Raw genomic sequence first — 60,948 nt, forward strand, 5'->3', positions numbered from 1 at the left:
AACCGCGAACAGATTCTCGGCTCATTCCATGCAGCTAGCGGCTCAGGAGAAGAAACAAAAAAAAAGAAAGAAAGAGCTGAAAAGAAAAGAAAATGAACTTGTCAGACAAAGCAGACAGAAGGCGCGTGGGAGATGAAAGGATGAGAAGAGAAAGATAAAACAGACGAGCGAAGGCGAAAGCAGCAGCCGGGCAAACGTTGCCTCCTCACGCTTTCCTGACAGCCTCGCACATAATTAGGTTATCCGCACACGCTCCGCTAGGTCGGCGCAATTCCTGCCCGGAACGCCCAGAGGGCAGCAGCAGCCAGGGGCCCCTCCCTCCCTCGCCCAACCGCCTGCCTTGCTCCGTGCGGGAAACAAGAAGAGAGGCGACGAAAAGGAATAGGCACAAGAATAGGGACACGAGGCTTATAACCAGGAGCGCCTGGCGCGTACAAAACACGCGTATACATCGGACAGCCTCGGAGAGAACTAGGCCTTCCTGTGGCCTCCGCTCGACCAGGCACGAGGAACGGTGCAGGAGGCGGCGAGAAATCCTCGCGAAAAGCGCGAAATCTGTGCAAGGCGCTCTCGGGGCGCTCCTACGGCGGGGCAGTCAGGAGAAGGAATTCTGGCGTTCTGATAGAGCGGCCGGCGTGTCGTTGCCGTCTACTTAGTCTTCTCACATCAGCAGTGGATGGAAGGAGAAGGCGCTCGAGGATGCCACACTTGCGCGACACACGCGTGACGCGGACAAACAACGTCGTTTGCGGCGCCAGTTAGGAATCGATTGCGGAATTCGGCCGCGGCGGGACAGGGGAGGAGGTGCGAATGCGCGAACGCATCTCCTCCGTGTGTACTTGGTTTTCGTTTTTTTATTTTCTTTCGTTTTGCTTTTCCATCGCGATGCTTTAGCCTTGCCAAGCCCTTTGTCACCACCATGTACCTTCCGTGAGTGTTTTTCATTCCAGCACCACTCAGGGCACCGCCACCTTTTCATTCCAGTCCTCCCCGCCCACCCATCACACATTGTAACCCGACAGAGAGACCCGGACAACCTGGAAGCAGAGCCTTCCCGGATGCTTTTATTGCCGTGTCGAGCATGAGGTGCATTCAACCCCAACAATAGATTTAGAGAGTCAAAATAACCAAGGGACTTCAACATTTGTTTTGTTTTCTTTTTCCTCTCTCGCTGTGCCCTCTCGATGGCATTGATCGATGGATTGAGCATACGCGTTAAGGACACTTCAGCCTGTGTTTAAAATGCCATGAAAGGGCATAGTAATGAAACCTGGCATCTCCAACTTTATCTGCCGACATTGTAGCAGATGCTCACTTCACTGCGCATATATTTGTACCTTTAAATATACTGCGCTTCCTATGACGACCTCTTTTCTAAGCAAGAGTTGCATACCTTTCTAACAACCTTTTGAGGGCTGAAAGGCAATATGGTTCTTGTCCTTAAGAAAAAAAGTTTTGCCCCTGCAGCATGGAAAAAATGTTCCAGTTATAGCAGTTCACTGCTCTTTCAACACAACAGAAAGCGTAAAAAAAAGTGAAAATTCACAATAAAAATAAAAATAAATGTATTCCTTATAAATTTTTACTTCTGAATTTTAATGATTCTTTAAAATTTTCGTCACAATATGTTTCTTTTATATTTAGAGGCAAAAAAATTCTGGATAATACACAGCTTACCGAGCTTCAAACTAAATATGGACTTTGTTTTCAGGGCATTTAATTTCGTTCTTCTTGCATTCATATTTATCAAGATTTTTGTATTCATTTCTTTACATTCATTTAATGATTACGCAACACATTGCTCTCATTTTTCTGTATGTAGAAAACAATTGTTTTTATGCATAAAATCGAACTAATGTTCAACAACCTTGGAAGCTAACAGCAGTTTAGAGTTGGAAGCGAGGTGCTGGAAGGGGAAAGGCAATATGTCAACTGTGGGCAGTAACATTTCTGCGCCAGCGAACATTCGCTCTAATTCCTCCGTGTTCGCCCCCTCTCCCCCGTAGTCTTACTCGGCAGGAGGAGGTATCCGTGCGCCGGATTCGGGCAGGGGCGGCTCTGACACCATCTGTCCGTCATCGGTGGCGTGCCAAAGTTCTGCCACTACCTGACAGGTGCCCTCACTGTAGCGCTGCACCGGACATATGTGATGTGCGGCACTTGTTGTGGACGTGCCCAGCGACGGCTGCTATCAGAAAACGGCTCCTCAGGGAGGTGGGCCTGCGGTGGAACCGCGAAAGTGACTTCGTGAAGTGGACAATGGACAACCGCTTCATTAACAACCTCTGCGACTACCTCAGCGCAACGGTTTCAATCCCGTGCATTCCTTCCCCCCTTTCCTTTTTTCAACTTATGCCTCATGGGACACTTCTCGAATAAAAAAAAACTGAGCGCAGATCTACGTAGATCACGACAGTGAAATAACTAGAACAATAAGAATGGGATGGAGCGCATTTGACAGCTTCTGTCGGATCATGAATGGAAGTTTACCACCAAGGGGGATAGTATATATATATATATATATATATATATATATATATATATATATATAACCGCTGTATCTGACCGGTACTCACGTATGGGTTAGAAACATGGAGGCTAAAAAAAGTAGCTGCCGCGGTGGCTCAGTGGCTATGGCGCTTGGCTGCTGACCCGAAAGACGCGGGTTCGATCCGTTCTGCGGCGGTAGAATTTCGATGGAAACGAAATGGTAGATACTCGTGTACTGTGCGATGTCAGTGCACTTTAAAGAACCCAAGATGGTCGAAATTTCCGGAGCCCTCCACTACGGCGTCCCTTATAGCCTGAGTCGCTTTGGGACGTTAAACTCCATAAAAAAACCAAATCAAACGAAAAGGGTTCAGCTTAAGTAAAGGACAACAGAGGGAGCTGTGCAAATGAAAATGAGAGGTGTAACGTTTAGATGCAGAGTATAGATGCAGAGAGAGGACGGATTGGGTCAGGGAACAAACGCGGGTTAATGACATCCTAGTCGAAATCAAGAAAAAATAGGCTCGGGCAGTGAATGTAATGGGGAGGCAACATAAGCGATGGTCATTAGGTATACCGAACTGTACTGCAAGAGAGGGGATGCGTAGCAGAGGGCGGCAGAAAGTTAGGTGGGCGGATGAGATTAGGAAGCTTGCAGGCATAGGGTGGCCGCAACTGGCACAAGACAAGGTTAATTGGAGAGATATGAGAGAGGCGTTTGCCCTGTAATGGGTGTAGTCAGACTGATGACGATGATGATGAATGGTAAACATCTTTTTGACTAATCTATCACAGCTACAGGGCTGTCTGACGTCATGAGAATCAAATTGAAAAGTCAACGAGCGACATTAATTACATGTAGAACGAACCGTGATGCTCTAGTAGTTCCCAAGGAGACGCCGCTCTATCTTGCAAGAAGCAAGTGGAAGTAGTTTAGAACGATAAGGACATGAGCTGCGAGCGTAACGTTGTGACGTGAGGTGTCGTAATATTTTGAAAGTGTAATTGTTACACATTTATTGCATGCTACCCATATTGAAATTCATCGCTGAAGCAAAGGTAGGGCGGTTAACACCGTGAAGCTCTGCATACGTGACACCGGGAGCAGTCAGCTGACTGGAGTGACTACTGCGGGAGGGGATGGCTCGCCCGAGGATGCGCTCAGCCCCTAGAACAATTTCAAACCGAAAAACCACTGGCAAACGCCAACAATGATGAAGAAACGCGGTCCGTTACGACCCTCAAGACAGTGCTCCTCGGTAACTGCCTCTCGGCACTAATACATTCTGAGGAAGTTCATGCCGACAAGCACAGACGCAATGATTACAAACTTTTAACGAATAGGGCTTTCGTGGCTTACGGTGCAGCTATATTTACACCTTTGGTTTTTTTTTACGAACTTATATTTTTTGTAGCGAGAGCTGTACCGTGCTACCAGTCGAGCATTTCGCGGTGCATGGGAGAGGAAAGTTGTGCGCTTGTGCTGTTACCATGGAAACCGGAGAGGAGCAAGGCGCGGCGAGCGCTTCGCCGTCGCCGCGGCCGCGCGCCCGCTCCACCCTCGGAGCCGAGCGTGACGTCACTCTGATGAGCAGTACCTGCGCATGGTACGCATGCGCCGGTACCATGGTAACCAGAGAGACCTGCCTCTCCGCACGCCGCTCTATGACCCGAACTGCGCTTCGCATGCGCAGCATTGCGTATAAAAGGCGGAGATGTAGTGGGCGTCTGTATCACAGCGTTTGACATGCATGCAGAGGAGAGTCCAGCTGCTGCTAAACGGCGGTATAGACAAGTGATTAACTCTTCCGATCCTGAGGTTTTGTCGCGTGACAGTTGGCTTGAACCAATTAAGAACGCTGGAGTCTGTGTGTACGTGAAGCAAGGTATCACCGCCGTTAGACACCTCCCTTCGATCGCGGTGAATAATGGTGAAGCCTGCTGAGTTCGGCCTCTGGAGAGCGGCATTATCATCCAAGGAGTCTACGTGGCACCGGGAACATCTGTCAAGCGGACAATTGATGTAGTTCCCACGTGTATACCAGCCTACGGCACGGTTTCACAGATTTGTGTGACTTTGGGTCATTTCAACAGGAAACAGGGCTCTCTTAGTGTATGAAAGAAAAGTTTGACTTTAATTTAGCTTCGGATCCTCACGTCCAGACTACGCAATGGGGGACTACTATAGACCTTGTATACCAAAGAGAGTCTACCAAATCGAAATACTGTACAGACAAAATTGAGACCACTCCATGCTACTTCACAGATCATCAGGCAGTTTTCGTGTTTGTCAAGCAAAATGAACAAAAGATGTGTATATGCAATGTCTCTCATTGCTTAACATACGACCACAACATGCTCAGCCGAAGAAACGTACCTCTCGCTACGTATATCCTGGCATAGCCGGGCTAATCCACTGCCAATTTTGAACTTGTGCAGAATTTCTCTTTGATGGATAAACCCATTTTGGCTTCATTAAAGTACTTGCTCATATAGAAGCAATAATGAAATTGTATTCGTCAGAAAAAATTGCTTTCCGAAATCTTTGAGAAAATTGCATAATGAGGTTTTTTTGCGTCTGTATTGGTGCGCAGTGTTTCATCTTGAACACAAAGCGTGTTCTCGAGCTACAAAGGCGTGATACCTGCTTCAGCACAGCGCATGTGCAGACAACCGAGCAGTTCTAGCTGCGTTTCTGTTTGAGAAATACATGTGTGGCACACTCCTATTTCCTAGGTCCGTGAATACGCTACGCTTCATACGGCCCAAATATCCGATAGACAATTGCCCTATCACAATTAGCGCCTTCTCAGCGTTCTCCATCAGCATCTTATAGAAAGCTGTTCCGTGCGCGGAAAAGGCTGGGCAACAATGCTGACTCATTTCGTCGAAAGGGCCCAGACTTAGCACTTTCCCAGTGATTTCGAATCTTGATCTGCTGATTGTTTACTTCGTACAGTACGGAAATTGTAGAAGCTTTATACTAGGGGCATCACGTCATCCTGCGCTGTTTACTTGGCAGTGTGCTGGGGTGGTTTGATTGCTCTTTTAGCCAAGCTTGCAAGCCTGGTAAGTTCGGTTGTATCACGAGGGTAGTTGTTATGAAACCTATGCAGGTGCTCTCGTGACGGCGTCCATGCTGCACAAAACTGGGAATCGTGCTAAGCACACTACTTATCTTCGTGTGCGTTGGCGCGTTACAGGTGAGCGTGCACTGCTATGAGTGCCCTCACGCGGCCTGGGACGAACAGCGTAGCCATTTACTAGTGCACCCTGGCGCTCCTTTTATACGTGCACTCCCTTACCTCAGATGACAAAGCCCCTAAAATGGCCGGCCATCGTGTTCGGCAAATCCGCAACCGTGCCGTAGGAGTAGCTGTGAAGGGCACCATTTGTCGCTGTGAGAGAGGGGTTTGTCCTGCAGTGGGCGCAGTCGGGCTGATGATGATTATGAGAGTGATGATGATGGATGTGTGGTATTAAATTATATTAGACCGTTATGGCTCTCAGTAGCCGTGACCATGAACACGGTGCAGGTGTGCTGCCCTGCCCTAATGAGCGCGTTTGATGAATGTCAGAGGAACAACTACTTGCCGGAGCTTCCGGCCTTTCGGCAAAGCTGAACCGGCAAGCTGAAGGCCAATACCCTCTCTTGTGTCTACATAGAGGCTTATATGGAAAGGCAGCGAACAATCACCGAAACCAAGCAGCATAGATGAATGTTCCCCTTTTTAAAAGAATTTTTGGTCTCCGTGAAAGGAATAATGTGAGCGTAATTATTTTATCGCTGGAAGATATCTCATCAGTGTGACGATTCCCCAAAGCAGCGGATGCGACGTCCACGGCGAGTGCCTTCTCAGCGGCACCCAGCTGCGTAAGGAAGAAGCGGGAAAGGGGAAAAACTATTAACGCTGCCACCGCTTTTCAAGGAGAGGAGCCAGCCTGTCTTCCACTAGGAACGTGAGCTGTCGGTTTACGGGGTGCCTGTTCTAGCGAACTGCTCAGGGCACGTCGGAGAGCCGTTTTGGCGTTAGTCTCAATACCATGCAATATCAGAACAATTAGAAAGCTGAAGAAAACAAATAGCGCCGGACGTGAAACTTGGAGGTCGTGGGTTCGGGTCTTAGAGGTGCCGTGGGGTTGTTTTTCTTCTGCTTTCGAATCAAATTATCTTTCAGCGACAAAATGACTACGTTAATATAATATATATTCCATTTATTTCCATCAAAGATGGGGGAGGCGAGGCAAAAAGCTGCGATAGCAGCTTGACAAGTCCTCGTCCCCTACAAAGCAGCAGCAGTACACGCCGACAACCCGACATATCTTTCATCGAAGAAAAACATAATAATACATAATAAAGTACAGAATGCACTACTCGTACATGAAAAACATAATAATACATAATAAAGTATGGGATGTACTGCTCGTACAAAAAGTGAATACAAGTTTCTAAGTGGGAGGAAGATTAGATACTAATATCTAAGAAAATTTTAATGGTAAAAATGAGCGCACAAATGTAATACAGCAACATAAAGGCGACATTGTTTGATAGTTCATAACAAAGAAAGCATTCACAAATGTATGCATTCATGACAACTGAATTAGGCAAAGCTTAAGTATAAGTAAAAAATATATAGGACACACAAAGGTAACATTACAGGAATAAATATTTCAGTTCATGTGGCTTAAGATCAAGAATATGAATGTTATCCTTTAGGTATGTGTTTAGTATATTAGGAATTCGATATTTTAGTGTCTGAAATCCATAATTAGTCCGGAAGGAATGCACTTTCCAAAACTCGAGATTGCGTGTGGGGTAGCGTGATGGACCTTTTATGGCTAATTCGGCAAACCTTATTAAACTATTGCATTTAGCTTTCTTTTCCCTGATAAGCCCAAGGCACAGGTGATAATTGTGCATGTTTTCAAAACGTATTATGCCAAGGTTTTGCATTACAGAGTATATATCACAATCGTATAGAGAGCGTGTAATAATTCTAAGAACCCTTCGCTGTAATATACTCAACTTGTTTATGTTAGTTAGGGTAGTAGTACCCCAGACCAGACTACAATATTGTAAATGAGAGACAAGGCCACAAATGCAAAAAAATTACGAACTTGACCAATATGTTGCTTGGTTTCGGTGACTTTTGGCTTCCTTTGTATATGTGTTATAACGAGCACCTCATTCCCCTTCCCTTGTCTGCTCAATCTCTCAGAAAATTGTCGCATAAAAAGGGCATGTGTTGCATATCCCCCATGGCTTCGTTTCATAAATACAATCCGAATCATTTTTTCTAATTGAAGAAATTTACATTCCTCGAATTCGTGGAATGAAAACTTTTGACATGCGCTTTTGTTGATTCATATAACTTGGGATAAACAGGTCTCCGTCAAAACTTGGAATTCTCTGCGCGAAAAACACAAGGATACGAAGAATCGCATAAAAGCACTTAAATCTGTGAAGAGTAAGGATAATTCTGCAATGGCATCTTCTTTAGTCGCTGATTAAAATATGGCTTGAATTTTACTTTATTTTTATTTTTAAAATATTACTGGCCTCTTAACAGAACAGCTACAGAGCTTTTGTAAGATGTACCGATACGCTTTCGGAAGTTGCACGCGGGCAATGACCACCAAATTGCTGTCGTATCGCAGGTATAAACAATAAAAAGAAATAAAGAAGGCACACGCAGATTCTGTGCAGGTCTGTGCTCTCGTCTTGTAATTTCAACCAGAGATGAAAAAGGCGTTGTTTTTGACCACATTCACAAGAGGATTCTTGTTCCGGCCTCTCTGCTGTCTTTACATTATTGAAGCAAAACGACCAAAACATTTTGTATTCATTCAATTATACATAAAACCTTCCAGTGCCCAGAAAGGCCATTGACTAAAGGGAGAGGGAGGGATCAAAAATACCATTACGAAGGAAATAACCACTAAAAAAAATTTCGAAATGCAAGCCAAACAGAAAAAACGAAACTTTCGATCTTTATCTTTTTTTTGTTCATTTAGCTTAAGAGCTTAAGTTCGTCTACGGAGAAAAGAATTTGCCGCTTTTGTTTAAGCTCGTTCGCCCATTGCTGCACTGTTTCCCTCAAGCCCCCATGATTTCAGAAACGGGTCGGCTTGTACAGCTGCCGTTACGGTAGCTTCTCGTGGTCCGAGAGTTACCAAGGCTTTCCCACCCACCAGGTGTGCACCGCGCTCTAATTTTGAGCCGTGGCTGAGAAAACTAAGAAAACATGCATGACAAATTTGCGAAAACATCCATCTTTTGCCTTGCGTACAAAATAGAAACGCGCGACATAGTTTTCTGTGTCATTAAGGGCTGCTGTGACAAATATTACAGGCGTCCCCGGTGATTGCCTTCGTTACAGGAAAGTCTCACCCCTGACTGCTTATTAAAAGAGCCCGTTCTCATACTGACAACTGGGCTGACAAGAGAAAAACCTTCGCTACAGAGGACACTCATAAGATACCTTTTTTTGTTTTTGTGTCCTCCTTCCTGTCTCACAAAGGCATGACGTCGTTTCCCGCCTCGTCAGACAAGGCATTTGGAATCCTCTGTATATTTCTGTTATACTCTAAAGCTTACTTTTGTTCTTGTATATCTTACTGTATGCTCTGTTTAGACAGTCCTTTAGTTACTAAACCGTCCGTTCTTGGCACGGAAGTGCAGATTACCCGCAGGTTTCTTGCGTAAGAAGAAAGAAAAAGTAAGTGGATCTCCTGTTTTCTTTTTATTTCGATTTCAATGAAGGTTTACGCTGGCACCTTTTTAGTTCAGCGAAACATTAATTTCGCGTTTAAAATCTGCTCAGCAGGACATTCGGTTAGACTTTCGTAGCACGAAGCGTTCCATAACAGGTCCACGTTTTTGAACTCAGGATATTTTGCGGCGTTGAAAACCTAAACTTCAAGCTGGATTCCTCAGAATATACATCGTTATTCAAGGAACTTCGCACGTAGCATGTCCTCATCAAAATTTATGGCAGTGCGCTCTGAGTGAACTGATGTCAACGGCTCCGCTGCTTAGACGTGTTTCCATCACTTGTTTGCTCTTATCTAACCAAAATGTAAGGAAGCGCCTGACTGCGGTGCTAACGAGCTTAAAGAAGATGACACTTCTTCAAGCACAGTTGGAGTGTACAGCATGCGTGTGTTCTGAAAAGACGCGAAGGGAGGGTACCACTCAGAGCATCTAATTACCAGTAGTCATTAAGCGCTTGCCCTCCAGTGTCGCCTACGAAAGCAACCGTTATCATAGTCAACTTTGATGGTGTCACTTTCACGTCTGACCACAAGGACGCATGCAATGTCGTGTTCTACACGTAAAAGCCTTCCAGGAAAATTGTGAAGTTATGCGTCGGACGTGTTCGCGAGTTAGAGAGCGACAGTCAGAGAAAACTTTGCAGCAGCGTGGAGTTTGAATGTTTTAGTGCTGTTTTAATTGGCAGATATATGTTGCCCTTGCAAGTTTTGTTTTACTTACCTCTTTTAATGCGTCGGAAAAAACCTTTGGAATCTGCCGCAGAGTGCGTATGTTTACTGATAAACTGAACGCTCATAAGGCTGAACGCTAATCGCTAGAAAAAAATTATCTCAACGCATCATTTATGTGTGCAAAACGGGCTTCAATGAAAGCAAGTGAATGTTTTTTTCGGACGCAGACTTATGAACACAAAGTGTTCACAAACAGTTTTGTGCAGCATGCGAGCGCTGCTGCATCCAGTTCTGTGCTGATACTCTGCAATCAGAACTGCACTTGGCTCGTTAATTTCGGGCCAACACAGATTCTTGAGCGACGTACCGTATGGTGAGTCGTAAAAAAATGGAAATAAACGATACATCTGCATGCCCTTCACAGAATTGCAGGCTCAAGCGAAGGATAAAATAAGTAACGGGACGATAGCCGCAGAGTGCAAATACCAGAGCTTTAATAATCGCTTAGTTTGAATAGCGAGCCAGATTATCCCACTGAAAGCAAGGTACAAACTTAACCGAATGTATGGTTTAAAAAGTGTGCCTTGACACAATTGGGAAGCACGCCATACTACTCTGTGGCTCAGTTGGCATGATTCATGAAGATCATTGAAATCGGGTTGGTGTAGAAGTGAAAAAAGTCAAAAGCCGAACAAGAGGAAGCTGATACAAAGAGATTATTGGGAGAGGAAAGACCAACATGAAACAATCGATGTAAAAGCGGCGAAAACTGACGTCACCAGGGAAAATTTAAGCTGCGCCACAAAGCAGGAGTGCCAACACAGGGTCCACTCATGTCTCGACACTACCGACCGGAGCATGCAAGACTAGACGTGGACAGCAACGGGTGTCGCTGGGCGCCGACGTTCACGAAGTCTTTTCGTTAGTTCTATACGGGGACCTTTAGGCATTGTATCTGTGGAATGCACTCAGAAAAATTGCAGTGGGCACTTATGACTATTTACGTGCGTTAAAAGCGAATAAAATTTTTAAATTTTTATTTCTTATTTATTATTTTTCGCTTTCTTTCTAATGACACACCTGCTAATTAGCATACAGTCGTAAAGCAAAGCATATACTAGGTTCATCTTTGGTCGCCAGGAAGCAACGAGGATAAAACGATAAGGCCACCACTGTCTGGAAAAATGTGGCCATTGATTGGCGATATTGAGTTTACGCTGGCTGACGGCGTCGCAGTCAGTGATGTACCGCTTCTCTTGACTGTCTGTGGAAATCAGTGTCTCGTTTTAATTCCCGGAAGCCCGCCCTTGTGTCTGCGGTGGCACAAAGTAGGTCAGATCTGTCGCCACTGCCCTACTGGACGCTGTGATGAATGTCAACGTTTTGGCCGCTCCACTGAAGAGTGCGTCGTTTCCTATGCGGACCAATTTCGGGGAGGCCCCCATCCAACTGATAAGCCCTACAGGAGAGCACTACACGGATGCTACTGAGGTACTGAACGCGAGTGGCGTCTTATCAGAAGCAGAACCTGTCCGTGCAGTTAACAATGCTTCGCCGAAAGATGAAGACGCTGCTTCTGGTGCCGCGCTTGCTACTGACGTGCTTGTTGCATATCAGCCTTCTCTAGAGGAGTTGCCGCCTCCAGACGACTAGTTGTGCCTGGATTCTCCAGCAGCGGAAACTTCTGTCAACTGCATGAGCGCTGAGAAGGCCGTTGAGTTACGGAGTAGTGGAGTTTGGCCTGCTGCGACTTCGCCTAGTCTGTGTTCTGCTGTGGAATCCGGTCGCGTGAGTAAGAGCCTGAAAACATGCACTTTGTTCAGCAGCCTGGTGAATGCTAGAACGCAGACCCTTGCTGTGATAATTTGGCAGACAAGCGGTGCGCATTGCCAACAGCTGAATCGCCTGAGGAGACGGAAGGCGTTCTCCCTGCCAGGCATAATCCTCGCCGCCAAGCGTCCAAGAACAAGACATCGCGTCGTTCAAGATCAAGGAGAAATGGTGCTGCCTCAAGAGGGGTCTCACTCCCTGCCTGATCTGAAGGATGCGTGATTTTAGCGCCAGTAGTCTATCATGGCGATCGCCAACCAAGTGAACTTCGCTTCTATGAATGTCTGTGGACTCCGTACTCGGCAAAAACCGGTACATCTGCGGCGCCTTTTTTCGGACATTGGCTCGACTTGGTCCTTGTACAGGAGACTATGATTGTGGGTGATGACATGACAGGAAGAGCCCTCCTGCCTTTTATAGCAGATTATAATGTGTGTGTATCACACTCAGCGGGTTTTTTGGTGGGCTGTCTTCTGTTTCTGTCCATTGGTGAATGCAGCCGTCCTAAGTTCCAACCTCGTTGGGCTCTTTGGAAGCTCAGTTCTACGCTGATTTGCGGTTGGGATTTTAGAGCAGGCTTAAATTTAGCTTTCTAAATTTGTTTGTGAACGTTAATGAATATACATGCAGCTTTGGAAATGTTTAAGCAGGCAGTGCGAAGCATAGTAATTTAAATTGGTTCGGTTAGGCCATACTTAAAAGAAAAGCTGAAAGGAAGCAGCTACGGAAAACACTTCACAACCTTTTCGGTCTTGATTGTGACACTCCTGGTTTGTATTCGGAGGAAATCGCTGGTGAGTAGTGCCAGCTTCAACAGTTTGACGCGGGGCGCTACAGGGCTTCCCGTAGTGGGCCTCCCACCAATCGCGTCTTGCACTGTGTGCAATCGACTCGTCAGGTTTTGTCTGATGAGGCCGTCAAGCGTGTGCCAAGAGTCCGAGCACTTTATTGTGGCAGTGCCTTTGTTCCAAGCGCGGATTTAATAATATCGAAATTCGAGAAATATTACGCGTCTGTGTTTTCCGCTTCCTCCCAGTTCAAGAATCCTGACGCTGTGGCGCGCTGTGCCTCCCTAGTGAAGTCCCTCTCAGAGCATTAGTGCTCAAAACAGAACTAGAAGATGCTACTGATCAGTGGCCACTTTTAACAAATAGGCCTAATCACTTTTGTAGAGAATTTTTCAAGGCCTTTAGGCCCCTGTTGGGTCCCATTCTACATATTTTCGCCATTAGTCTAATTATCAGGGTTTCGCCGCTGACATTTACAAAAAGTGAAAATGTGTTGATACCAGAGAGCACTGACAAAGGAGAATTGTAGTGAGTAGAGGGCTACAGGCCCATCACGCTATTTAATGAGGACTAAACGAGCGTCCCGGTGATCGGCTATAGTTTGCAATGCCAGATGCCATTGGACCTCATCAGACATGTGGTTGGAGTGGCCATTCTAGTCAAAGCTATTTACATATTGCCCGAATAGTTCTACAAATTTGCAGCAACTGTCAGCAAGAACTGGCAATGCTTCAAACTGACCGCCTTTGATTGCGTGCGCCCCAATTTCCTGTTCTCACTTTTAGAACACGTTAAAGTTGGTTCAGTTGTCTACGAAGGAATTCTTTGCTGCAATATTTGCTCTACGGGCTTGATTGTGAATGGTTCACCATCAAAATCCGCGTCCATCATTTCGGCTGCCAAACTGGGGTGTCCATTATAACCACTTCTGTTCGCACTGTACTTACAGCCGCTATGTATCAGCGTTCTTCAGAATAGTGCCGCTCGAGGCTTCAATATCCTAGGTAGCGAGCTGAATGTTTCAGTAATGCAAGTGATCGGGCGTTTTTCTGCGCAGACAAGCCTAGCGCGGATGAAACTATCCGTTTAACTGATCAGTTTGACACAGTTCCGGGTAAAAAGGTGAATCTTTCCAAAAGTAGCGGTCTGTGGTTTGTATTCTGGGATATACACCAGCTTAATGACTTGGCATGGTTGTGTGTACCGACCAAATAACTTGGTCTACCATTCAGCGCGTACAGACACTGTGAAAGCTATTTGAGAGGTGGCGTATCGGGTGTACAGTGCATTTGTACTCAGACATTTGTCCCACATGCTCAGTCAATAATTGGCATGGCTATGTCCTGTGACTAGCAACAAAAAAATCTTATCTTTAGATTATTCATTGTTGCCAGGATTTTTATTTATCACTCTCAGAGTTTTTGCAACTTTCTTTTTTTTGGTGGGGGGGGGGGGGGGTGTTCTTCATGCAACCAATGAGACGTGATTATCTTTTTCGTCCTGTCAGCGCGGGTGGGCTAGAGTTACACCATCTTTATGTGAGGCAGATTGTTACCTGCTTCATTTTTTTTCGCGACATTTCCCACCCGATACTTCGAGCTTTTTGCTGCAAATTTAGTGAATGCTTTGACCACACTGATTGTGTCCTTAAACTTCTCTGACCGTCCTTGTTTATGGGTGTTTATGCATGAGGTACATTTTCCTGAGCATTTTCTGCCTGCGCATTTTTCAACAGAGTTCGTGTTTTCAATGTCGCGAAAAAATTTGTACAAAGACTATGATTTCGAAGTTTTCCCTTCTCCTATTTACCGCTCACTATACTTTGGATTGCCAGGGCATGATGTCCTTCGCGGGTGCGAAAAGTATTACTTTCACCGAACGCTAAAACTTTCTTAGTGCACGGTGAGCCGATAGGACCGTGCAAAAATTACCACAATGTATTCTATAGCTTTGTCATAACGACGTATTTTTTGTTGATTTGTAGTATCGTAGTTTTTTTTTCTGTAGTGCTTTTCTGTAGTAACTACACAAAATTTTGTTGTTAAAAGAACTTTTTGGTTAAACACTTCATAGAAAATTTCTTATAACGACAGAAATTTTTCTGTTGTGTGTTTAGCGCCTGGGTATGTGGACTTTGCAAAGTCGGTCAAGTAAGGAAAAATGGACCCCTCCTGAAAGCTTTCTTCGTTAATCTATTCAAGGAAAACACGAAGAGCAGCAAGTTCTGAAACTTTCAAATAACTCGGGTTAATCTGGTCAAATATAATCTACCAGTGGCAACAAGGGCACAGCTGCATCGGAAGAGTCCTCGAGCGGATTAGACGGCCTCCTCTACCCACAACGACTGCGTTTCTGCGTCGATTCCAATTTCCAGAGTGGATGCAGAGGGTATGTTTCTAACGCTTCCATGGAAGGTCACCCTTGGCTCGTGGAACTGTGGCCAGTTGCCGAACTTGCGTCTACATTCCCACGATCCTGTCCTCCAGCTGCGACTTCCACCCTGCCTGCCTCATCGTTAAGCAACTTTGCTGTGCCGACTGTGGGTTCACGTTGAGTTCAGAGACAAATAATCTTCTCACTTGTATGCCTGACCGCCCTGCCTGCATTAGTTGCATGTGTGACGAGATGGCTGGATACTTATTTATGCGTGGTCTGCGTATAGCGCCGAGAAACAAGTACTGTGCTGAGCACTGGCATGTAGTTATCCACGCCCCCTGACAGATTAAAATTCTTGGATGATGACTGCCGCCATCGCAGGCTCTGAAGGTCTGCCAGCCAATGATCCCCTTCATGCGGACGTCGTGCCTGTGCAAAACGCTGTGACTTTGCCACACGCAGCGCACTTACGTTCTTACTTGTCATGTATCTCTCTAATCTTAGCTCTATTACAGCGACGTTGTATACCTCTAATGTCCAAGCAAATTTTCGTGCCGTCGGCGTCGTCAGCAAAAAACGCCTGGAAGAAAATGATTGCTACTCCAACTGGAAAAGTACCCAACCGCACAGAAATGGTATATTATACTGATCATAGAGCAGTCGTAATATATAGATATAAAAACATTAAAGGTATACATAAACAAAAATAAAAGGTAAAAATAAAAAGAACGAAAATTCATAACAAATAAAAAATGCATAAAAATATAAAATATAGAAAACAGAAATAGAAATGAAAAATGTAAAATAGAAATTTAAGACAAAAATTTAAAAACACTAATAAAAATATATATCAAGTGTTAATCTTCTTTGAAATCAGGCATACAGCATACAGCGCAGTACTTGTTTTCATTAAGAAAAATGCAAAACAAGTGTCAAAACCACATGATGGATGATAAAGCGCGTGTGAACAACGGGAACACGGCTCAGTGGTTAGAGCGCTCGGCCACTGATCGGAAGTTACCGGGTTTTAACCCGACCGTGGCGGCTGCGTTTCGATGGAGGCGAAACGCTAAGGCGCCCGTGTGCTGTGCGATTTCTGTGCACGTTAAAAATCCCAGGTGGTCTAAATTATTCCTGAGCCCTCCACTACGGCACCTCTCTCTTCCTTTCTTCTCTCAGCCCCTCCTTTATTCCTTCCCTTACGGCGTGGTTCTGGTGTGCGCCGATTTGTGAGACACCGCGGCATTTTCTTTCCCGAAAAACCAATTTTCAATTTTATTTCCGACGTGTTCCGCTAAACATTAGGCTAAATATTGAATGCAAAGGGCATATCTGCTTTGAAATCACGCATACAGTATACAGGTCAAGTACATATCACTTGTCTCTGATCTCACTCTTTGTAGAGCCACGTGTGTGAATTTTCAAGTGATGTCGCCATGGGTAATTGGGTGTCTCGTTTTACGGCTTCGCAGTCCAACCACCTTCACAAGGTGGATTGGAGCCAAAATTTTTTCCTTTCCGCTTTGTATCCCCTCTTTCCTTTTCCCCAGTCCAGCGTACATTATCTGCGCTTACGTCTGGTTAACTTCGCCGAATTTTCAACTCTACTCTCTATCTCCCCCCCTCTCCCTCTCTCTCGGGATGGCCTTGGCAGCGCTTCTAGTTAGGGAGAGAACACTGCCACTTTATGTGACGTCTATTTGGGTATGTCTCCTTACAGCACACGTCCAGATAGACCTTATGGACATTTTTCGCGACCCATTACATTGCTCGCGGTATCCCAGTGCATCACCATGACAGTGTTGTATAAGGTTAGTACTTTAACAAAACTGAGGCCAACTCCATTTAATATTTTATTTTTCCATTAGGAAACAGGTTTTCGGCCATTGGGTTAGGTTGATGTTTGTAAATTTGGCAGCAAAGGACGTCTTTATTAATGAGAAATTATATTTAAATGTGTAGCATTTTATTTCTTCGCCTGTCAAGTCAAACTCTTGATGTCAATAACGAAAATGACTCTGTGATTAGTGACTAAAAGTTTACGGTGGCATGGTCTGGGTTCAGATATCCTAGAAAGGTGACGGTTCGGGCTAGTGGGCAATTCAGATGATATTCCGCAAGAGAATAAGAAATTGACTTCATCGCAGTTCATTAAAATGGTGTGTAGTGGCGATACGTGTATTTTACGTTATTTTCTGGCTTCTCTAGCGTACGCTGGCTCTGTCTTCAGCGATAGTGAACTATTTGTCGTTAGAATTCAGCTATAAATCATTGCAAGTAAACTTCAGACGTTCTTCACTCTCCTTTTAGCAGCATCATGCGATGCTAAACGAAAGGCCTAAATTTTTCTGCCTAGCGAAACGGAGAGTGAAAGGCTTTCAGCGCTTAACTGGCGAGCTCAGCCGCCAAGCGCGATCACGTTGAATGTGCTGGGCCCCTCTAAATGCGCGACTCGTTCATCGCTCGCTCGGCGCACTAACTTTTGTTCCCGACAGCACAATCGCCCTGCCGGCAGTCCTGAAACACCACTGGGCTTAGTGCCTAGAATCTAAGCAATTCTCACCGCTTCGTTGGAGGGACAGCGCGGCCGGCTACAGCTTCGCTCACAATAAGAATACTGTGTGAACCACAATAACGACGCGCTGCTGTACGCTTAACGTCGGTGGCGGCGACATCACAGCCGGTACGACTCCTCTCGATACAGCCCACTTACACGCGGCTAAAAGCTGCTCGCATCGGCATTGAATTGCAAATGTCGGCTACAACACGGGAGCCATCGCTTCGCTTCTTCTTCGCGTCTGTGAGCTCCCTCACTCGGCGGCGCCAACAAGTTGTCGTTATTAACCGCGCTTCCGAATTTCCGCGCTGAGAAACAATGAAGCGGCAACTTCCGGCTCCGTCGCCAAAGAACACAGTGATTAGATGCAAAACAGGAGGCTTCGTCTCCTAATCGACACAATGGGGCAAGCCGCGTCGATAATTCAATCCGACGTGCGTCGCTGAACGGAGCCCAGCGTCAGCGGCTCGTCGTCGAGAACGTGGGAGAACTGCGAAGAGCGCGTGCTTTCAAGAACTCGACGCCGCTAGCGCCGCCTAGCAACGTGACACGCTGTCGAGCGTCAACTTTCAAAACAAAGGCTACAGCGACAGGGAGAAAAGGATTCCGGCTGCTGTGGCCAAGAATTTTGTCTTTTTTTATTGCTTTATGCTTTGGAGGTAGCTGCGGAAATTCGGAACGCTATCCTTCTAAACTTGGGCATTTTCATGCTCTGCGGCCCGGAAGTTGCCTGCAGTCTCGGAGAAGAGTTAACATATATGAACCCCTCAACCACTCACGCGTTAATGCACTCTCACAGGTCTAAAATGGTATAAATACGTTGTCTACCAGCTCATCGTCCAATCTGGTACAGTCCTATATCGATAGAAAGCAAGACGTGTCTCTGCGAGCGGTGGAGGTTAGTCGGAGCGCGCATGCCACTGGTGCACCTTAGCTGTGGCGCTAGGCTTCTCAGCCCACGGTCGCGGGGTCAACCTTAGTCACAATGGATGCACTTGGACGAAAGCTGATCAATAAACTTCCGCAAACTGAAATTTCTGCGCACTTCGAGGAGTCCCTCGCGATCGAAATTATTCCGGAGGACTCGGTTACAACGTTTCTGGCGCCCCACTGTGCTACTGTGTCGAGAAAAATTCGTGACATATTTTTAGTGCTTATTCCACTGTTTTGTTAACTGTGTTAGTGACAGCAGAGTTAGATCATCTTAGATGTATCAAGGGTGCCAAACGAATAACCTGATAGTTTGAAGTGTTACAGCCAAGTATATGCAGATACTGCCGTCTCATTAGAGAAACGCTCCCATAATCTTGGGTTTAGAAGAAAAATCAAAAGAATGTCTAAAGCACTGTAGGCCCTCCTCTCTGGTTATAACTTAATTCTAGATTCTTTCTATTTATTTATCTTTTCTTCGTTTTTCTTTCCTGTCGGCCTCTAGCTTGAGCCGCAGAGCGCAAAATTAAACGAAGTTTCGCCGCGCCCATAGCCACACGCGCGGCGATTCATCCCTGAGTGCTTAGTTTTGTGCGGGTATAATAATAGCAGAGGTGGTGCGGCGCGTATCACGAACGCGTATCTCCACCTACATTCGGCTTATTACAAAAACCGAGATGCGGCTGCAAGCTGCCACCGCCGTCGTCTCACCCACGGCACAGCCTTGCTCGTCGGAGGGCCCGGCTTTAAAAAAGGGCGGGGGGAGGCACGGAGCAGGTGCCGCCACGGATTTCAATGGCCTCATCGCGCTGGCCGCCTAAAGGATTAAAATGCCTAACTCCCTGGTTGAAACATTTTCTTGCCTCCCACGGGCTCCCTCGCTCTTTCTGGGCTGCCGCAACTCCCTACGAAGTCCTTCTTTTGTCGCTCGCGGAACATTTTTACGTTGTCTCGTGCGGACGAGTGGCTCTGGGGTCCTTTCATCGGAAAGAATATCTCCGTGGAACCTACCCTCTGTCGCGTTCAAGCAGAGAGCGTTTTCAAGGAATGACACTCGGATGTGTAAGGAAAAAACTGGTAGTGGTTAAGCTTTGGTTAAACCTGAAGTGACGCGATAGCTACAGCTCGTCGAGTGGAACTTGGTCATGTGACCAACCACGTGACCAACCACGTGATCAGGCACAGTGCCGCGCCGCCGGCAGGTGCTCCGCACCACATGTCAATCACGTGATAGCGTGGCGGCGCAGCCATGGCGTGGCGGCGCAGCCATAGGGTGGCGGCACCGCAACCGCCACGGCGCCGCCACGCTGAAGGCTCGAAAAGCCACCGTAATGTAGCTATCGCTACAAAGCGACCACATAATGGGGCTTAGAGGATAGCAGCCAATAAAAGCTGAAGTTAAAGATCGTTTTAAGGTATGGGGCTCAGAATGTCATAGTCCTCATCACCAGCCTCACTACTCCCACTGCATGACAAAGGCATCTTCCATATCTCTCCAATTAACCGCGTCTTCTACCAGCTGCGGCCACCCTATCCTAGCAAATTTCTTAATTTCATCCGCGCTCCTAATTTTCTCGCTATTAATTCCGTTACCCTTAACGACCATCGATTATCTTGCCTTCGCATTACCCATGCACCCAACCCATGCACGCTACCCCCGCACGTTTCTTCTTCCTGGTTTTCAACTAGGATATCTTTAACCGGTGTTGGTTTCCTAACCCGTTTTGCTGTCTTCTTGTCTCCGAATGTTCGCATATTTTCGTTTCCATAGCTCTTTGTTCTTTCATGAGTTTAAGCTAAACACTTTCCGTTATCTTCCATGCTTCCACCCCACAGGTGGGTACCGGTAAGACTGATGGTGAACTGTTGTTTAATTTCTGTTCCTAACCTGAGAGTGCTTGCCAAATTCATTCGACCCCATCGTTATTATCCTAACTGCCGTGGCCCGGATCTGCGGTCTTTACCTGCCCTAACTAGGTGCCCTTACCTGCTCTTACCACTCCCAATGCTTTGCTGCTTATCGTGAACTGTTCTTTTTCGAGACTGTTGAACATTACATTTCTTCGTATAACTCTTTAGACCCACCATTCAGCTTTTTCTCAGCCGCCGCGGTGACTGAGTGGTTATGGGGCTCGGTTGCTGACCCGGAAGACGCGAGTTCGATCCCGGCCGCGGCGGTCGAATTTCGTTGCAGGCAAAATTCCAGAGGCCGGTGAAATGTGCGATGTCAATGCGCGTTATAGAGCCCCAGATATTCGAAATTTCCGGAGCCCTTCACTACGGCGTCCCTCATAGCCTGAGTTGCTTTCGGACCTAAACCCCCGTAAACCATAAGCCATTCAGCTCTGCTGTCGGGGTCCTCAATCATGGTTTGAACTTAGTGAGGCAATGTAAATCAGTAAATCAGAGATTGCTAACGTATTCTCGATTCTCATTTATCCCTAACTCTTCCCAATTCAGGTATTTGCAACAGGGCAGATATGCGGGCTAGTTGGTGTGGATCAAACCTAACGAGATTAGCACAAGAAACGGAAACACAAGAGGTTGAAGTACACAGGAAAGCTCTGTTATGTGTACTTCCCCCTATTGCGTTCCCATTATAGTGCGTTAGCACTTATAGTGAGCATTTCCCGCATTTAGCCGCTGTGTGTCTGTTTGTTTGTTTGAAGCCTTCTTTGTGACGGGCTGCTCACCTGCCCACCGGACTGTAGGCAACCTACCAAGGCGTGTATATATACCAGATGCCCTTCTAACTAAAACCGGCGTTTAAAAATATGCAAAGGCACCCTAAGACGACGCGACCAAGTGCGCGCTGTTGGCTATTTTATGGAGCAAGTTATACTATTTTTTCTATTGCGCGGAACTACATGATTAGTCGAGATTAGCTAACCAACTGAACAAGCAACGATACAGAAGAAAAATTCCAATGTAAAGTGGTATACTGTTCCGAAAAAGTCCGATTGATTAGTTTCTAACCTTCCATCTATTACGTATTAGTTGTTTCTTTCGCTAACAGCAGATGCCCACGAAACACAAAAAAATACCACGTGACATCCCCGCTTGCGCGCCGCGATTACAGCGCTGTAAAACTTTCCAGGTTGTAACGAACAGATCATTAGCCAGATGCGCTGCCACTGTAAAGGTGACAAGGCTGAAACACATCCTGTGCGAGTTACGCCAGAGGAAGCGATAAGGACTGCGCCTGCTTATCGCTATCATGGACCGCCGCGATGGTAGCATACAGCTGGCCTAAATCCCGAAGCCAGCCGCTAAATTCTGAATTCCATTATCCAGACGTCTGGGAGCCACGTGGACAAGCAAACGTATTCTTGCTTTGAATTATTAAAAAACGCTTGCAAGCAAAAACATGCTTCCAAGGTATTGTGTGACACTCTACCATTGTGCTCACAAAAATTCAACCAGGCGCGCTAAGTTCGAAGTAGAAATCATTACCCCTTTTTTTAACGCATGACCCAGTATTGGTACCTGAACAAAACATTGTTTGAGTTAGGCCTTTAATTTTATTGTTTAAAACAATATTATGCAACACTTTTCATTTATCTAGAATTACCAGGTTCTGAAGGTGTATGAGGGAAATTTGAAAGAAAATCAGAGGGGGCATTTTTTAAAATCTTCGTCAACGTTGAAATTTTTTCGTATTTCTCGAATTCTAGATGAAATTATTATCGGCCAGCTCTAGAAGTACAAATTTTGGCCGGCAGCTGCAAAAGGAAGAGATCGACACTGAGGAAATATTTCAGCCTCAGGTTCTTACTTCTTCTCTTCCCACACTTTTCCCGAAAAATTGCCCTTATTTAACTGCTTCTTTTTCATCAAAGTTTGCAATTTCTGTGCTGAAAAATTGTAGGAGCCAAACAATGTTTTTGCATTGCATCCAACACAAAAATTTGCATACTATGATTGAAAAATAATCAGAATCCAAAAAAAAATAATTTTACTTTCTCAGGGCTCTAAACTAGCGATACTGCAAAATTGTAAAATCGAGCTTTTCTACCTAGCGTGATACACGATTTTTTCCAAGAAAACTAAAGTGTTTCGCGCAGACCTAAGTGCAATTCTCTTGTGTGAACACAGCTTCCTGTCAAATATAAAAATTTATTTGAAAACAAACAATGGTCATAAGATACATTTCCCCGCTCTTATCTGAACACACCGCCGCGTTGGCTCAGTGGTTATGGGGCTCTGCTGCTGACCCGAAAAACGCGGGTTCTATCCGGGCCCCGACTGTCGAGTTTCGATGAAAGCGAAATTCCAGAGGCCCGTGTACTGTGCGATGTCAGTGCATGTTGAAGAACCCCAGGTGGTCGAAATTATCCGGAGCCCTTCATTAAGGCGACCCTCATTGCCTCAGTCGTTTTGGGACGTTAAACCCCCTCACACCAAACCAAACCTGCTTTAATATTGTCTTTTTTTTTGTCACTCTGCGTAGTACCTGAACCGTTACTCAGGCTTATCTGTATGCGTTTTTACCGCTACCATTCAGCCCAAATATTTTCCCCAGGAAATACGTCTTGCGCCTTTTTTCGCCTAGGTGGTCAGAATTTCCGGAGCCCTTCACTGCGGCGTCTCTCATAGCCTGAGTCGCTTTGGAACGTTAAATCGCACAAAACGAAGCCAAACTATATGATGGTTCACCTAAGACTTGAAACATTTTTTGAGAATTGGCTTTTAGAGTGAGAAGAGCGCTTTTTTCGGCATAGCATTTTCACCGGTGTAGTACAACAGAAAACAGCTAAAAGACGTGTTATCTAGGAGGCTGGTTAACAAAATAATGAATAGCTAACTTTTTAGCTAATATTGTTAGGCTTCTTAATTATTTCGAGGAGTGTCATTATCGTCATCATCATCATCAGTCTTACTACACCTACTGTTGGGAAAAAGGCCTTTGCCATGTCTCTCCAATTAACCTGTCCTTTGCCAGCTGCGGCCATCGTATCCGCGCAAACTTCCTAGTCTCATCCACCCACCTGAATTTCCGCCGCCCCCTGGTACGGTTTATGGTTTGTGGTTTATGGGGGTTTAACGTCCCAAAGCGACTCAGGCTTTGAGGGATGCCGAAGAGAAGGACTCCAGAAATTTCAACCACCTGGGGTTCTTTAACGTGTACTGACATCGTACAGCACACGGTCCTCTAGAATTTCGCCTCCATCGAAGTTCGACCGCCGAGACCGGGATCGAACCCTCTTCTTTCAACCGAGCGCCATAACCACTGAACCATCGCGGTGGCCTGCTACGTTTGCCTTCTCTTGGAATCCACTCCGTTACCCTTAAGCACCTGCGGTTATCTTGCCTTCACATTGCATGTCCTGCGAAAGGCCATTTGTTCTTCTTAATTTCTACTAGGACGTCATTGAGCCGTGTTTGTGTCCTCACCCACTCTGCCCACTCCCGGTCTCTTAACGTTACACCTATCTGTTTTATTTACATAGCTCGCCTGTATAGTCCTTAACTTAAGCTGAAACCTTTTCGTTAGCCTATATGTTTTTGCCTCATAGCGGTTGTGTAGCTCACCGTAAACAATATCCATATAAGTTTTCCAGAATTTCTCAAAACGCGGTTACCCTCAGCGCTGTCGCCCAAAAATTTTCGTCTATTTCGACGAGTTACATGCACTGAAGATTTTGCTTTGGCTGCAAGCTTCCCGAAAGTGCATGATTTTACCAGATGATATGGCACTCCTATGTCATGTGAGACAAGCATACAGTCGTTAGCGTATGCTTACCTCTGGCCAACATGCACTTTGCTACTCGGTTAAACACTACTCCTTTAATTAGTGCCTCTCTGATTCCGCACAGAGTCTTAGAATGCAGTCATAAGCTACCCCATTATGGGAAAAGCCACACGACATACATATAGAGCATGGCCTAAACCAAGCTGTACGACCATGCCTGCTTGGCCTAAGGTTAGCGTGTGTGACTGACAATCCAAGCGTTAGGAGCCCTCTTCCCCATTAATTGTCCCAATTTTGCTTTCTGCGCAGTTAATTTAATTTATACACTTGCACCTCCTAATGAAGTTTGAATCATGTTGCGACCTGGTCGCACTTTATGTAATATTTTAATGACTTTTTCTATTCCGGCCTTGCACGTATGACGTCAAACCTTTTGTACCAAGCTGGAGTCTCGCACCTCAACAACACCGGGAGCTTACGGGATGCCGCCGGGTTTTCCTCAGAATGGGACCATTAATACTATCGGGTTAAAATGCACCCACGGCGCTAAGTACGCAGTCAAGTATTCTCGCGAGCACAACACTCGGTTAACAATAGCGAAAACGCAAGCGTCTGGCCGGTAAACAAACCACAAAAACAGATGCGTCACGGAGAAAAACATGCTGCCCTAAGGCGAGTTCGACGCGGGACAAGATGGGCGGATGTAAAGGCGTCGCAGGCGTTAAGTCAGGCACTTCTTTCATCTTCGGCTCACTGCGGGCTCACCGTAGCTGCTCAGGCTGGAAAGGCGTCGCTCTGTGGACCAGGAGCATCTCGGCCAGCTGACATTGTGACCACGCCCTAGCAGTGCTCCGGCCAGGTGATCCGTGCCGACCGCCCCCTCGAGTTACTGCTCAGTCGTGCGCAGTTTTATAGCCCGGGCTTGTTCCCCCAAATGGCGGTTTAGGAGAGCGCGCCGTTCTTGGTGCACATGAAAGGGCCCAGTGCCTGCCATTTGCCGGTTTCTTATATGTGCCAAGTAACGGTAGAATTGTCACGGCGTACGTCTGTCGTGCGAGACATGTGCAGCCTTGCTCAAGCCCTGCCTTGCTCAGGTGGTCTTGAAACCACCTGGCCTGCTCTCTATTCGTGTTGTGGAGCGCTTGTGGCCCCACCTATATTAATTACAATATACGCAAAGCCAAGAGGAGTACCCTCACATTCAGCTTTAGAGACCTTGTGGTCTTTATGGATCTCATATGTGCATCAAAATAAGGCTCAGTAGCAAATCATAAGTGGCATGACGACTATTCTCCAATGCAGTACATACTACACACTCTTAGCATGAAAATAGTACAGGGAAAGCAAGATGTTCTCTAGCGCAATCCCCTTTAAGGGACGCGGTACGCTGCCCAAGCCATGGGGTACGATTCCGTCACTAAAAACACCGAATACCTGCGGCTGACAACAAAAACAGTTTCCCTCTTTAAAACAAAGCGAAGCTCTAGCAGTTACAAAGATTTTAACCGAGCTTTCAGTTTCCTCTCTTTGCTAACCTCAGCACTTCTGGTGTCACGTTTAAACGCCTCCTACCATTGCAAGCTTAATCACGTTACTATGCATTACAGCGGGGAATATACCTTCGTTGCCAGGAGTAAGCATTCCGTATATTTAGCGATTGAAATCTAGTCCGAAACTCGGGCAGCATGCATTTTCCCCAAGAGGGAATGTGCTATAGGGCAGCTTACTTCCGTTTTCTTAGGCTTACTCGTGTTTAAATTGCATGGATGCAGGAGCTTTGCAATGGTGTAAATGGCAATAATTATGAAAGCATTGATGATGACTAGCCCCGCAAGAGCTCATAAAATGTTTTATTCAGATATTTTGTTCGCTAGAGTATTTCAAGGACGTGGAAGGCAGGCGTGTACTGACAGTTCAGTTTTCTTTCACTGTTGTTTTGTTCATGTAAATATGCACATGAAGGTGTTTGAAAATCGTTGCAGATAGATAGCTTTCTCTCGAGGCCCGAAAGCATATTAGAATAGCCGTTAGTTCTTTCCCAACTTCATTGTGATGCAATGGAGAGCTTCTTCCGGGGTTATCGAAGTCAAAGTTTGTCTATTTGCATATTCCGAGAAATACGCCTCAGCTGACTATGGAGAGCTGCGAATTTTTACGATACGTTTTTGTCCGAAAACGTCCTTTTCTGCGTGAGGATTTTTTTGTTCCTTATTGGAGGACGAAGCTTTCATTATTAGGTTTTTTCCCAGCCCCCTAAAACATGAGTGCCGCCGATACCCTCAAGACGGCGTAACAAAGTTATCGGCGCCAGCCTTATTAAATTTCGCGCAGAAAACCAAGCCGTGGGGCTTGATGGTGCCTTTTGCGTTTGCCGAGATTTCAAAAGTGCTTAAACGGCGAATCGGACCAACGCAGGAAAATCTATTCAATCTCTCGCGGCAGACTCTTTCAGGCAATATTAATTCAAGACACGATACAAACGTGGGTCCAAAATTTTATTCTTGCTTCGGTATGCCTAAAACCCAATCCCGCAAAAGAAAAAAAAAATGAGAAATACTAAACAGACTCACATCTGTTGCTTCACTATTCCTTTCTCTTCCAAGTGCTTTGTCAGCGTTTTCGCTCAATAACTTCTTTTGTGGGCTCGCTTTTAAGCAAGCATTATTCAATTTAATAACGTGCCGTATGCATCCAGCTAAGGAAGGCTTAATGAAATATTCCGGCTCATATTTTTAGACGGACGCTCCCGCTGAACCTTGAAAAAGGGTAGCGGTTGCCTTGTTTGACACGTGCACTATGTTGATAAGGATCACTCCCATCTCTGGTGTACTTCAACTGCCTTGCCGCATTACTTTTACACTGTACATGCGTAAAAAGAACAACAGGAAACGCAAAGGAACATTGTAGCATGGACACGTTAGTCAGCTCGCGTCCTCCTCCCAAAGTAAAGACGTTGTGTTGGCAGCGCCAATGTCGCGAACGGTCGTTAAAAAAACACCGAGGGGCCCCTTAGTTATTTTCCGAGAAAACTTCTCGGGGCCTCTTCAGTTCGATGTGCGTCACGCTCCTTGCAGGGTCAAAGAAGTTGCGAAATTTTGTCGTCGTTTTTTTGTCGTTCTCATTCTTGCGCTCGCAGAGTCCGGCGTTCCCCAATTTGCTCGCCGAGAACTTGTGTTTCTAAGGCGGCTTAGAGTCGCGGACTTTTCGCCGCCTGCCTTTATAAACTGCAAGGCGGCCATTTTGTTCCCTGCCTTCGCCTCGTCGGACATCGTCTGCGGTAAAGAAAGGCAGTGAAGGAGGGGCCTGCCGCGTTCCCGTTGTGTCATTACGCGATTCGCGTGGCCTTCTAATTGGGCTGGACGAAACGAAGGAAGAAGGCGGAGTGACAGAGAGACAGAAAGGCGAGGCCTTCGCAAGGAACGAAGGAGCTGGCAACGTTTTCCTCCTCTCTTCTATCTCTTTCCCTCTTTTTATTTTCCTTTGCGCTCTCGCCGAACTCTTTCAGCCCTGCGGTTGTTTTCCTTCGACGCCCGGCGACATGGGCGCCCCTCGCGTCTTTCGCTTGTTAGGCTTAATTGCTTAACGCGTTTACGTTTGCAAATGTCGCCTGCGCACGGCCGCTTGCCACCTCCCCGCCCAGAGAACGTGCACGAGGCGCAGGGCTGTGAATGTACAAAGCTACTGAGTTGGGTGAGAAGGCCAGAAGGGTCATTGTGCGCCGGTCTTCGTTGTTTCGTCAACGTTGCATGTTCGTCTGACGCTTTGCTGGGCTTGCATATTCCGACAATTTTCGGTCTGTGTTCATTCGCGTCTCTTTCTCGTATGGGTGTTGAGTAACTCCAACTTTGCTGCCCATGTGGTATGAAGCCGTTACTAATGAGCACAATGCTTCTTGGAAAAAAATTTTGATTATTAGAAACGTTAAGTTAATAATATAAAAATATTGAAAGTAATAGTCCCTTATTTCGATATGCAGCCAAATGTATCTTTTGTAATGTTTGCAGCACTCGCTTCAAGTAGTTAAGACTGCCATAGAACAGCACTGCGGAACTCTTTTGACAATAGCAAGAGCGTTAATAGCAGAAAAATTTGAGCCTGCCGACAGGAGATCTGCGGACATATTAATTGTTGTAGTGAAATCTTACAATATATATAAAAAAATTGCGGTCATAGACTCTTTCTCGTTCATAAATGTTTTTGTCCAGGATTGATTGATGTAAAATAATAGAATAGGAGCAGTAGATTGTAAAACATTTTATTCGCCGGGAAGAGCTTGGCAAGAGGTCGCGTTAAGTGGTCGAGAGTACATAGCCCTCGACGACTTTGTCAGCCCACTCCACCGCCAAAACTTGCGTTCTGGAGCAGTAGAATAGCCCCGCAATAGATTCAACTTCGACTTTTACTTTCTTGCATTACAACAGAGAGGCGGGCGAATTGTAGTCATACCAATGGCTATGAATACACCTCCCGCAAAACACCCCCCCCCCCTCCGCCTCCACAAAAAAAAAAAGCTGGGAACAGGCTCTGACCATAAACTGCGGGTCGATTCTTAACGCTCGTTCCCCAGCACTTTGCTGTCTTATCTATCAAGGGGCGATATACTTTTGGTCACAGGTGGCAAGCGCCTCCAAAATGGAGCTCCGAAATGATTCTCATTTTGCTTAGTTTTCTACGTTGAGGATTGCTGTTCTAGGATATACGCTTAAAAGATCTCTCCTCAGCTAGAAAACAATTTGTAAGGGCCACTGCGTTAGGAATTGGCATATAAGATTTTGTTAAGAAAAGGAAGGAGATTAATGCTGTCCTTATTCTAATTACTCTCTGCGCAAGAATTGGCTCTTTTGCAAGAATCTATACCTTAGGACATCGAAAATATGACATTGTTTTTTGTTTTGTTTTCAGGGGCAGGAGGGGGACGATTATTTTTGATACCGGAACTAAGGCAACCATATCTTGCAGAGGGTAAGTGGTTTCGTTTCTTAAATAAACCATTAATTCCTGGCAGCCTAATTGATTGTTTAAGCAAAGAGGCAATTCTGCTTACATGAAACAAATACAGAGAAGAAAGAAGGGAACTAAGAATTGTAGAAGCGAAGCTTCATGCAAACTCCTAATAAATACACCCATGCTTTTAGCTCCTGAGACCTGGAGCGTAAATTCTGCAAGCGATTCTTTCCAGGTACTTCAGAAGTACTATCCTGGCAGCGGCGTTAGCATTTCGATGGAGGCGAAACGCTAGAGGCACATGTGCTGTGCGATGTCAGTGTGCGTTAAAGAACTCCTGGTAATCGAAATTATCCTGAGCCCTCGACTACAGCGTCTCTCATCGTCTGAGTCTCTTCGGGACGTTAAGCCCGATAAACCAAACCAAAAATATTGGTTTTGATTCCAAAAGATGACTCGAATCACTTTTTCTTGGTGGGAAGACGACGAAATACATCCTTGAGGAACGCTTTCAGTCAGCCTCCAGCGTTTTTCTGTGATTTTGCGTGTATACTGCGGGGACTCCGTCCCCCGTCGTACGGTGATGGATCTAGACCCTCTTGGGCATCTGAGTAGCCTGGCGGCCCCCACCTCGAGCTCGTCGAGGAAGCGGTGCAGCCGTCCGAGCGACCGCTACAGCGAAGGCACCTACGAGTACTTCAGCGAGGTCAGCAGTGAGGACTGCTTTGAGACTTACCTCAGCCGGAAGACCAAGAGAAGACTTCTAAGAGCCAGATCGTCATCCAGTGAGTCCACTGTAAAAACAAGTGCAAACACACCGGCACACGCCATCATCATCCTTCCTGTCTGTGCAGCCAACCGACAACATGAGGCGGCTTAACAGGCAAGTCGTCTCTGTAGAACTCGAGGCCCTCGTGCCTAACGAAATCAAAGACGTTCGAGTGTATACGCAGAAGAACATTGCAGCCGTTGACGTTCACTATGCAGCTGCGTTGGAACCACTGCGGGCCATAACACAGCTCGGCGGTTTATCAGTACGTACTGATATCCCGCTCGGCGGGGATGAGTCCTCTTCCGGAGTAATCTATGATGTCGAAGAGGCTATCACGCAAGATGATTTGCCCATAGTCGTGAGGCCGTCAAACGAAGGCACCGTAATTCTACGAATATCACGTTTGGGCAATTCCCTTTGTGTGAAGATTCTGTTCAAAGGCGACAGTCTTCCAACACACGTGAAGGTGGCCCATTTCCGTCATGCTGTGCGGCCATTTATTCCAAAACCCCTTCAATGCTACAAATGTTTGAAATTGGGTCATGTGAGCGGGGTCTCCGAAAACACGAGAGTGGGCTCTCGTTGTGCCGAAACTCACAGCGCTGAGCCCTGTAATGAACAAGTGCATAAGTGTTCCAACAGCAACGGACCTCATGACGCCTCATCTAAGAACTGTCCGCGCATGAAAAAGGAGCGTGCCCTTCTGAAGCAAAGAATTTGGGACTATTCTGCGCACCGTGAAGCTGCCGCGACTGTTCGGATAAGGCGTTCTCACCGCAAGAGGAACTCAAGAAAGTCTATTGCAAAAAGCAACCACACCGACGCACCCACGGCACCTCCTACTCAACCTCCTCCCGTGCCACCACGTCCAAGTGTGTCCAGTCCGCGAAATATCGCCAAGGATAATCAGACCTTTTTGTGTGCGGATGATTGGCCAGCGCTTCCACCGCTACGTCCTGCTGAGCCTCTTCAGCGCAAGCTCCCATCGCCGAGCTCACCTGTCGTTAGAGAAAGGCTCCCAGAGCAAGATCGCCAAGCCATCGTAATCCTCAGGACGGTGGTCAACGCCATTCGCCCTCTGATACAGGCCCAACAACCGTCAACCACTAGAAGCGTCCTACTGGTGCTGGACACCCTGGTTTCAGCACTACAAGATCTTTAAAACAAAATGGCTGGCCAGCTTGCCACATTTCGGCGCTGCGGTCTTTCAGTGGAACGCAAAAGGCCTAAAGTAACGTATCGCAAGTTTTCAGCAATATGTTTTTAACAACCACTTCCCGATATTAGTACTCTGTGAACCCAATTTATCCCAAGCAATCAGGCATTCCGGGTACGAGCCCTTCTTTGCTCCGACATGCGGGAGCGCAGCAAAGTTCTGGTCTACATCCGCACCGACATAACGTACGTTTCCTGCCCAGTTCAACCCCACAATGACAATCAGTACGTGTGTTTCACAGTAAAAAAAGGATCGAAAGAGTTCACACTGATCGTGGCGTATGTCTCCCCCCCCCCCCTTCTCAATTGGGCTGCGAGAGGCTGAAGACAATTACGGAGGCAACCCGGGCTCCTTGGAATATTAGGGGAGATTTCAACCTCCACCACCAACTGTTGGGAAATCGTATAATGAACGCCATAGGGAGGAATCTGGCCTTATTTGCTTCAGAAAACGAACTTTATGTAATGAATGATGGAAGCCTGACATACCTGCGAGGCAGTTCATACAGCAGTTGCCTGGACCTGACGCTAGTATCACGGTCTCTGCGCCGGCGTGTCCAGTGATTTTGTGGTGTGGAGACCCATGGGAGTGACAACATACCCACCTACTTCAAGATTCCAGGTCTTGGAGCGTACGGCCCCGCTAAACACGCCCACATCGATTGAACAGCATTTAAAACTCGAATGGAAGAGGCGTGCAATGAAGTCCTAGCTTCTAGCTTGGAGGACATTATAGCAACTGCAATGAAGTTGCTAGAGGCTACCTCACGTCAACTAGAATGCGCACAGAATTTGATATCGAATTAGACAACCTACGTGCTATTCGTCGGCGTGCAGAAAGACGTTACTGACGGACCAAATGCTTAAGGGACCTCAGAGAGGCGCGTCGTTTGCAGCGAAAATTCAAGCGACGAATGGGCACGATGGCGGAACAGCACTAGAAGCCCTTCTGTCAATCTCTGGATCCTCGAAAGCCCATGTCCCTCAATTGGCGGACAGTCCGGGGGCTTTAACACTTCCCCCGCAAAGATAGCCTTTCTATGCGTTGGCTTTGCATCAAAAACGTCACCACATTGAAGTTGCAACTGACTTCTGCAGGACAATCGCGGGTGCAGTGACTACCTCGGGTTCCCAGCGTGTTCCTCCTGCATCACGGCATTCAGCGATGGAAGCTATCTTCACTCGTGGGGAACGTGATGCTGCCCTTGTAGAAAGTAAGCGTTCGTCTGCACCAGGTCCAGATGGCATTACATATGCTGCGCTGTGCCACTTTGGCCACGACGCGCGTAGAGAGCGACTTAGCCTTTACAACTCCTCGTGACAAGTCGGAGTTTTTCCTCCCCAGTGGAAATCCCAATCGCATGATACCATTACTAAAACCAGGGAAATCCCCGCCCGACCTGTCATCATGCAGGCCAATAGCTTTGGCCAGTTGTGTGGGAAAAGTCATGGAAAGAACGCTTCGGGCACGTCTTGAGTGGTACCTTGAGCACAATAACGTGTATCCTAATGCCATGGCGGGTTTCCGATGGGGTCGCTCATCTATAGGCAACATCATTGATCTTGTGTCTGCAGTTCAACATCAGAAACGCCAGAAGCGCATGTGCGCGGCACTTTTTCTTGATGTCAGAGGACTTTTGAAAACGTGACACATGGGGCCATACTTGATGCGCTAGAGGCTGTTGGAATTGGTGTACGGATGTATAGGTGGATACAAAGCTATCTGACCAAAATTCTGACCAAAGATGGCTTCACTCACGTGCATTACACCTACTGGGGCGTGCCCAGGGCGGAGTGCTCAGTCCTACTTTGTTTAATCTACCATTTATAAGACTCCCGGAGTACCTACCTAATACCGTCCATATACGTATGTATGCCGACGACATCTGCATTTGGGCCTCCTCTGTGACGCGTCTGCAGGTGCGAACAAGACTTCAGAGGGCAGCAACCATAACTTCCTCCTATCTCCGAAAGCAAGGTCTGAGCGTGTCAGCCGAGAATTGCGCGATAGTGGCGTTCGGGCGCAAAAGTATGACTCATTATCTGCTAACTATTGTTACATTTGGAGACGCCAACATGCCAAGAATATTCAAGCCACTGAGAAGCATCAATCGACAGAGGCTTCAAAGGGCCGTCGACGTGGTTGCAGCGCCACGAGTGCAGGTGGTGGCGTCTACAAGGGTCCTCCCGCCCCCCGCCCCCTGCTGTTTACGGGGTGAAACGGCCGTCCGCTGCCTGAGAACGGCTTTGGTGAACCTGTCGCTTGTTCTAAACGCCGGACCCACCCGGGACATCTTTATCCCGGAGGGGACGGCTGGGGGAGCCGGCGAGCGGCGGGGTTGCAAATGAGCCGTGGCAAATGCGGCCGTGTTTGACTAAGCCAACGTCGCCGGAATCCTCGTGCTTCGAAAATAACTTCGTCTCAGACTATGCTTTTCCTTATACGTGGAACCTTCTGCAAACTGCAGTGGCAACCTTTAGTTCCCACGCTCCACGTGGAACCTTCTGCAAACTGCAGTGGCAACCTTTAGTTCCCACGCTACCGCTGTGAAGTGCAGGTGACTGACCTTCGACGCTGCCATGGGACCCCCTTCGGGCAATTCATCACTACTGCCTGGAGAGCGCGGACCATAACTTGCCAGAAGTGGCAAGAGTGTGTTGTTGGGGCCGTCCTGGAAGGCGGACCCTAAAGACTGGACACGTGATCGACGTCACAGTGATTGGACGCATTTTTAATGAACTAAATTCCCCAACTAAGGACCAGGGGACAGGGGACCCTATTTAAGCAGCGATCTGGTGTGTGATCGCCAGCTACCGATTCACTCTTTCGAACTATGTAAAAATGTAAATAAACCCTTTCAGTCTCTTCTTCACCTCGAAGACCCTCTCATCTCTTCGTCACCCCCACAACAGCAGTCTCCCGATCCGGAGCCCGGGGACACCGACCTTGGCGAGAGACGGCACAGGTGAACCAGGGGCCCGCATCTAACAATTGGTGGCAGCGGTGGGATCGAAGCGCAATCCCCCAACACCGGTGGCCTGCTATCTGGACAGAAGCCCCACATCTAACACTATGTACGGCCATGCCATGGCCTATCGTGCTTCTCGTCGTTTTTTAGGAATTGCTATAGACCGGAATTTATCATGGAGCCGCATTGCAGCATTGTAAAGAAAAAGCTAATCTCTATCACACACCTGCTCAGATTTCTTGGCGGCAAATCATGGGGCTTGTTGATTCTGTCAATGCTGCAGCTTTACAGAGCACTCTTTTGGGGATTTTTGCGGTATAGTACAGCAGTGCTTTCAAGCACATGCAAGACGAATTTGCGTGCTCACTAGGCTATACAAGGTCAGGCGCTTCGCACATGCCTGGGTCTACATCGCAGCGCATCAACAGTTGCTACCATTCCTATCGCTCAGGGCTACCCACTCCCGACGTATGTAACCCTTGACACCCTGCGGATTCATATACGTCATCTAACAAGGATTCCCCACCACCACCTTGTGTCAGTGGTGGTTCACAAACCACACGCAGCGTTTTCAAGGGTTACAGCAGCCCACCAGTCTTCCATCCTATCACAGTCCACCCCGGCAGCACGGCCTTCCTCTGCGCTTTGGTGTCTGTGGGAGCTATGTGTGCGCCTTAAAATTCCGGGCGTAACGAAAAAATCGAACTGATCGACACCGGCCATTAAACAGCTGACGCTCTGCCTACTCCACGCCGCATATAGTGACCGCGCTCATGTGTATACAGATGGTTCGGTCTCAGGTACAAGTTCAACCTACGCCGTGGTCATTCCTGCGAGAACGACCAGCATTAAGCAGCAAATTAAGCACCATCGGACAACCTCCACCGAGTCAGAAGTGGCCGCACTTCGTGCGGCTGTGCAGAACATCGGTGCACAAACTCCAAACAAATAAGCTGAATTCTGCGACTCAAAAGCAGCCCTACAATGTCTTAATTCTGCTTTACGTCATGGCGATCACTACCAACTCGTAGCTTAAATAAGACCAGGCGCAGGAAAAGGGTCATGATATCGTCTTCCAGTGGATACCAGGACAGTGCGGCATTGTCGGAAACGACGCAGCTGACGCTGCAGCTCGAGCAGCTCACGGCAGTGGCAACATTGTCCAGATACCGTTGACAAGCGCCGACGCAGCGAAATATCTGCGAATGCTTAGCCAGAAAGACATTTTAGCGTCATGGTCTTCTACTGGCAACTCTGCATGCCGTCTGCAGCGCCTCGACCCCTTAGTTCAACTCAGTCCTCCTTCCGGTCTTTCCCACGGCGATGCTACGCTGTTGTGTCGCCAGTGGCTGGGAGTGGCGTTTACAAATGCCTACTCCCACTTAATCGCAATGGCAGACTCTCCGGCGTGTGAGATCTGTGGGGGCGACGAGACAATACAGCACCTACTTTGTGAGCGCCCTCGGTTTCAGCATGAGCGTGTCCTCCTGGGTGCAACACTCCGCCGTTTAGATCCTCGGCCCCTTACTGAAGCCAAGATTCTGGGTACTTGGAGTAAGCCCTCATCGCAGAGAACAACTTTGAAGGCACTTTTGAAGTTCTTAAATGACTCAGGACTGAGTGCAAGGTTGTGATCTATCACTGTGTGCCCTGTGTACCCAGCAAGTACTGGCCAACGGAAATGTGGAAAAGTGATCTTCCTTTGCTCTTTCCCCTTTCTATCTCTCCTCCGTTCCCCCTCCCACGTGTACAATAGCATACCGGGCTTTGCCTAGTTAACCTCCCTGCCTTTCCGTTCGTCTTTCTCTCTCTCTCTCTCTTTTTCATGGTTTTAAATGTTTGGTTTTGCGCCGGCCAGGGTGCCCTAGAGAGCCTACGAAATTTCTGAAGCACAAACACACTTTTTATTGCTTAAATATGTGCATCTGTGTGTCGGTTGCACTATTACGGATAGTAATAACAGCTTAAAATGCGTTACTGCCTGTTTCAATGCACGCGAACCCAGTTGCTGTTTCTTTTTTTGTTCATCACATGTTCATCACCGTAAAAAAAGTTAGGCTGTAGATTAGCTCAGCTAATCCAGGACACAAAGCTAAAGGTGTCGACGTTCATTGTGTTCATTGGCGTTGGCGTTCACAGTGTTCTAAACTCCGATGATCTTGATGAAAGGAAAGGCGCATAACTGGCTCCCTGGAGCAGTGGATGCCTGAATCGCGGTTTGGGGTACGTGGCGGCGGTTAGAGAGAGAGAGAGAGAGAGAGAGAGATTTGGGCTGCATTCATTTGTGCTGATAACGTTGTGGCAGAAACGTGGCACTCCATCAGTAGGCCGCAGTGCTCATTGGGTGATCAACCTCTCGCAACCAACCATAAATTTAACTGCCACCAGCCAAGATGGCAGGGTGGGAGCGCTGCCTATCTAGTGCGCGGAATGCACTCAACGTTAAAGACGTTAAGCCGCATCTACTATCCCGATACACCATAGCTTTCACTGTCTGACCTATTTAAGTAGTAGTTAAACCGCAAGCAATTTTGTCTTATCCAGCTGAGGCTCGGCTAGATCACGCGGTCAGGCAGCAGCCGCTCCGCGGCTGTGGAGCGTCGGCGCAGCGAATGCCAAGACTCGGCTCGGCAGCGCGCAGAAGTCACGTGATGCGTCGCTATGGCAGCGGCGCAGCAAGGGTGTTCAAGGTCAAACGTGCGGCGACTGCGAAATAGCATCGACGAAAGTAGTAAAAGCTTTCGCTTTAAAAACGTGTTGTGGAAAGAAAATTACGCAATGAATATATTACTTCTTCATAACTACTACAGAGGAAGGAAACTGTACTACTTTGACTGTGATCACTAGACAGGAAAGCGGATTCTGAATGTAGCGGATAAAAAGTTATTGGCGCCACTAAACTCTCGTTTAGTAGCCGCTGCACCAGAGGTTCGGTTGTCCAATATATTGCAAATTTTCCATTGCCGACTCAAGGAATTACATAGGTAAACAGCCCAAGGAGTTCCACTGGAAGCAGTGATGCGTGGCTCTATATTCGTAGCCAGTGCTCTAAATCTCTTCAAGTTGAGAGGAACTCTCGCTATCAGCCCACCGTAGCATAGGACCTTCACGAATGGCACGATGGCTCCGTTAAGCAGTTTAAAAGTTTACCTCTTGGACTGTTTAATGTTTGGAAAGACTGTACGTAATAGACAATTTTTACAATGTAAAGAGGTACCTCCGCGGAGCAAAGGAAGAGTGGGAGCCCCAATCATAGCGTCTCAGAAGAAAAAACTAAGTCGACGCTCTTTCTGCAACCGCTTCCGAAAGAGCACTGTACTCATGCGATTGTCTCGCAATCACATAACAAAGACCACCACTCCGTACACCAGTGCTCGGAAAGTAGGAAGAAAGAAACATGAGGCGTCAACGACGCCATTTAAAAAACGATCCACGTCCTTTTGCCGCTCTTTGTGGCATTTCTCACACCCATAAATAAAACCAAACCCTCTTCTTGTGACGTAATCTTTTAATTACTACACGCTGAAGCCTCAGTTGCATCGAATCAGATAGATCGAAACAGGCTCTCTCAACCTGTCTGAATTAATTTGTTTACCGACATTGAAGACAACGTTACATTTATTCTAACAATTGCATCGATGCCATTCTCGTGCACGGTCGCTGAAAAACTGGGGGGCGCTTAAGCTTCGCCTTCAGAAGTAGAACGCGATAGCGTTATCAGGTACCGTTCACATCGCCTACTCAGTTAGGCAATTCCTAATTAGAATGCTCTTAATTACTTATGTACACATCAGTACGAGCCTCTAAGGATGAAGAACAGGAAAGGCAGGGAGATTAACCGGTAGAATAATAGGTTTGCTACCCTGCACGGGGGGAAATGGATGAGAGGATAAAAAGATGAAGAAGGAAAGTGAGCCAAGTCAAAACGTACTACAGGATTCTAAGACAGAAAAAGTTTGTAGTCAGTAGTCTTGTCGTATTTTGGGCATGTCTTGTGTAGTCTGTCTTGTCTTTTGTAGTCTGTCTTGTCTTTTGAAGTCTGTAGTCTGTCTTGTCTTTTGTAGTCTGTCTTGTCTTTTGTAGTCTGTAGTCTGTCTTGTCTTTTGAAGTCTGTCTTCTCTTTTGTAGCCTGTCTTCTCTTTTGTAGTCTGTCTTCTCTTTTGTAGTCTGTCTTGTCTTTTGTAGTCTGTCTTGTCTTGTGTAGTGCCTCGTATGCTGTGTTGCAGTCATTACTGTGCAATTCTTGTGAACTTAATGGTCACCTATCAAGTAACACAGGCTTTGTGCATTCTGGAAGTCATGCACAAAAATGCGAAGCTTGTTAACGGTCGCCTCTCAATTAACAAAAGCTTCGTCCATTCCAGAGTAATTCATGCACAAAACCACATAGCTTAATTGAAATGAAAATGATAAATATATTTATTGTAATAAATTAAGCTTTTTTTAGCACTTGCTCATGCACGCTGCCCTGGCTGCATGCCGGCTCTTGGCTGCAGGCTCCCGGCTGCAGGCTCCTGGCTGCAGGCTCTTGTGGCTCAAAAGCGGTCTTGTCTTGGCTGAAAAAAGAAAAATTAATGTAATACTGAATGTCAGCAGACACCCATTTTAGACAGTCAAGAAGACTTATGGCCGCAGTTATAATGAACGCTCGTCTTTTTACAAACGAGGGCTTGCATCAACCAATTATGCGTTAGGTAAATGACACTGCATCAATATAAAAAAGGACTAACCATCATGGCCAAACCACACAGTTACAGCTAACAAGGTGCCGAAAACCTGCCCCCACATCCATAACCTTGCACTTCAGGCCAACGCAGAAACCAGATGGTCTCCCATTAAAATCTAAAATGAAAAAGCTGCTCCTGGGGGCACCTTTCCCTCAGTGCATGCCATATAGTAATGGATTACAACCCCACATCTATTCAATCCGATACGTGTAATGCACTAGAGTGCATAGACATTGCTTCGTCCCAGCATAAACAAGGTTTCATCATTAGTATAGTCAGACATTGTGCGATACATCTCTAGGCACAGTGATGCAGAAAGTCCAAAATGACTGTTGTCAGGCTTAAAATGTTCTACATGCATGAAACATTTTTATAGAAAACTAACACCTTCTAGTGTTATAATTTGTAAGCTGTAGCAGACTGTAGCTAGTCTGTCAGTGATAGCAGCATGACATCTGGCCGCTGTCGTCACTGGAGATATTGGTACAATTTGCGATTACGAGTGCAGCTCGAGGTTGCTAGTTAAAAAGTTAAGACTCGTCCTAGTTAAGACCTAGACTCATCCCTTCGGGAGCCTCACGTGAAATTCCGCAAGTAGGCTTTCCCGCATAGCGTAGTTGACCAAAACAAGATGGCGATGGTCACGCTCGGAGCGTTAAGGTGACAGAACGAATGCCATGGGTGCGGGCATTAATTAGATAACACATTACAGAAAAATAAAAAATAAACAAGCTTTCGCATTGCAACCGTTAGAAGCGGCTCGTCCCCCATGTTGTTCACAGCACGTGTGGTATGTGGGAAAGCCCACTTGCGGAATTGTGCACAAGGTCAAGTCTAGCGGCATCGGAATGCGATCGGTCGACGCGATAAACGACGGAGAAGAAAGAGAACAAGGCATTTTTATTGTTTTCCTGGAACTTTAAACTCTATATTCAGATAATCTGCCCATATATTGCGCTTTTGCAACAATCAGATTTACGAAAGTCGGCGCGGTATACGATCGCTGCTGAGTATTCGGGAATTTTCGAAAATTCACGAATATCATTTCTCGAATACGAACCGAATATGAAACATATTCGATTCGTATTTGAAATTTAGAATATTCGCACACCCCTAGTTACAGCTAAACCTCAATATATAGAACCTCAATATAAGGAAGTTCATGCCAGTTTTGATACAAAAGTTTCAAGAAAATTTGGGCAAATTTCATCACTTTGTAAAGTTAAAAAATGTAATTTTTGTAAAAACGTGAAGGTTGCTACTGCTACTATAAGCGCTGGCAGCAGCAGCAACCTACGAGTGCCACATAATGCGAACACTCTTGAGCTGTCGAGCGTCCTAAACAACGAACACTGCCGCGGTGGCTTAGTGGTTAGGACGCTCGACTGCTGATACCAAGGACATTGCGGCTGCATTTCGGTGGAGCCAGTGCATGCCAGTTCATCAGACTTATACTGATGATAATGAAAACACAAGCAAATTAGAGTGTATTTTCACACACCAGAAAACAGATATTGCACAGATATTTACCGCCGCAGGTCACAGCACTTCTGTGCTAAATACCGCACGACCTTCTTGTGCCGCTTTGAAAGCTCCTCGGCAGAGCACCCTTTCAGCATCAAATAGTACCGGAAGGAATCTGCAAAGTTTGGACAATGAGTAATGTCAGTGTGTTTATAAAAAAATCATAAAATAATTTGAAAACAAGCTTTTCCATTTATTTGTTGCTGGTTCAGCCAGCGAATGGGTAAGATGACATAAAACACGGGCTCAGGTCATGTGAGGCATACAGAAACTGCACAAAGGTTGCTGCTTTCTTCACTTTATTTCATGCCAACTCTTATGCAAGCCTACCCAAAGCTGAATTGACAAAAAAATTAACAAGCAAATAGATCCGTAGTTTCAGTACACCTCGCATGACATCTTCTCCCCTTCATCATTAGCTACCTCTGAGCTGCTGAAGACAAAATGAGACAATTTTCGGACATGCTTGATTATTTGGAGTTTTCCACGGCACCGCGATATGGCCCATAGATCCAATGTTCAAGAGCGCCTGAAATTTCAGACGCACCACAACTGATTGCTCGATTTTTCGGACCTCATTCGCACTCGCCGCCAATACTGAAGCTGCCATATAATGTGAACAGTGGAACCTCATTAATTCATAACTGCAAGCGAGATCGAAAACTTGATCAAACAAAACGAAATTCAAGCTTAAACGGAGCCTCTTAACTTGCGATGCTGAACTTCTACGCAAGTCGGCACATTGCACCCGCGTGGCTTTGAATTTATACTGTTCATTCTTCCGCCACACGGACTTTAACAGTAGTCAGAGTTCACGGAAATCATCTGTACCGAGTCTTTCGTCTCGAATACGAGAGCAGGTAGCAGCAAAGCTGCGTGGGAGGCGTACGGCTTCACGGAGACGGCGAGCGCAGGAGGAAATGGTGGTGCATTTCAAAGCGAGGTCAGCGTACCCGCGGCAAAACACACCGCAAACCTGACTTTTCTATCATAAAACCGTAAACAACTAGCGTTTCGATGACAGGCAAGACACCTCTCATTGTATGCAAGCCACCGCTAAGAGCATATCGCTGGATACAATGCCGATTTTGGCTCCAGTCGCTAGGCCTAATTACGAGGCCAATGCCGACGGAGCACCTGCTTCGGCTGTTTCTCGATTGTTATTGTCTCGCCATCTTCGCATTCTCGTTCCAGGCCCATCGTATTGCGGGTGCAGCGCAGTTCCCACAGCAGCGTGCTTGCTTTCTCGTTTAAGCTTTGTCCCAACCGTGCATTTATCGGCGACATGCTGAGGGCACCAATGCCAGGCCGAGCATGTGAAAGCGGTAACCGCCGTCGTCTGTGCACGTCACGCGGAGAAATTGAGCCGTGAGGAGCTTTATAATGTGTGCAATACAACTGACCCCTTTCTCCGGCATATTGATAATAAGTTCGTAATTTTTTCAATAAAATTTGATTGTCCGAACTGCCTGATTTTTCAGACCTTTAGTGGTCCGTAGACAGTCCGAAAAATCGGTCGTCAACTGGCACCAGCAAATTCTATCCCACTACTCTGAAAAGGTGGCAGCAAGTGGCACAGGCACAGTTCACTAAAGATCAATGGGAGAGGGGGCTTCTGTCCTCTAGTAAGTGTAACACCCGATTCACAGGAGTGAATCATTATTCCAGAAGCTGGTTGCGTATCATGCAATTCGATGTCATTGCTCTGTATGAATCATGCCTGAACCATAGACAGCGCATGTTGAAAAACATACATTTCACGAAGTTTTAGCAGCAGTCTACTCCGCGTTTAAATATAGCAACTTTAGCACTTTTTCCAGGCACCGGGGTGCTTGTGTGTCAACTTTTCGCTGCATCATTGTTGTTTTGTACTGGTGCTGCCATGTTCATTCCGGACACGTTCATCTAAAATGGGGCAGCTGACGATACTGATATTTCCTTGTACCTGTTGAACAACACACCCCCTTCAGTAACTGCTGTGACAGCAATGTAAACAGAATGCGTTCAGTCCCCGAGTCTATTTTTACAGCAGACAGAATCAGTTTGAAACAAAAGACTTGCAACCATCATGAGCCAACGCAATATAAACTGCAAGGAACCATACGTCATATCTTTACGACCTCTATTTTGACCTCTCAAACCACCTCCCTCGCAAGAAGCTTGGAAAGCAGCGGCTGCAACAGCTGCCGCCTGATCCCACAGCCCACTGTGCACTTTTCAGCTGCCACTAGACGAGCAGAGCATCACTCAAGTGACTTTCATATACAGTAAAAGCTCGTTAATTCGAACTTCATGGGACCGGGAAAAAAAGTTTTGAATTATCGGATGTTCGCATAACGAATGGCCTCGAAAAAACTGACAAGAACCATTTGCATTTGATAGTAAACGTACCGTATTTACTTGTGTAACGAACCCACCCACCCCCAATTTCTGCCTAAGAACTTGAAAAAAAAAAGCGTCAGTCGTTAACACTCCCCTCTATTTCATACCTTCACGGTCCACAACGCATGTCTTGGCAGTGCGCCAAGATGCTGCGCAGCGATAACATCCCAGTGTGTTTACCTTTTGACATTAGCTCTAGCAAAGGGGAGAAGTGAACTTTGCAGAGTACCAGCGCTTGTCCGGTTATGCAAGCCTCATTTTCAGTACATTCGCCTTAAGGGCGACCCATAGAAGCGTACTTGCGCTGCGGACTTTGAGCGGCACGGCGTTCCCCGCACCGCCGCCGTGCAGCACCACAAGTGGCGGAAAATGGCCGGCTGCCGCCAGGGTTTAGAAACTGCGTGATTTCATATGCTTAGTAAAATGATGAAAAGAACAGCTGTGCATTTACAATTAAACTATTATTTATTCAATGACGACCAAGAGGACCAATTATTCTTCATGGCCCTTTTCTGAACCAAAATAATTAACCTGTTTGAACCTCCTGCGCTTCCTGACGTCCACCGACGCGTAGTGGCTAAGCCTAGCAGCCTTGAAAATCCAGAAGCATTCTTAAAATTTGGCGCGTTTCATCGCTAAAATTTTGTGCTGTGGACATCTTCAGACAAAGCGAAAGCTTCGTGCGACTTTTGTTTGCCGTGGACATGAGGCACAGTGTAGCGGCAACGACGAGTTCGTGGTGAAGTGAGAGGCCGCTTTGGCAGGCACAGCCATGTTGCAGAAGCAGGCGGAAGCCTGACGCGGTCGCGCCCTGATTAGTCTGCGCTGATAGCCGACGTTGGCCGCTTCCGGCCAGCGGCTGACCGCCAGGCGATGCTAAAAGCCGGCGTTATGATCGCGGCTGACCGCATGCTTCCATTGGCGACTGATGGGTGGAAAGATGGACGACACTCGCGAAAGAAAAAAAGCTTTTCGCACGTAATTCGTAGCACCCGTCCGAAGTCATAGCCTTTCATGGGCGTTGCCTGAGAGTGCGCCGACAGTATTTATCCATATTTCCGAATTAACAGCACTCGAATTAGCGAGTATTTAGTGGCGAGTTTCGGAGGCTGTGCGGAAAAGAGGGTAGGCAGCCGTCACTGCGGCCGTCGACCCCTACCCGTCGGTGCCGCCGCGCCGGTGATTGCGCCATTTAGGCTTTGCCCACTCTTCCACGGTTTTATCTGGTTCCATCTTCTGTCCCTGTTTAAGACATGCGCAGCCTCTAACTATGCGGAGGTGCTATTTTTTTTTTTTGGCCACGTGCTGTGTGCCAAGCTGCCCAGACGCGGCAGCGCGTAGTTCGAATTATCCGTAGCGGAACCGACTCGCTTTCGAATTAACGGGATGTTTTATACAGAGATCTCTATGAAGCTTGGCCGGACCAAGTAGTGTAGTTCGAATTATCCAAAAATTCAAATTATCGAGGTTCGAATTAACGAGCTTTCACTGTAAAGTCCTCTTTATAGTGTGAATTGGTTCTCATCAGTCTGACAACAATGACAGTAATGCAATTAATTATTTACAAACTCACAGAATCTCAAATGGGCCACATTCTAAAAACATTCACCAGATTCACCAGTAAGAGTGACTAAATGCATGCAGCTATGCAACAAGAACGAGTGGTTTACCTGACACTGAAGCCACCTTTAGAGGGGAAAGCGGCGGATGTATCTTCGTCATCCCCTTAGAGATGGCGTTATTTGACAGCGTGCCTGTGAGGCTACTTTGAGCGAGGATTTTGTTGCCCCACAGGCACACTGCCAACTGTTTGCAGAATGTGGAATCACTGCCCAATGCCAGCAGGCGATTCCATGCAGCCACGGGGACATAACTTCCATGCCCAACATGAACCTGAAGATGAACACAGAGCACAGATGGTTTTAATACTGTTTTAAATGCAGAACTCACCCGACATGAAATGCCAACATAAACATACTTGCTAGTGGTCTGACTTCTGATTGAACATTCAAAGCCACTAAAAAATGTACATATTAAGGAACCAGTCTAAGATGCGTTTCCCGAGAAGCACTTTCACATTTTAATTTCCGCTCAAAGTAACCAAGACACATTGCAGAGTGGAGACAACACATTTTTGGCTTGCATGTATTTTCTATCAAATGCTGCACACTAGTTGCTTCCAAAAGCATGATACATGCTGCAGTACTCATATGTGTATGGTAAAAAATGGTTTGGTTTGGTGTTATGGTGTTTGATGTCTGAAATCAACTCAGGCTATAAGGAACATCGTAGTGGAGAGCTTTGGAAATTTCTACCACCTGGGGTTCTTGTATATTCCATAATTACATCGGGACTGCAGAACAACCCGGACTAGCTTCATGGGCCCCAACAGTCAAGACCCACCGACTGTTACACTCCCTGCACTCATTACATGCGCTGTACCGGCACCTTTAAAATATTAACACACATAGCCAGTACTGCAATAATTAATATCAAGCTAGCAAGGGCGAAAACAGTTCTCAGGTCCAAGCGGGCACCGCACCTCGTGACTTGCAACCCTTTGGCAAAGAAGCCAGTCACAGCAAGAGGCGTAGAATTATGGCAAGTTAGTCAAGTTGGTATTTATTTGTGGTAAGCGAAGGTCTAAAAATTAATATATAGCACAGCACCTGCTGTTTTACTTCTCTGCAGCTGTGTTCCAAGCTGTTTACAATACAATGAAAGACGGGAAAGTTTGCTCCGGCATGCTTGGAAACTTATCTGCTTTACAGGCCTTGTGACTTGCCTAAAGCATGCTGTGAAGAACACTGGCAACTTAGTGGATGCACTAATATTTTGATTCAATTCAATTAAGATTGACACACTACGAAATTACAGGACTCAATCATGTCTGAAGTTGCCACTGTTGTACAAAACACTTACATGTGGCACAGTGTAACTTATGTGTTTCACCGTGGAAGATTACAGAAGTAGACACCAAATGACATTGAGTATCAAAAAACACATAGAAGCAAAACATTGCGTCTGTGCGTGGAATGCCATGAAATAATAAAAACAATAAACTCAAGAATAACATGTTGTACAATCACACATAATGACAAAGGAAAAACGACTGCAAAGGGGTGACGCAAATATCACTTGTTGATAATAAACCGGGTCTATTTTTCTAGGAGAGCCAGAGAAGGCTCACTTACATGGGTGTCAAGGCCAAGTGTGTGCATGTGTGCTGCTTCTAAAATCTCCCGCTCAATTCTAGACTTTCCCCCTCCTACGATATTGTTTGATTAAGCTTGGGGTAACAACCATTGCATTCCATGCAATGTCTGGGGAGATTAGCACCAATTTCACTCTTCAGAGAGCAGAAATGCTGCCACAGTCTATCATTGATACATTGGCCAGTTTGGCCAATGTAAACTCTGCCACACTGCAGTGGAAACTGGTACACCACTTCAGTGGTGCAGGCGGCGCTGCACGGACCGTCCGCCACATGCTTGCAAAGTTGAGACAACTTGCAGGGGGCGGAGAACACAAGACGGATTCCCTGTTAAGACGCCACCTTCTTCAGGTTATGGGCCATTTTATGCACTAGGGCATAACCTCTAGCTGGCCTTTGTCAAGGGGGCCGCTTGCTTCCGCCGGTGCGTCTTGTCCCGCAGCTTCTACATCAGCGATTCAGCCACTGCCTGGAGGAGGAGTGGTGGAAACGCTGTGGGACAAGATGCGCGGGCAGAAGCGAGCAGCCAGTGCAACTGCTCGTCACATGCTTTTGAGGATTTCTCGAAGCTTAAGTTCAGATTTCAAGATAGCACACAACACCATGCACTCGTGTCGTCGTAGCCATATGTGTGCGAAACGCGATCAGCTGTTTGCTCTACAGCCTGCAGCCGCCCAATAACTTCACGTCGTTTCTTCTGCTCCCAAGGAGCCAAAATCTACCGTACATGTGCAAGCAACGATACGCAGTAGCCTGCAAAGCAGCGTGCTCCCGTGATCCGTGGCCACCATCTCTTATGACTATGATCAACCTTCCTGTCTAGACTTTTCTAGCGGCCAGCAAGCTGCCCGAGCATGGTAAACAGAAGAGGTCCAGAGTCCACGGCCATTATGAAGTCTCAAGAAATGCTTTTTTTCTCACCTCTGACTAACACAGTACGTAAACAAAAAACTAGCGAAATACCACGCACCTCTCCAGCTTCATTTGTGATCCCCACTGTGTTGTCCACTTGTGCTGTAGGCCCTACAGCTGCAAAATAAGAGGAAAAACAAGAAAGGCAGATGGATAAAGTAAAAAGCAGCTTACAGTAGTAGTGCGAGAACTATCTGCCATCTATGAATCTTAGGTAAAGAATGACCAATTCTGCACGTATGAACATTAACCCACACAGCTTTCGCATTCATAGCATGTAAGGAATTAAGTGCCCTGGGTAGTTTTGTTTTCATTGTTTTTTTTTTCATTTTCATTGATTTTGAGTTTTTTCCTATTGATTTGAGGTAATAGATACTTAGCACCGTTTTTTTACTCTTTCACCTCACACAATTTCAGACCTTTGCTTATGTTTGAAATCTCATCTGTGCTTAGGAACATAGCTGGCAGTTTTACCTTTGAAGACTAGAGCTACACCAAAATCGGAACAAAGATAACGCCTTTCAGTGGAGTGGTGGAAGTTTCAGCATCGCATGCATTCCATGAGTATATGCCAACGAGTCACAAGTGCTTTAAACAAGAGATGCATGCTGCTTTCCATATCATGGATTGTGAAAAGGCTGACTCCTTCAGAATACACCACAAAAATCCCAAGAAACCATAGTTCTCCAGTGCAGCAAGGCACTTTTACTGAAGGCTATGGAGTAAATCATGTTTCTTGATGTAAATGTGCTCTAAGAAAAACCAGAAGCATGGCTTCAGCAATACAAGGGCACAGTATTGAGATAGCCGCATGTAATGCAGCAGACAGGTACTGCAATTGCAGAAGAGGCCAGCCTACAAGGCGGAAAGTGAGGTTGTAGAGACCGCCCCAAGACAATTTTTTTTCAGGAGTGAGCTTTAAAACTGGCAGCCGACTGCCCAAGCTGGGTCAGATTACATTCGGCATAATAAAATAAACCTGGGTTTTCACTTGCAAGGCATTGATAATGATGAAGTCAGTATTCAGCGCAGTAAAACAAAAGTTAAATGCCGGGAACACCATTAAAGAATTGCTATTCGCACAATTAAGAGCCCTCTTGCCAAGTTTCCTTCAGCTTGTGCAAGCAGAAACATACCTTTTGGCAGCCTTGCTTCGTCTGCGGGGTTCCGTCGGGAAATGGTGCAAGGTCCACTATTAACGAAATAAAAACGACCCTTTTGTGTCTTGCATCCAAAATTCCTGCCCAGAAAAATTTTTGAAACGAACGTAACACACCATTCACAACAAAAGTGTTTCCCTTTTTATTGCCGCAAAATACCCTGAAATTAATTTATTTTTCCTTACTGCAGGCAAGGATCAGCCACAAAAAGCGACCATACGGCTGCTTGACAAGCTGGCTACCCCTTGACAGGAAATATTCAGGGCCTTACATGTGAATAATGGCACCACAAAAATGGTGTCACTATGAACACTAGCAAAGAATGTCTATCAATGTAGGCAGTACTTCTCATTATAAAGTACTATAACAATGGAAAGAAATGTGAACAACACGGCACATATGCGTTGCGCTGTTCGAATTTCTTTTGATCGCGCTTTTACCAAGGTGGTAAGAAAAAGATGTTAAAGTAATCCATGAATGCATAACAGACGACTCTCATGTCCACTGATGTGAAAGTAAGATGAAAAAAAAATGCACAGTGGAGCACCAAGGCTCCGCGGTTCGCATTTCTATTCATTGTGCTTTTACCCAGGCTCCGCTCTGTTCGCATTTCTGTCCATAGCTCCTGCACATGCTATAATTGTAATCGTAATACCAGCTCCAGTTATAATTGACGCTTACTAATTATGAATGAGGGCAGTCCTGCCGTCAAAATGTGCATTAGCCCATTGTCACAGCGCCTCGGATAGAACAAACTGCAGCCATGCCTCAGTCAGACGAAACAAGGAGGCACTGCAATTCATCCTTTAGTTGAAGCACTTGCGCGTCTTAGCAGAAGCACCCGGACACCGAAAGACATCTCAGTCCCCTTCTTTTGAGAGGAGGTGCCCTCAAAACAAGGTGCTGCCTCAAGAAAAGCTACAAAAAAGACTGCACTGAAAGTGTAACAGCATGCCAAACATTTACAAAGCTACATAGTGTGTACCATTACGGGGAAAAAGTAACAGACGCCATTTCTAAGTTCTGGCCCTTGCCACTGTGCACGGGAACGCCACCTGACGAAACACTTCTGGTGTCGAGACCGGCGCAGAGGGCCTGTTTCGACACCAGAAGGGCTTTTTCAGGTGATGCCCCTACGCACAGTGGCATGAGTCTAAACTTGGAGGGGAGGGGGGGGGGGGTCTGGTACTTTTGCCCCCAATGATCCATATGTCCTACACGGGCAAACCGCCGATAATAGAATCCTGGGTCTAGTGGGTGCGATAAGTGGCCATCAGAGCAAGTGAAACTACTGCACACAGCAGTCAGTGATCTACAGCTGCCAGCAAACTGAAAATTTCAATATGGTATGCCTCACCGGCTGAAGCTGTCATGTGCCTTGCGCTGGATTCCCAACCAGCTCACCAGCTTTTGCGCTGTTACCATGTCAATTGCATGCTGACAGCAGAGAATTCATGAAATGCTTCATGCCATAGGTGCTATGGCAGCTTTGTCATTGCATCATTACAACTTCTTTGACAACTGGAGACTAAGGCTGGTCTATTGTAGAGTCACTAAATAAAACTTAGAGTACCGACACTGTAGCACAGCGTTAAGCAGGGGCGGCCATTTTGGTGTTTATCATTGTTGTCAGATTGCCACTTCTATGACCTCGCCGCTAACTTTAGCCCAACCATTTCATAAACAATGCTGCTAGCCACCCTGACGCTGCGGCGGGAATCGTGCGGCTTGGAACCGCTCAAATGCAAAGGGTACAGCAGTTACCATCAGTTTATGCTTTCATCGTGGGGAGACACTCCTTGCAGTATGAACTTAAATATTCCAGGTTATTGTTGATTATTCTGGGCAAATTTTTCTAGACTCTGCACAATCGGCGTTGCGCTGTTCGTATGCTTTATTATATATTGCGATCGCCTCCTCAGTAGAAGCTGTTGCTATAACACTTCATGCGTTGCCTTTTAAACTTGCTTTTATTTTGTAGGAGCTAATGTGTCAACACTGCGGGAGAATTTCTAATGGCTCAATGTAGGCAGCGGTCGAGTGCAATGCTACTACGGGTGTCTTCACGGTTACTCCAAACTTTTACAGGAGAAATATACGAGCGCTCTGGCTGAGCAATTCACGGTGATTAAGGCAAGGGTAACCCGTTAAATAATGCTGGGCGCACTGGCGACTGCTTCAAACAGCGGCTTAATCTTGAAGCTAACGGCAGCGAGCCATCTGCACGTGTATTCGCAACTTGTAGCCGGTGTAACTGGGTGGTCAGCACGCTTCCGGAGTACAGTAATGACTATAATTCTGTGAAACTTTGGGGGCTGGTTACAGAGAATGGCATAATCGTTACAGAGAATGGCATAATCTAAATCATTGCGGCTCACGAGTTGCAGCCATGCGCGTAGTCGAGCACCGTCCTTTTTCCCCAACGGAAAGCGCATGAAGCGTTTTCTGTCATTTTGCGAGTTGAAACAGCCAACAACGCAGCAAAACGGCATCCTCGTATGCTCTTGTGCAGCTGAAATGCTGCGAAGCACGGGATCTCGCGGTCAATGCGTCGGCCACTGACAGCACTTGCAGCGTCGCAGCACTAGGACTACCACAGTTGGCCGACTGAAAACGCATAAGCCACAAAATGGCCACCCCCATGAACCATCGCAGTGTAAACAAATATCAGGTAATGCAAACTGACCAATGACCGTGGCAGCGGCACATAACAATAAGAGAAAAGAGTGCCGGTACTCTAACTTTTTATTTAGTGACTCTAGTCTACTGCATGCTGCATGCATCTAAGAACTCCTCCCTCATTCAATGGTCGACTGCATGCAAAATTCAACCGCGCAAAAACCCTTGACACTTCAGTGACTACCGTTCTTGTCGAAATCAATGAAAAAGATGAGCATTTCTGCCACTGCATGCTACCAGTAAGCTCTATCCACTAGACATGGCATATTGTTCATAACAAGAAGCCTAATCGGCAGTGCAGTGGCAATTAGCTCCCCATATGTAGTCATATTCATAAAGTGAGCTGGACTGTATAGCAGCATTATGTCACGAGAACTTAACTCTTTTGGGGACAGGTTTTGGGCTTTGATTGATCCGATCATTACAGTGTCTCGAATGAAATAATGTGCAAGCCACTCTACATAGCACAGCCCTGCTAACAGTCCAGGCTCCGAGTTTTTGCGCTAGTAGAAAGGCAGCAGTTTATGCTAATTTTGCATCAAGATGATAACACGGGAACATTTCAAGAATGTTAAAAGTTGGTACCAGCCAGCTGCGGCAAGGGCGACGAGGGCTTAGCCTGTGAAGCACTGCTGCCATGGGCACTCTGACTTTGAACCCAAGAAGCATGGCCGGGGACTGGAAATCAAATAAGCACATAAAATTTGACAAAACTTCCTATTCATACAGATACCAGTATAATACACTATCAACAAATTAAGCACACAGAGCAGCATTTACCATGTGCACTCAAAAGAAGAATACATTTAAAAAATAGCTCAAAATTGGGAAGAGCATTCATTATGCACAAAAAAATTTCAAAAAAATTTGCAACTGCAAAAACAAAAAATTTGGGGATTCTTCAGCTTCGTCGCCTTCAAGGGCATGATGTGGCAGTGTTTAATGGCTCCCATCAGACTCTTCTTGCAGATCCTCATTCGATGCATGATGTGGGAGTGTTTAATGGCTCCCATCAGACTCTTCTTGCAGATCCTCATTCGTGTACATGCACTTTGCTACTCTCGTAACCACTAATTCTTTAACTTGCTCCTCTATCTCACACACTCATAAGAATACAATCGTAGCCAGTCGCATTATTTGCAGATTACCCGTCAATACAGAGCTCCGCTTTAACCAAGCCGTATGAATGTGCATGCATAGCCAAGGGGCAGAGTGTCTGACTCTGGATCCAAGAGTCCTGGATTCAATTTCCATCTCGCACCCTCATGTCAAAGGTGTTGCTCGAGTTGGCAGCTGTCGACTCAGTTATATCATGTGGTCTCGCGACGACACACAACCTGCTGACCAATCAGTGCCCTGCCATGCCACTTGTCAACTACTATGCTCATGATTTTTTTATCAGCATCATTTATAGAACAGCCAGAGCCCATAGGACAAAGAAACTACAAACAAACAAGACAAACATAGCCAAAGCAAAATGTCATGAATCTGAGGCAGTCTTCATGGGCCCATCAGGAAACTAGATCCAGCATAACAAAAAAAATAGTGACGAAACAAAACAGTGAAGGACGAGCAAGAATAAAAGCAGCAGCAGCAGCAGCAGCAGTAGCAGCAAGAGGTCCACGAGAAGGTGTAGCGGCGCTGGTATCGACAGCGGCGCTGATGAAGACGAAGCTCAGAGCGCGACCTGACTCACGCACTACAGAACGCTTTCAGCAACAGGCCTGACCAGCAACGTCAACAGCCCGCTCCGCCGGCTCACCATCCGCAGCTACCGGGATCCCAAATAAATGTGGATCACCTACCACAAAGGCATGTGTAGAAGATGGCAGCAGAAAGCCGGGTGAATGAGATTAGGAAGTTAGCAGGATAAGCTGGCCACAGCTGGCATTGTACAGGGTTAATAGGAATAACACTGGTGGCCTTTATCCTGAAGCAACTTAGTTAGGCAGATGGTGCACCTTTGTGTAAAATGTTTCCATTACAGTTCACATTGTTGTCTTTTACTAACAACTGCTTTTGCCTTGGTGTTCGATTTTGCTCTTGCCATTAACTTCAGTCTTTCTTCCTGCACTCTTCACCCTCTCTCGCACTCATTCTTTTCGACTGCTGTGGAATCAGACAATGGTTGGCTCACAGCGACCATGTTTTAGGTGTACTCCAAGGATGACATTTTGCTTCGGCTATTTTTGTTGTTTTTTTTGTTTACACAGTTGGTCACATGGGCACTGGCCAGTGTAAATGGCACTGTAATCTAGATTCAATAGCAAATGCTCAAACACCTGCTGACTCACTATGCCATTCTGCGTTGCAAAAGAGGTTTACGAACCTGCTGCTCTAGGTGGTCCTGGCTGCGCACGGTGAGAACTTGGCTGCCCATGGCCACATTCCAACACACAGGAATCTAAAGAGAAGTTACAAAGGGAAGCATCAAATTACTGAACCGACATGCCAGGTTCAGAACACTGAAGAGGTGATAACTTTTGAGTGCAGAAATTGTACAGAAATGCTCCGTTTTCTCATATTTACTAATTACAATGGTAGAATCTAGTGATAGTGCATAGCTGTCTTGATGCAACCAAAACACTGTGCATGTGGTTTTAACATGCAGTTCTTGTACTGCGTAAATCCTACTAACAGTGAGCACCTGCTGCAGGAAGGCAGCCCACTTTCACTGTTGCCCAAGTATATAGCTTCGCAAAAGCGGTCACTTCATGACCAACGGTGAAAGTCTATGTGAACTAGCAGAAAGAGGGCACCCTTTACAGCGTGGTGTAAAAGCAATCTTGCTATAACAGGCAAGCATTTGGAGTCCAAATTATTCACATACCCATATTCAAAACTTTGGCACAGAGGGCCTTCTGCAGCTCCTTGTTAAGGCTATCGAGCTCCTTCACCCGTGCCTCCAAGTCTGCAACCTTGGATTGAAGGCTTACAGCTTTGCTTGTGCCCTCAGTCCCCTCCATCTCACTTGTTTGTTCCATCAGCTCGTCCTCAGCACTTCTTTTTGCCAGGGCCCTAGCCTGAAAGTTCAGCTTGGACTGAAAAATAAAGAAGTGCTTAGTCAAATCCTTGGCCATTTTCCAAATGAAGTGGATGTAAACTCTTTGCCAGCAGGATGAAATAGTGATCCATCAAAAGAATGATTTAGGCTTTATGGGGTTTAACATCCCAAAGCAACTCCTCTATCATTTCGTCTCCATAAAAATGCGATCGCAGCAGCGGCCGGGATCAATCCCGTGTCGTTCAAGTCAGCAGCCGAGCACTATAACCACTGGTCCTAAACCTTGTCCCAAGCATTCCAGCCCACGGAAAGCCAACTACCAGGTCAAGGGACAGCTAGTAACCCGAGAAAACTGGTACAAAAATGAGGCTTCAACAAAAACTTGCCTGATAAGACATCACATTAAAACGTGAATTGAAACCATAAAAGTTAAAAGGATAAATAATTTTCCCTACTGTACAGGAGCCTTGTTCACAACTAAGTGATTAAAGCTGCATTGGATTTTAAAAAGAGGGTCAGGAAGCATATGTACACGGGGGTTGACCTTAGTGGCTACAATTTAGGGTGTCATTAGTCATTTGCATAATTACAGTTCTAGGAAATAACTTTTTTTTTAGCTGGCAGTATGCGCATCCCCTCCCCCCATCAAAAGTCGTAGGCAGATGACACAGTGTTTGGCAAAACTGCTGAAACACACCGTTTTGTTTTCAACGCCATTATGCTCTTTTTGGCGCATCACATTTGCACCTCGCTAAAGCAAACACAGCCGGTTGAGCAGAAAACGATAGGGCAGACGGGCTCGTAGTGACGTACATATGAAGGCTATGTCATCAGCGTCATTTTAGTTGCATACACGCATCAAGCCAAGACCAACAGGAGGCGAGAGGGCACAGTGAAGGTAGCTAGACATAGAGATTGGGCGGCCCATAGAGCAGGGGCCGAATAGCACAAGGTAACAACTCGGATTTCACTGTTCACTTTGCTCGAGCGTTCCTTCCTGTTGGTCTTGACGTACTTTTCCTTTACTGATCTCGAAGCTAACAGAGCTTTACCTCATGGCTCCTATGTCGACTTCCCGAATCTCTGCTGACTGCCGCTATTCTCATTAGTCAACACTTTATGTTACGAAGCTGCTTTTGCAGGCAATTTAAAGGTTTACCAATGGGTGCCCCTATTTCTGACTGTCGAAAACCTTGGTAGACACAGTAAATCCTTCCCTTCAGCTTCCAGCATGCGAGAGAAAAAAAATTCCTCGTGCACTGTCAACAAGAAGAAATTCCTCCAAGCAAGAAATCTACTGAGCAAAGTGGAGTTTTGGGCCAGTTGGCAAGTCGTGATTTGCAGGTGGGCTTAGCGTGAGACAAACGAGGACAAGAGAGGGACACAGGATGACCGCTAACTTGCAACTAAAAGAAAGAGAAGCAGAATTACGAGCTCAAGGAACTGAATGTGCATGCCCAGCTATCCACTCATTAAGACGGGGGGCTGGATAAAGGCAAACTGAACCAAGATAATCTGGGACTGAATGGCGACAAAAATGGCAGAGAAAGAAACTGGAAGCACCTCTTTCACCTTCAAGCAGCAATACCCAAGAAATTACTCAACATTTAGAAACAGATTCATTTCGCAACATGACAATAGACGCGTCACTCAGGTACTTATCACTTCCTAGCTCATGAATAAATGACGCCTCAAGAAGCTCCCCTGCTAGTTGTCCTTTAGAACGGCCAAGAACTTTTCTTTTTCCAAACAGTGGATGACATTTGCAGCTCAAATAATGCTTAGGCAGGTTGTTAGATTGAGATGCTTTAAAAGGAGCAGCATGTTCCCTTAGGCGTTCACTGAGGCAGCGACCAGTCTGCCCTATTTAGACACGGCCACAGCTCAGAGGGACCTCGTAAACAACACCAACTTTGCACGCAACTAACTTGCAAGCCTGATGCTGCAAGCCAGTTTGCGATGACTTTGGCTCGCCAATGCACAAAGACTTGACAGTTTTCGAGGTGCCTTGAAAACAACGTCCACACAAAACTTGCTTGCTATCCTCAGTGGATAGCTGGGCGTGCATTAAAATCCTCGAGCTAGAAATTATGCTTCCGTTTCTTTCAGTAGCAAGTTAGCGCTCGTCCTTTGTCCCTGCATTGTCTCGCGCTAAGCCCACCTGCAAATCAATAAATCTACTGGAACGACGTTTTTATTGCTGCCGTGTGACCGACAACACGTGAAAGCCGTGCAGCGGGGAAAACGTGGAACCCGTGCGTGAATCTCCTAGGCTGATCACTAATCCAAAAAAAGCATTATCAAGAACATGGACACAGTACACATGTTGGTAAGTTCCTGGTTCAAAGATAATTGCGGTTAATGTGAACTAAGCGCATAATGTTCAGCAAGCACAGGAAAGCCAGTTGGACGCACCTTCTTCCGCGGCGGGCCATCCTTCGAGGAACACTTGCGCGAGGCCATACGCTTGTTTTGGCGCCACGTTTTCATTTCTCCTTCAGTCTCTGCAATTTTTACCGCATTATTACAAGTGAACGCCAAAATCGTGTTCGGCAATGCCGGAGAGGATCCTACCTCTTACCTGTCATATGGACAATGGTGGCCTTATAAAATCCGCCCCGGGTGGTGGTGTTGCCCGCCCAAAACACATCATAAGGCTTCCCCCTCTCGAAGTCGTCGATATCATGCGGTGCAAAATTTTGAGCGTCGGCGTCCGATACCACGTAGCGTTTGTCTTCGCCTTCGTACTGGACAAGCACGAACATTTTCTTGCCCCAACAGAGTTAGCAACGCGAGCACATAAGAGCACACCAGAGCTCACCTTCACACTACGCTAGGCCTAAACATCTGCCGCGAATTCTCCGAAACGGTATGGCTACGCCTAGTCGTGGCCATAAACCAAATAACTTCGTATATGTCGGAAACGAAACCGCACCACTTTTCCTTGTAAACAAGCATTTATCTATCATGTTGATTTCCGTTTAATTTGTTGTTTTATTACAAATGTCCGCGACAAGCGGCATGTGAAAATAAAATATAGCCTAGTACTCATGTGCATATACACTTGAATATGTAGTGAAAAAAAAAATAAGGGGTGGAGAACAGATACTTCATACCGAGTACTGGTAGGACCAAAGAGCCCGAGAGTGGCTGTTAAGGAAAGAGAAGTATTAAACGCGAACTTGCAATTGAAGTACAAAGTGCGCAGAAGATATATTGAGGGGCCCTGTATATTCGACTCTATATTAGGCCGATAGTTTTTTTTTTTTAATCACAAGATATAGAACTCTTAGGTCGGCTTAGATTCCACGTGAACAGTGAAACGCACGAGCAAACTCCGACAGGCCGCTTAAAACACTCATCCCGGAAATCCTGGTTGAGCACTCGTTTCAAAAGAGCAGCACTACAAACCTCTTGATTGACTGCACAGAAGATTGGAACTGTACAAAGAGGAGAGTGATACGGAGGAGGCCAGTGATGGCAAGGACGAATGAGCGGGAGTAGGTTCACATGAAAGAAATGCCGTTTGCGTGCTGTCCCCGCTGAACGTTCCTATCTATTCGACCTTTAACTTTCAAGCGTCGATCGTCTTAAAGTCTTGGTCGCGGCCTAGATTCGAGTAAATATACTATATAACTATCTCGATCAGGCAAATGGTACTGCACATATGCGCAAGATTTTTTGCATGCTGTAAAGGGCAGAAAAAAGTTGATGCCGCGCATAATGTTCAGGCATATATATTAATGGTGTCAATCGCAAAAAAAAGAAGAAAACAGAATTAGGACACCAGCTGATCGACGGGATGCAGTCCAGTAAATTCTCTCCAATAGCTAGAGTGTACGCGTATGTACACTAGGTATATAATACTTGGTTATTCATAACACATGTGCTGTGGCATAAAAAGGGGTGACACAAATAAATACGTTGACGCTGCGTCTTCCGTGTTTCTTTTTGTGTGTTTTACGTAATTGCATCGTTATGCAGTTACTACATTAATTTTTTGCTCAATTTGTAGCACTTACTGTCGCGATCGAAAGAAACACGAACAACGCGGCGCCTACGCGCTCCGCTGTTCACATTTCTTTTGATCGCGCTTTTACATGACGTTCGTCCTAGAATGCATCACGGACGACTCTATAGCGCCTTTTTTGCTACCACCGAAGTGAAATCCTGATGGAAAAAAATGCGAACAGCTGAGCGCGTACGCTGCGTGTTGTTCGCCTTCCTTTCGATCCCGATAGTACGCGTATGTATACTCAGGTGTGCGACAGCGCAAATTACCTCCGAAATGCGAATTGCATGCAACGCGCATTAAACCGCACTGTCTGCTTTCGATGTGCAGTCCAGCGTATTAACTGTGAGTACATATATTCACCGCCTTGCAGCTCGCAATCAATGTCGGTTCGACGTTCACACACTTTTCTCCAACTCAGGAACTTAATTCGGCCACCCCCCTTTTGTCAAGAAACGAGAAAGTACAGCTAGGGCGGCACACGCAGAGCCCTCAGATCTGCTGTGGCGAGTTCAAATTCAAGAGATATATGGGATACGTACATGGGTATAACTAGCCATACAACATAGCACGCGGTTTTGAGCTCTGAACTTTTGACCTACGGCGCACGTTCCTCCGGTTGTGATTATACCACCTTAAAGGTGTATTGGTGAGTGCTATCAAAATACGGAAAGAGACGAACACACAGGTAGATTCCATATTTCTCCGTATTTGATAGCGCTCACCAATACCTTCAAGGATGCATTTCCAACTAGCCCCAGTAGTAGCTCTTTTGATTACACCGGCCTCCCAAATGGGAAATAAGGTTGCGCATTGAAGGACCCCAGTTGGGGTTCCTCTTTCGAGTGACGGTCGGCGAACAGGCTGTGCAAAGAGCGAACAAAAAGCCACCAGTTTAGACGGTTGACACGATATATCATATGAGCCCCAGGCAAACTTTTTTTTTTGACGGGGAAAAAAGAAGAAATTGGTTTTTGAGGAAAGAAATGACCTCACATCTCAGTGCACGGATACCCGAACAGCGCCGTAAGGGAAAGAATGAAGGAGGAATTGAAGGAAGAAAGGAAGAGGGAAGTGTTGCAGTGGAGAGCTCAGGAATAATTTCGACCCTGGGGATTTTTAATGTGCACTTCCATCGCATAGCATACGGGCGCTTTTTGCGCTTCGCATCCATCGAAACGCATGCAGCCGCCGCGGCTGGGTTCGAACCTGGGCAGCCTTTAGTAAGCCCCGCCACGGTACGTGGCTTAATGGTTCAAATCAAACGACACCTGAGGTGTCGGTTCACTGCGCTCGATACTGAGAGGAGGACTGAGCACTCGTGTTCGATTCCAGCCACGGGGGACTAGAGCTCGTTTAGAAGGTTCAACACAGAGCCAACGAGTGAGCCCTCCACAATCCAACCCAATCCAATCCGTTTATATTTAGGTTTGGTCGTCTTCACTTTTCTTCCTGGCGCGCAGTCGCATCCAACCAACGTGAGGCCGGCAGCACCGCAAACACTTTTGCCCCTCGTACGTACAGCGATGAGTACTCCTCGTCGCAAGCGGTACCGTCAGTACTTGGAGCCCGGGCAGCCGTGGGATGTGCCGAGGCAGACGGCGTACAACAATGAGCTGAAGAGAGCTCGACGCGCTCACGCTAGCAACGTGGATAGTGTGACACAAGGCGACGAGTCCGACCATGCGCACGGAAGCCGATGTTCAGACAGTTCCAGCCACTCAGGAGACGATACTAGCTGTGTTGATGGCAATGAAGCGCCTGACGATTTTTTTGATTGCCACGAACAGGCAATCGGCGATGTCGATCAACCCGCCGCGGTGGCTCAGTGGTTAGGGCGCTCGACTACTAATCCGGAGTTCCCGGGTTCGAACCCGACCACGGCGGCTGCGTTTTGTGGAGGAAAAACGCTAAGCCGCCCGTGTGCTGTGCGATGTCAGTGCACGTTAAAGATCCCCAGGTGGTCGAAATTATGCCGGAGCCTTCCACTACGGCACCTATTTCTCTTTCTTCTTTCACTCCCTCCCTCATCCCTTCCCTTACGGCGCGGTTCAGGTGTCCAACGATATATGAGACAGATACTGCGCCATTTCCTTTCCCCAGAAAACCAATTATTATTATTATTATATGTCGATCACCCTGTCGGATCAAAACCAGTGGAAATGTGCAACAACGGCCACCCTGCGAACGAAGACGAGATGGCGTCGGTCAGCGATGTCGGCGGGAGTGCCGAAGACAGCCCTCCGAACTCGGGCGAGTCGACATCGTTCACTGACGTCGGCGAGCGTAGCGAAGGCGGCACTCCCAACACAGATGAATGGGCATCTTTCAGTGAGGCGGGCGAGAGTGGCGAGGGAGGCCCCCCGAACGAAGAAGAGCCAGCGCCATTCAGAGAACGTGATGAAAACTTCAGACGTTATTTCGAAGAATGTGCAAAAGAAACCCTGGCCAATCAGGCGATAAACAAAGCAAAGACCATCCTTCTAATTTTGACGTACGTTGTGCACGGAGGCCTCTCTTGGACCCAAGTAGAGCGGCTGTTGAAGCTCATCAACACGCTTTGTGGCAGTGACGTGTTGCCTGACACTACACACATGCTTAGGAAGATGTGGGAGACTGAAATGGATTCCCTTCAGGTCCACTTTTTTTGCCAGGTATGCTTTGGCTACTTTGGAAGCAAAGGGAGGAAGAAAACAACACACACATTCACATGCATGCATTGCAACACCAGGCAGACGGTGCGGCGGCTGATAGCAAGAGGCGATTTCTTTCTAATTTTCAACCTGAAGGAGCAAATCTACGACATCGTTACACAGTACTCTGGGTTACTGTTTCACCGCTTGAAGCAAATGGCCTCGACTGTACCTTCCATGTATGCAGATATCACAGATGGGCGGCTCTATCGAAGCACAAGAAGCCAACTGAAGGCAAAATGGAGTGACCTGACAGTCACTATGAACACAGATGGATCACCTGTTTTTAAATCCAGTAAGGCTAGTGTATGGCCTGTTCAGCTACTCATAAATGAGCTGCCTTTCAACATTCGGTTCCGTAATGTAATTGTGGGGGCACTGTGGTTTGCGAAGACCCATCCTCCTCAACATCTATTTATGAAGTCGTTTGTCAAGGCGTTTAATGACATTGGCACCATAGTGTGGAAGCATGCCTCTGAAACTGCGCTGTATAGACTTACTGTGGCATGCTGCTGTGTCGACTCGCCAGCCAGGGCATCTTTGCTTAACATGAAGCAGTTCAATGGATATTTCGGGTGCTCCTGGTGCCTGCAGAAGGGAACTCCTGTCGATGGTAAGCCATTTATTTTGGA

General features: G+C 46.6%; 1 protein-coding gene and 1 long non-coding RNA gene across 2 annotated transcripts; both read right to left on the reverse strand.

Annotated features, from left to right (window-relative positions):
• Window positions 1–38,441: 38,441 nt before the first annotated feature.
• Window positions 38,442–49,301, reverse strand: LOC144095478 (BEN domain-containing protein 5-like). Its single transcript, XM_077629207.1, has 5 exons — window positions 49,286–49,301; window positions 46,827–46,885; window positions 44,313–44,535; window positions 40,267–40,375; window positions 38,442–38,565 (listed from the first exon to the last, which is right to left on the reverse strand). Exons 1-5 carry the CDS (start codon window positions 49,299–49,301, stop codon window positions 38,442–38,444), a joined length of 531 nt encoding a protein of 176 aa, XP_077485333.1.
• A 1,899-nt stretch (window positions 49,302–51,200) lies between these two features.
• Window positions 51,201–53,488, reverse strand: LOC144094954 (uncharacterized). Its single transcript, XR_013306627.1, has 3 exons — window positions 53,438–53,488; window positions 52,937–53,011; window positions 51,201–51,285 (listed from the first exon to the last, which is right to left on the reverse strand). It is a non-coding gene; the product is annotated as an uncharacterized LOC144094954 (long non-coding RNA).
• Between the last annotated feature and the right edge of the window lie 7,460 nt (window positions 53,489–60,948).

The sequence above is a fragment of the Amblyomma americanum genome, chromosome 6 (assembly GCF_052857255.1).
Source record: "Amblyomma americanum isolate KBUSLIRL-KWMA chromosome 6, ASM5285725v1, whole genome shotgun sequence".
Classification (NCBI taxonomy): domain Eukaryota; kingdom Metazoa; phylum Arthropoda; class Arachnida; order Ixodida; family Ixodidae; genus Amblyomma; species Amblyomma americanum.

Coding starts and splice junctions, on each gene's coding strand:
- LOC144095478 (XM_077629207.1), bottom strand. Junction 44,536..46,826: donor TCACAAATGAAGCTGGAGAG/GTGCGTGGTATT, acceptor GTTCATCTTCAG/GTTCATGTTGGGCATGGAAG. Junction 38,566..40,266: donor AAGTGCTGTGACCTGCGGCG/GTAAATATCTGT, acceptor TTCTTTTTTCAG/CCAAGACAAGACCGCTTTTG.